The sequence below is a fragment of the Coregonus lavaretus genome (genome assembly GCF_964263955.1).
Source record: "Coregonus lavaretus genome assembly, chromosome: 1".
In the NCBI taxonomy this organism is placed as follows: Eukaryota; Metazoa; Chordata; class Actinopteri; order Salmoniformes; family Salmonidae; genus Coregonus; species Coregonus lavaretus.
In genome coordinates, this window is record NC_139988.1 from 37157294 (window position 1) to 37229382 (window position 72089).

At 42.4% G+C, this 72089-nt stretch overlaps 4 protein-coding genes and 1 pseudogene across 5 annotated transcripts; 1 reads left to right on the top strand and 4 right to left on the bottom strand.

Moving 5' to 3' along the window:
* Positions 1-7647: 7647 nt before the first annotated feature.
* On the bottom strand, positions 7648-14396 carry slc22a15 (solute carrier family 22 member 15). Its single transcript, XM_084171138.1, has 12 exons — positions 14221-14396; positions 12163-12306; positions 11866-11998; positions 11460-11624; positions 11115-11244; positions 10694-10930; positions 10355-10495; positions 10094-10179; positions 9901-10009; positions 9641-9713; positions 9270-9428; positions 7648-8757 (listed from the first exon to the last, which is right to left on the bottom strand). Exons 1-12 carry the CDS (start codon positions 14302-14304, stop codon positions 8704-8706), a joined length of 1515 nt encoding a protein of 504 aa, XP_084027264.1. The 5' UTR covers positions 14305-14396; the 3' UTR covers positions 7648-8703.
* Positions 14397-23743: 9347 nt separating this feature from the next.
* Positions 23744-35826, bottom strand: kif11 (kinesin family member 11). Its single transcript, XM_084147141.1, has 23 exons — positions 35627-35826; positions 35288-35398; positions 33471-33603; positions 33256-33353; positions 30989-31067; positions 30718-30903; positions 30439-30563; positions 30247-30337; positions 29860-30102; positions 29660-29755; positions 29446-29534; positions 29231-29318; positions 28927-29115; positions 28553-28760; positions 28288-28460; positions 28032-28157; positions 27780-27938; positions 27357-27496; positions 26932-27211; positions 24764-24986; positions 24497-24654; positions 24196-24306; positions 23744-24101 (listed from the first exon to the last, which is right to left on the bottom strand). The coding sequence occupies exons 2-23, from the start codon at positions 35362-35364 to the stop codon at positions 23988-23990; spliced, it is 3186 nt and encodes a 1061-aa protein (XP_084003267.1). The 5' UTR covers positions 35365-35398; positions 35627-35826; the 3' UTR covers positions 23744-23987.
* Positions 35827-40486: 4660 nt separating this feature from the next.
* LOC311133132 (early growth response protein 2b-like) lies at positions 40487-45086 on the top strand (annotated as a pseudogene). Its single transcript has 2 exons — positions 40487-40553; positions 44138-45086. The product of its transcript is annotated as an early growth response protein 2b-like (transcript).
* A 2060-nt stretch (positions 45087-47146) lies between these two features.
* LOC311128797 (2-aminoethanethiol dioxygenase-like) lies at positions 47147-48709 on the bottom strand. Its single transcript, XM_084161030.1, has one exon. It carries the CDS (start codon positions 48428-48430, stop codon positions 47672-47674), a length of 759 nt encoding a protein of 252 aa, XP_084017156.1. The 5' UTR covers positions 48431-48709; the 3' UTR covers positions 47147-47671.
* A 10174-nt stretch (positions 48710-58883) lies between these two features.
* LOC311131402 (protein ZNF365-like) lies at positions 58884-70874 on the bottom strand. The gene is made up of 6 exons (XM_084164364.1): positions 70769-70874; positions 69484-70272; positions 69080-69251; positions 68653-68696; positions 68051-68231; positions 58884-58943 (listed from the first exon to the last, which is right to left on the bottom strand). The coding sequence occupies exons 1-5, from the start codon at positions 70789-70791 to the stop codon at positions 68051-68053; spliced, it is 1209 nt and encodes a 402-aa protein (XP_084020490.1). The 5' UTR covers positions 70792-70874; the 3' UTR covers positions 58884-58943.
* Positions 70875-72089: the final 1215 nt, after the last annotated feature.

Here is a 72089-nt window from a genome sequence, read left to right on the forward strand (position 1 = left end):
CGTTTGTCGCTATCCAGCTCTATTTGTGTACGACGGAATAAACTCTGCATTCATTGATTCCCCTCCTGCGCCTGACTCCTTCTATCACACTTGTAGCACCCCCACTGTCCCACACAGCCCATTGCGGAAACCAGCACTGTTTATTATCAGTGTCCATTAGATAGTAAGGGCCATAACCTGGTTAAGACAAAGTGTGGATATGTGCAGTGTGCTCCATATTACCTATTATAAGATCTATTTAACAGCAAAAACATTCTCTCACTCACTCACTCACCCACAAACACACACAGTACATGATCCAAGCCACAAACAATGCTCTAATGATGTAACTCAGTAAAAGGGAGATAGAGTTAAACAGAGAGACAGTAAGAGAGAGAGAGAGAGAGAGAGAGAGAGAGAGAGAGAGAGAGAGAGAGAGAGAGAGAGAGAGAGAGAGAGAGAGACAGCATCCTACTGTGACCTTATACAGAAAAGGACACAAGCTGTTCACACAGGAGGAATAAGGCGCAAATTAAACAGGGATCTGCCAAGGTGAGAGATAATTATTGGCTATGTCAGACAACATCTGTTATTGCAGCATTCCAGAAGTCAACTTCTCTGAGGACAAGCTGAAACCTCCTCCAGAGTTCATGACTGACAAAGGCCTATGGCTGTTCCCTCTGGAGTTCACCCCCCTAATTTCCATCATAATATAGAGCATCTGGCATGATAGTGGAAGAGAGGAGAGATTAAGAGATGATACTCCACACATTTGTATTTGTGTGTGAGGGTGTATCAGACAGGTGTTTAGGGGTTTGTATAGGGCACATGTGTCAAACTCATTCCATGGAGGGCCGAGTGTCTTCAGGTTTTCGCTCCACCCTTGTACTTGATTGATGAATTAAGGTCACTCATTAGTAAGGAACTCCCCTCATCTGGTTGTCTAGGTCTTAATTGAAAGGAAAAAAACAAAAACCTGCAGACTCTCGACCCTCTGTGGAATGAGTTTGACACCCCTGGTATAGGGGTTCGTATAAGGAGGACGGGCTCATAGTAATGGCTGGAATGGCATCAATGGAATGGTATCAAGCACATCAAATGCATGGTTTCCATGTGTTTGATACCAGCCTCCTGTGCTGTGGTGTGTGTGCGCGTGCATGCATCGTGTGTGTTAGCATAAGTAGTCTTATGCTCTTGTACGTATTTGGAAGGAGTATACATTGTTTACTTGTGAAATGGCTAAAGTTATTGAGCTACGGTTTTCAAATGTTTCATGTTAGCGGTTTACCCATAAAGACTCACCCTGTAAACTTTTGGGTTTGTTGCATACAGTCAGAGTGAACTCCCAGCCCTGAAGCATGGTAAAATGAGATAGGAAGCATGCGTTTCATTGCCAAATAACTGCAAAAACTTGTTTCATGGCAGCCTGTGCTTCAAGGTCAGGCAGGGTTCGTAGAAAAGTAAAAACAATCCAAGCTAAATCAAGTATCTGAGGGTTACTGTTTTTGTTTCCTAAAGTTTTGCAAATGGCAGACAAAATAAGAGCTGTGAACCTTTGACAGAGCAGAAGCAAAGTGGGAGGATGAACTGCAAGCGCCCTCATGAACTCTCATATCCATCAGAGCAAATAAACACCTTGTGTCTTGGACGGGGTTGTTTATGCTATGAAATCCTGTGTGGGGTTGATATACACTGTACTACCGTGTGCCACATACCAGCAGAGGTTGAAAAGTTCATCTGAACCATGAACTCTGTCAGGGAACAGCAGGCAGTTCCACCCATGAGTCAAATAAAAGAGAGACAGAGAGGCTCGAAGCAGCATAAAACAACCCGGGAAGTGCTGCACACCACATTCAAGGGCAATGACAGGTGAGATGTGTCACAACTCCTGCCCCCTTACTTCCTCCCTCCTGTCCTGTCCTGTCCATCCTCCCTCCTTGGTTCACTTTATGACCCCCTGACGCACAAATCAGTCACTGTGAATGAAACTCAAGCGTGGCTGTTTGATCAGTCCATTCAGTTGTGTGGCGTGTGTGTGCTTTAGGAGAAGGGGGTCTGAGACTTTGCTATGGTGAGGGACACACATTCTTTCCTAGATTTTGTGTTCATATGTGCGTCTGTGTGGTGTGTGTCTGTCTGGGATGGGCCAGGGAATCAAAACAGAGGGGTTATGACCCATATGTATTTGTTTAAAGATGAGATTTGTGTCACCTCCGGGCCCAAAACGCAGCCTAGCAGTGCAAACCAGCGGCAGGCATAACTGGTTCTGGAATGAAAACAAACCCTTTGCTGTTGTTACAGCTAATTTGCTAATGTTTATACCGGCTTATCAAAGAATACAGAGTGTTTAACTCGATCAGTGTAGCCTACAGTTTTTCACATAACATGTTGTTCATTGCTGACCTCGTCCTATAACGTTTTAATAGATATTTTCATTTGCTTAAAATTGTTATTGTTTTTAAGAGGGTTTATGGTTTATTGCTTTTCACATAAGCTTTAGAGAGAGAGGAGGGGTCACATAGGTGAAGTTGACTATTCTTAGTTCAGGCAGGGGTTACATAAGCTTTGATCAACTTTTTACCAGTTGTTTTAGTGTATTTTGAAAGAAAACCCAGACTGCTTGCCTTTGAAAGCATTTAGCAGATACCACTGATGGTCTAAGTGCAATGACCTGAAACTGCCCCTGCATGTTCGTTGTTAGGATAAATATCCCTCTATTAGGAACAAGTGCCTTGAAAGCTGCATTGCTTTCTGGGGAGATCTCTCCTCAGAGCTTTTAAGAAAAGGTGGTGTACTTCACTGGCAGGTAGACTCTTTAAGAAGCCTGCCCCATCCATCAGGTACACAGTATGATGGACAGTTATTTTTAGCCATTGTGGTATGTGAATCTTTGTGTATGAAGAGTGCTTCCAAAAACTCCTCTCTGTGAAAAGGTTCATTTGCTTTTCCTGGCAGGCGCAGGCAGCCTGATATAACAGCAAGAGGGGTATTTTAAACAGTCTGCTTCCCTCAGACAGCTGCCATGGTGGGAATTGAACTGCAGCAGCACTGCACAGGGAGGGAGGAAGACCAGGTCACACAGCGGGCACGGGGATACGCCTGGGACACTGCAGCGACGCTTCATTCACATACTGTAAATACAGACAGACAGTCTCTAGCACACATACACGCGTTAATGCACAGGGGAAAACTATGGACAGCCATGCACACATAAGCTTTGTAGGGTTTGTTGTGGGCTGATATGATAGATATAAGATAACTTAAATATTTATGTGATTTACAGGTCACTACGTGCAAATTCTTTTTTTATTCATACATTGACATTCCAAAAGGCTGGAGACTAAAAGCATTCACTCCAGTGGTTTGGTACATCCACTGCACTGTGTTTTCCAGCTTCTTCTGTTTATGTCATTGCACCTAAATCCAGGTTAATACGCATCACCACAATCCATTAGAGGGAACCCCAGTCTCCTCCAGATTCTGGCCAGACATTCATCATCTGATTTCACTTGTTCCAAGGCCGAGCGGCAAGTCATCCATCATTGCCATGTGCTTGTTTCATTATCACCAATCTCTAATTTTCACCCTCAGAAAACATCTAGCGTCCTCTACAGCTGAGAGAGAAAGCGAAACCAGCAGCTCAGTGAATAGTGAATATTGAGCTCCCTTCCATCTTCATCTGTCAGAAAGGAGTAGTTCTACGTTCCAGACCATGTTGAGGCGCTTGCCAAAAATCAGGAGAATGCACACTGTTGAACAGGTCATGTTACAGCAGGTAAGGCACTTGGCTTTGGCCTTGTCAGTACAGATCTCATTTAGGTGTGAATCAACAGTCAGTGTCATACAGGTGTTTCTTATCTTTACTGAATCTGATAGATTAATTATACCTTTAAATGAGAAATGTTATCAGAAATTTCACGATGGCACAATATGTTTGCAAGCAGGGTGGTGTGAGCTGAAACTAGTGAAGTTGATTAATCACTAAAACAGAGCCAAGTCCAATACGTTTCTCAAGGTCAAAATGAGAGGCAGGGGATGCATAACAGAAAATAATCTCTGCAATACATTCCCCACACATAACAAAACTGAAAATACGGTATTTAAGAATATGAAAGAAGCATGTGTCCCATTTTCTCACAGGTCAGACTTGGCCTACTCTCATCATTGCTATCTCCATCTGTGGAAAGTTCCCCAACCCCTTTTTCAACCCCCACCTGCACATCTCCCTCCTTCCTTTCTTCCCCCTCTCTCTCAAGAGTGGAAAGGCCCTGGTCTCTGAGAGACTCACCGGCAGGATGCTCTATACACAGAGTAATCACAACCAGAAGCCGCGGCGAGTGTGAAAGCGGCAGATAACATCAGGTCACCCAGCGTGCAGGAGTTCACACAGAGCCCAGTGGAGGGAGCACAGTGCTGCTCCAGCCTGGTCCAGCTCTACGCTACATCCCCATTCACTGACCACACCCACTGTGCTGCAGCAGCAGGGAGCAGCAGGGTGTAGGGTTAGAAACGTTAGTTGCAGATTGAAATGCATCCATATACAAAGAAAATGTTCAGGGATTTGGGGATAGAGATTTAGGTTAATTCTAAGATAAGAACACACACCCGGACACGCACATACGCACGCGCACACACACAGTGTCCAGTATAGTAGGTCTGATTCTGTATGCAGAACTCTGACAAATTCAAATAACTTAAACTTGTCCCCTCTGGTAATGCTCAACCCCACTTGTCGTCTGTCCCCCTAGGTGGTTGTAGGTTGAAAAGGGTTGGGAGGAACGAAGGCTGTGGAGAGCAGTGACCCTGCACTGTTCCCTGTCAGACTGCTGGATTTATGGCCCATCTTCTCACTGTGGAGGGGAACTGTTTGTTTAGACAACACAAATCCTTAAAATGTCCACTTCTGACACTTGCTCACTGATGTCAGAACTGTTATACCCATGTTATACAAAGAAGGGGATTTACTGTAAATTATTTTACTCCTCTCTGAAGTTCATCAGAATTATGTATTTGCCCTTTAACCTGTTGCCTGAGAAAAGATCGCAAGGAACCAGCAGAAAGTACCATACTAGCTTATACTGGGTACTAGATAGTTCTTGAGTTGACCCTAAAGCAAAAAAAAAAAATCTGTGTGCTACTAATAGCGTTTTACTTGAATAATTGTGTGAATAAGACCACTAATCTATTAACATTAATCAAACTTTTAACACTGTGATAAAATCTAAAGTAAACACATAAATCTGGACTGAGAGCACATTTACTCCTAGCAATCCACCCAATAGGCTACCACAAGTACAAATACACACACGCTCCCTGGCACGCACGCACTCTCTCACTCACCCCCCCCCCCCCCCCCACCCACACACACACACACACTCTCTAGAGATGTGATAGAGTTGTTCCTCGAAAGTTCAGCATTGGGTCAGTGTGGACATTACTCTCCTGGCCTCCCCCACACACCCAAACATAACCACACTCTCATTCCACTCCTTATGCCTCATCAACTTGACTGGAGGTAACTATAAATATCAAGATATCAGTGCTGTTGGAAAATGTTTCTTTGGGAGTGTGAAGTGAGGAATTGTGGGGTGGGGTTAGCTGGCCAGTTCCTGAACTTTTGATTTGAGTACATGTGGGAGGGTGTGTGAACAATATTCTGTGTTTCCCCGGTCTCGCGTGCCAGTTTGAATAAGCAAATGAGGTCACCTTGAGGCTTCAGACTTTCCTGTTTGTTATTTAGTTTAATGTCTTTCAATTGGCTTCTAATTAGACAGATTGGAAGTAACCTCACCCAGCCTCGTGTTATGTGCGTTATCATCCTCAGTGCATTGCCTTCAATCACCCATCCACAAAATATTCTGCAGCAAGAGCATCTATTGCATGCTAAAATATCATCCGGCAAGCTTGCTGTTCAGAGTGAGGTGCAGCAATTCCAGGACCTCAAATCAATGGCGGGCGATAACCTAAAGCTCAAGCATACAATAATTATGGAAGCAGACCACAAGAGAATGATATCTAAGTAGCATAAGCACTTCAGCTTGCATTAGGATGTAGACTTATAAAATTGAAGTGCATCCAAGATATGTTGTGAGCGTGATATTAAGCTGACCTCATACTGTATAATCATATACACACACACACATTTTCATTGCAATTCAACACCTCATTTCAACAAACTTTTGTTGGAGATTGTTTATTTACTTCAACAGGGGATTTCTGTGCTGGCAAGCATACAGTGTCAGAGGAATATAAATCAAAACAATGATTACGGTTTCAACTCTTCAACCTGCTCCAACTACTTACTGAACCGGTGGTATGGGCCAACTGCCATAAGGCATAATTATAAGTGATGGGGGGGAAAACATTATGCGGTTACTTCCGTCTTTGATGAGAGCTTCTGGGCAATATGGTTGATCTGGGCCTCTCCTGTCTGCGTCAATGGTGACACAATCACCTCACCGGGGGAAAAGGCCAAACGCGACCTGAGTTCAGGCAGTGACCGTTATAATTACTTTTCTTAAACACTATTGAGATATGAAACATTAAAATGTCCATGAACATTACAATGCACCCTGTTCCGGTGGGGTGGGGGGGGGGCAGATTATTACATGTGCAGTAGTTCCATGTGCCACTGTCATTCTCATAATGATATTATACATCACAATATAATTATGCAAGCTACTATTCACAATTGGTGTTACTTGCTGTAATATTAACAATTATAAGTCCTGAATCAACACAATGTAAACCAATTACCTGAGGGGGTATTGGAATACTGTACAAATCGTCACTGTCTCCAATATAGATAGATATTTATACATAATCTGTATTCACATTGTAACTAGCGTATGATCTGACCAGCAGAACACATGGAAATTATATTTATATGGAACCTGAAACAAACCATTTAAACTATAGGCTTCAGGGGCCTGATTTATAAACGTTGCGTACACACAAAATATGTCCAAAAACATGCATGTGCCTATTTTCACGCAAAAGTTGGCATTTATAAAAACTGAACTTGACGTGAGAATGTGCTATCCTCCCCGCACACTTTAGACCATGCATTCGCAGTTTCTAGTGGTTGAAGTCCTACATTGCAAGAAGGCAAAAGTATTATAGTAGTAAGTAGCCTTCTACAAATTGGGAATATATGATGACACTTATTCATAACAACAAAAAACAGGTAGGCCTAGCTAAATAAGATGCTATCATTTTCCATTAGTGAGAAAAGCAATGTATCTTCGCATTCTAAAATTATTCGAAATAGGTATATATTTTCTATTATTTATTTCATTTCCATTATCATTTCAGAATAAATTCCTCACCTTTTCTGACTGATGTTTCATAGGCTACTTGCAAAATAGCCTATAGGATACAAGTTAAGATAAACTACAATTTGTCCCGTCGCTCACTTAATTGTACACACTTCACAGTAGTAAACAGATAAGCTATTTCAAGTAGCCTATTTTGCTCTATGCGATCTGAAGTTTGGTTTAACAGTAGAACAGACTGTTCACAGGCTGCATCCAAGTAATGTAATGTGAAATGTCTAGTGTAGAAAATATTTAATTTATAAACATAATACATATCATAACCATTGCGAAATTAATTCCTCACCTTTTCTGGCCATGAGTTTATATTCCCGTAGTAGCCATACAACAAATTACCATGCGCATCTCACATTTAATAGGGATTATTAGTTAGAGCACAAACTTGAAATTATAACAGCCTATGTATCCAATAGGGTGCGTGGTTTATAACATACAGTAGAATTTGACAGGTGAACAGACAGTTGATATTTTGCATTGAAGTGTGTAGGCTACCACTGTAAGTAGGCCCACTGTCTACATTTTTTCGAGTAGACAATGTTTCAGAATTCAGGGGCAGTGCAGCATATTTAGGTTCGGGAAAAAGTTAATGCAAAACATTATTGCATTTAGACGATCTGTTTACATGTCCACAAAAATGTGCAATTGTTTCTGTCTTTCAGAAAATGTCAGATACCACAAATGTCACTGCAAAATAAAACATTCTGCCAATCCCTCCAAAGACATTTGATCAAGGTCACCATTGCCATTTCCTTTAGATACTGTCTTGGCCTAATTCCAATACAGAAAATAAGGGCATTATTGTCACCATAAAAGGTGAATGATGGGCGTTTTTCAGGTGGAGTAAATGCTTGTTCACAGTTTCATGACAGGTCTGATTTATAATGGGAAACCTGCATATGAATTGCGTGTGCCAAGTTTATAAATCTCAATATTTTTGTGCTTGCAGTCTTTTCAGAAATGGCGCAGGCAGCTATTTAGTATGAAATGTACGCAATGATTATAAATTAGGCCCCCGATGACTAGTTGGCAAAGTAGAAACTGAAAACTTTGGCAGAAATTGTAGTTCTCTTCCATTTGATCACATGATTACTTGATATCACATTCGACTTGATAAATTCACTGTTGTATAAACTGCGAATTTAGAAGGCACTTCACATTTCACTATACAGTACAAAACATATAACACACACACAGAAACAAAATAACATTGTAAACATGTGTGCCGTTCCCTGTAAAATGGACCACCATCCATCACGGCATGTAGCTAGACCAGTCCTTGCTTCACCATGGAAACAGAGCATCGGGTCCCTCTCACTTGTGTGTGTGTGGACAGGCTTCGAGAGTCTCTCCTGTGGATTGCCGCTGACTGTTCTCTCGTTCAAAGAGTAAGTCACTGATTCAGTTTATGCTTTGTTTTCGATTGGTCCTCTTCAAACAAGTGTGTCTGTATAATGGAACACAATCCAACCCCCCAAGATACAGAATGTTAAGCAGGTTATTTTTTTTTAAAGATCATTGTAAACATGCATTTGGATAGGGAGTAACTAGTCTCGCCTGACCATCCTTCTTAATCCTGTCTCGACTATTGGAAGTCTGGAGAACATCAATATTGGATTTTCCTTTGAATGGGAGAGCTGGCATTCAGCGCTTGAATTTTCCCTCAGAAGAGGCATTTCCTACCGTGTCAGACAGTTTTTGTAGCCTATCCAACATTAGTTTTGCATTATAGGCTTGCTAGCTTGTTTTAAAATCAGAATCACAAACTCTGTTTGGAGCTCCACCGATGCAAAATATGCGATTGGTTTGATAAGTGGCAAACCGTCACTAGTTATACTCCACCCCTTTTTATTTTCTTCCTGAGGAGAACTTCACCTGGCTTTCGAACTACGTGAGAAGCCCGACGTCCAAAGCTAGGGGGTAACTAACCCAATATAAAGGACAGAGTTATGATCCTACCTCTGTCTCTACAATGCGGTGGTAAGCAGGACTGCGGAGCTCATCCAGTGTCTCTGCCACAGGTTTGTTGAGTGTCTCAGGGAGAAGGAGACCCAGGCAGCCAGCAGAGATCCCACTGAGACAGAATACCATGAAGGGCATAGAGGTGTGTAAGTCTCTCTGAAACACATAGAAAACAAAACACAGCATAAGCTTGAGGGGCTCAAATGAATACCATACATTCTGACAGAAGGCAAAACAACTTCTGTTTATCACAATTTGAACACTTATAGAAAGACCAAAGTGGTCCTTGTACTTGATTACAATTGTGAAAACATAAAAAGACAATGATTTTTGTCCATCATCATATTAATGATATTCTGCTGACGTACCAAAGAGGGCACGAAAGGGGCCAGGATCCCTCCGACTCTGCAAGACATTGAGCAGACCCCAAGACCAGCGTTCCTGACATCAAGACAAAGCACATAACATTATTTAAACACCTCTCCAACATACCGTACAAAAACATATTGCATTGTGAGAACTTAAATTGAAATTGACGCTCATATCACACAAGCAAAAATGGGAGAACGGCGCCCTCTACTGTACTTTATAGAAGTAATTTAGTGGGATCTGGTTGCACTGCACTCACCTTATAACAGTGGGGTACAGTTCAGTAGTGTAGACGTACACTATGTTGAAAGCCGCACTGACCAACAGCTTTCCTAACAAAGCTAAAGAGGTAGCATTGAACAATGCCCCTAAATAATAAATAACAAATAGATTAAAAAAAGTAACATAATTAATCAAATCTATCTAATATACTGTAGATGGAATGCCCTTACCAGCATTTCCAGGGATAAACATGGTGCATAGACATGACAAGCCAGCTAAACCCAGAAAGCTGGCCATGGTTTTCCTTCTCCCAGCCCTAAAAAACAGGCACAAATTCCAACTGTTTAGCACAGGTGTGATGAGAATATATAGTCTTGTGAAACTATTACGATTCAATATTTGTTCATTTTTTTTTAACCATAAGACATTTATTCAGTGCACCACTGACACTTTAATTCATAGAATATCATCACAGGTGGTGAGAATCTTACCACTGCTTGTTTATGAAATAGATACAGAGAGGGTAGGCCGGGAGCTCCACCAGTCCATACATGGCAACACTGAAGTAGCGGTTCCCACTGTCCTCACTGGCATTCATGGTCAGCCCATAGTACACCAGGCTGCAGGAATACCTAGAGCACACCCACAGACAGTGTCACTCTAAGGTTGGTTATGTTTAAAGTATTCAGTGTGAAAGGTCTTTAAAACAATGTATACTGAACCTACGCATAGTTGTGAGCTGTTGATACTGCCTGTGCACCATTAATGACATTGCAAAAAGCGAGTCCCTCTGGTTTCCCAGTGGTTCAGGTCATGGTGTGCTAACTCACCAGACATACATGAGCACCACGGTTCTCCTGCGGAGCACTGGGTGGGTGAACAGGTCGAGGAGGCCAGGGCCATTGTTGCCCTGGTTACCAGTCTTGACAGAGCCAGGACACATACGGAGCTTCACTTTGGCTGCAGCGTTGCCGTTCCCATTCCGCACGGCCATGTACCGCAAAACCTCCTCTGCCTTCTCCGTGTAACCACGGGAATACAGCCAGCGTGGAGACTCCGGGAGAGTCCTGCCTCAGCCAGAAAAACAGGAACAAGACAAAGACAAAACACAGGAGATGAAAAGGTCATCTTGCTTTTTGTTCCATCAGCAAACTGCAGTCTCACATATGCGGTAAAATGTCTTGGGAAAGGTGTCAGTCGAGGTTCTAATGCAATTGCTTTCTTGGAATAATCATCCTAAAATTAACTTACACACAAAGAAGAAAAAACAGGACGCCAGGAGAATTAGCTGCTGTTGCCAGGTTACGCCAAGGTCTGATATAGTAGCCAAGGGCACCAAACAGGGCAATTCCCACAGCAAAGGTCATATTAGTCAAGGTCCCTGAAAAACAAACACCAGAGACAACATTTAAATAGTTTGGTAAAAACTGTTTCCAATAGTCTCAGACCACTGTCTTATGTCACTGGGGGAGGGGGTTTCTCCGACTGACTCTTCTTGACTACAATTTACCCTTTGTCCAATCCTAGTCCCACCCTCCTTAGTTACTGTAGCTGTGTCTGGTAAACATTTGTCAGTGTCATGATGATTATTTGTACCTGTCATGGCCCAGTAGGACTTGCCCACATACTCCTGGGTGAGCACAAAACAGACGAGGGACATGCCCCCATTCATCAGACCCACCAGCAAGCGCGACAAAGCAAACACCTCATAGCTGGGAGCAAAGGCTGTGGCATAGCCAAACAACACCTCAAAGAACAGAGCTGAGAGAGAGAGAGAGAGAGAGAGAGAAACAGAGCAAAAAAAGTGAATGATGAGGCCTAACCATAGCTTTCTGAGATTTTTACCAGTGACTATTAGCTGGGCTGAAAAGTAGCCCGCAAGGTAGCAGGTCAGAACAACGACCTTTCCTAATGGCTGCTATATCATATCAGCCTGTCAAATATTTTATAGGATATGGATTAAGATCATTATATGAAAAGTAGTGAATCTCATTCTCGTCACCTGTTAGGAAGACTGGTTTCCTTCCAATCTTGTCAGAGAGGGGTCCAAAAAAAACATTTCCAACCAAGACCCCAGCGAAGAACAAAGAGCCTGCCAAGCTGACCTTGTAAGCCTGTTGCTTTAGAAGGAACCACTAAGAGAAAAGGAAGGAAAGAAACTGGAAGACAGCATTCATATATTTTCATTGTCTAGATTATTTTAAAATGTGTTAAATTCCATACACAGGTGTGAATGACGCTACATTGTCAAGCACGGCACATTTTTGCTCCTATTGAATCATGAACAGTGACCTCTCACCTCCGTCACGATGGAGTTGACGTCCTCTGTAAATGTAATGTGTTTGATGAGCTCCTCATGGTTGGCGTGGTCACCTTGTTCAATGTCGTATTCTGGTATAGCTCCAACGAGCACAATGAGCATGGACTGGCATGCCATATACACCTGGAAAACAAAACCAAGCTGAGTGCCAAGCAAGTGGTCCTCTGTAGCTCAGCTGGTAGAGCACGGCGCTTGTAACGCCAAGGTAGTGGGTTCGATCCCCGGGACCACCCATACACAAAAATGTATGCACGCATGACTGTAAGTCGCTTTGGATAAAAGCGTCTGCTAAATGGCATATTATTATTATTATTAAGTAATATAGGCCTATATACCCAAGGGATCTATCCATCACTGGTATTTAATTAGCTGACTCCTTTCACACAATCTGCAATTCAACAGCCTGACCTGCTCAAATCCTCTGAAATGCCTGAGATTGGCATGGTAGAGCTTGGGAGGTCAGAGGTACCAGAACGCATAAAAAAAAATAACTTTATAATAAAGCATTGAATGCCTATCAATTCATTTGCATAGTGGCATAGGGCAGTAAAGTAGCGGAACTTACAGAAGTTACACACATGGGAAACATTTTTTGTGGCCTAAGGTCGGGGATTTTTTTTGGCCATTTATAGACGCATTTCATGCAATTCTACATCATTTTACATGTCTGAAGACTTTGACATAATCTTTTTTTAATGCCGCGTTCAAAAAAAACTGGGAACACGGAGCTGGGAAATCTCCGACTTAAGTGCGTTTAAGTCAACTGGGTAATAGGGAAAATTTGTTTTGAACGGCCATCCAACTCGGAATTCCAAGTGTGGAACTCTGGCCTCTTCTAGACCTCCGACCTGAAGATAGATCACTGACGTCATGATTCGACCTCGTTTTCTTCTCCCGAGTTCCCAGTTGTCGTGAAAGCACCATAATACCGCACGAACGATCGAAATGACAAGCTACTTTGACACTGAAACTGAGATCAATGAAAACGACCTTGTCTTGAATCCATCAATAGCCTAGGCCTTGGTGTGTGGAGACATATTTATTGTACGCTACAATATGAGGAAATTATATTACTAAAAATGCTTTCCAGTTTCACTGACTCACCCAATGATGTGCAGCTCACTCGCTGGTGATGGCATATTAGTGATCGCGTTTATTATAATTTCTACATTGCAAAAAGTGACAATTATGTTTTATGCCACGAGAGGTACCGGATCCGGCCAGTCACTTAGCAGACGCTCTTATCCAGAGCGACTTACAGGAGCAATTAATGTTAAGTGCCTTGCTCAAGGGCACAGAGACAGATTTTTCACCTAGTCGGGTCGGGGATTCGAACCAGCAACCTTTCGGTTATTGGCCCAACGGTCTTAACCGCTAGGTTACCGGTTGTGAAGGAAGTTAATTTGTGTTTATACAAGTCATTCCGCCCTCACCTTCCGTCATCCAATCATGTCAATGCGGAGCTATATGAACCCCCACATTGATACAATATTTGAGAGACGCACGGCGATGCCGTATGGTGCTCAATTTGGCCTCTGCGTGCCTCCAGATGCTTCGCAATTGCGTCACACCACCCAGCGACCACATTTTCTGATCAAGCATAAATTGGCTCTTAGATCTTGGGTTATAGGATAAGACCGTTGTCATATGGCATTTATAAGTTATATTCTTCAAGAACTGAGTATAATTAATTGAAATGGCCATTGAACAGCAGGAAATATTGCAGACTGTGGCTTTAATGCGTATGCAAATGACGGGAGAGATAGCTAGCTAAGATTCAGCAAGCTACTTAAAAGCGTCTGTGATTTCATTATCCAGTTAACTAACTAGCTTAGCTATGGCTGGATAACAATAGCAGCGACAGACTACTAGCTGGCTTGCCCCACACTAAGTTTGACGACATACTGTAATGCATTCAGAAAATTGTTCTAGAAAATATAGCAATGTATTAGATTGCTAGCTAATACAGCTAGCTTAGCTAGCTAGATGTGGGTGGCATACGTTTCCACCAAAGCAAGGAACGTTAATAAAACAAACCTGTAGCAACACAAGAACCAACACCATCTGCTTCTGATATGATCCGAATTCTCCGACTAATTGAAATGCCTCTTCTAAATCCATTCCAAGAGGAAACAATATTCAAGCACATCACACCAATTTGACGGACTGCGCAAACATCATTTCGCAAACGTGGATTACTATCACATGTTATCATATAGGAAAGTGGATTGGTCAAGGAGACTACTCAGGAAACGGCGCATGCGCAGCAGTAACTAATTGGGCGAATTCGTTTTGAACGAATCGGGCAGATGGAATGGTATGACTTTGTGGCTGTGTTAAGCACTTGAGGTATGGTTATGATTATTTTTGTATAAGCATTTTCGTTTTTAATTTCATTTAATTAATAACGTTTTTGTTTGACAAAATCATTGTCACGTGGTTAATCATAAAAATCTAAAAGGTAAAATTCATCTAAGGCAAGAGCACCAGCCTCTGCCATACGGACACATTGAAACACTGTGATCTATTGGAGGCCCACCTGTTTTGAGCCCCACCTGTTTAGCTGTTTGTTTTTTGCATGTTATTTTGACATTAATACGTGTCACATATCACTTTGTAAACAATGTACAAAAACAATATAAAAACAACTAATTGAGTTAATAAAGCCGCATACAAACTTGGTTTCTTTTTTTGCTTCCTTGAGTAAGGCAGCTCCAAAATGCTGGTGTTTCAGCCTAGCTCAGTGCTTTCTGTGGTGGTGGGGCAACCAGCGGAAAATACTGAGCGAAGGGGTTGGTAATGTTCTCTAGTTGCGCCGTGATTGGCTCAGTGTTCTGTCACTCATGGGGACACTACATCACCGCAAAATCTAAAGGTAGAACTAGAAAATTCAAGCCCCTTGGGTGCTGCCATAGAGTTACATTAGAAGTGCCCATCCAAGAAGGCTCAAGGTCATTGGCCACAGATAAAATTATGTCAAATCACGTTATATCTACAGTAGCTTTGATTGGACTGATCATGTCAACATCATACTTTCAAAATCTTAGCTAGCAAGCTAGCAGGCATCATCATGAATCAAGTTGACAATCTACTGGAAAATCCTTTTCAATCCTTGTCATATGAAGAGAAATAATGAAGAGACATTATAGATCAAACGTATCGGTGATCATCGGCCATTTGACATAAACATTACACAACAAGTTGGAAATCGCAAATTCAACAATGAGTGGTTTGGAAGGAATCAGTGGCTACCTGCAAGCATTGCAAAGCAATCACTAGCCTGCTATTCAGTGGAGTGGGTGTGTGGTCCCAAGTCTGGGTTTAAGGGTCTATTTTCCAAGCTTAAAAGGATAAATATTCAACATTGGCCATGCTGTCAATCCAGCATGACTTCTGCCGCGCTCAAAACACCTGGAAAGTCAGAACTGGGAAATCTGACTTCAGTGAGTTCAAGACAACTGGGAACTCTGAAAAGAAATTAGCTCAGACTGGGAAAATACGTTTTGAACGGTCATCCAACTCAGAATTGCAAGTCGGGAACTCGGCCCTCTTTCTAGAGCTCCGACCTGAAGATCACTGACGTCATCATGATTCGACCTCGTTTTTCTCTGAGTTCACAGTTGTCTTGAAAGCACCATAAATCCAGAGAATGCCAGACTTTGATGACTAAGTTTGATGACAAAATTTGCCCACGAAGGACCGCCGCGCCACCCTCCTGTTCAAGTGAGCACAGCACAACAAGGTGAGTCCAAAAATGCTGCTGCATAAATGATGTAATATGCCAGGGAGATATGTATACTGTCTGTAGCTAAGAAAGTAATACTAAGTGTATGTTGTGTAGTAAGCTGTTAGTAGCCCATGTGCCACACCCTAATAATTTGGTCACTTTTCCCCTGATAATTTCACCTACTGTTCTAACTTGGTGGTGCACATGTAGCCTATAGCCTGTTTTAGAGAAATGTAATCATCGAATATTGTAAGAGCTTTCATTGTCTGCTTATAGGCCCCCTTTATTTATCCTACGGTACTGACTTGGTGTTCAAGTACAGGGAGAATACTGTAAGAACGGCCCATGTTCTGAATTATGTCGCAGTACATTTCAAAAGTGCTGAACAAATAGTTAAATTGACTACGTCCGTCCTAGCTCGCTCATTAATGTCTTAATCGAAATTATGGATTGCCTCTTATCCGCTCGTTGTCCCCTAATGCCATAGTTTGTATATCTCAATTGTCAGTAGAATCTACATTTGTTTACATTTACATTTACATTTAAGTCATTTAGCAGACGCTCTTATCCAGAGCGACTTACAGGAGCAATTAGGGTTAAGTGCCTTGCTCAAGGGCACATTTACGTCATTTAGCAGACGCTCTAGTCCAGAGCGACTCACAAATTGATGCATTCACCTTATAGCCAGTGGGATAACCACTTTACAATTTTTTTTTTGGGGGGGGGGGGGGGGGGGGGGGGGTAGAAGGATTACTTTATCCTATCCCAGGTATTCCTTAAAGAGGTGGGGTTTCAAATGTCTCCGGAAGGTGGTGAGCGACTCCGCTGTGTGTGTGGGGGGGGGAGTCAGCCATATCAGCTATGTTTTTTTAAGCAAGTCAGCCATATCAGCTATGTTTTTTTAAAAGGCTGAATTAACTGTTTCGCTGCCAGACGAGGCTCCGCTGATAGCCATTTGTAGCAGTGGTAAGGTGTTGGGACTGCTGTTGGGACTGTGCTGTAGGAACAGTTTTACGTAGGCCCTAACAGTTTGTGGGCACCGTTTGTCACCATTATAGCACAATTCATGTCTTGTTTAGTGTTGTTAGTGGCTTTGCTGGCATGCATCACTTTTTTTTTTTTTTTTAGTTTGCCCCACCAAGATTTACACGCTATAATCGGCACTGGAAACCAGGCACATAATCATTTCTCACATGGAGCACTCTAAACTATTACTATTGTTATATATATGTTTTACTCGTAATGGTTATGTAATAAACCAAAACCAAAAGTGTAGCAGGTTGTGAATTCCACAAACAACGTTTACAGTCTGAGAATGAGAATGGTAAATTACTGTAATTAATACATGCATTAACATAAATGAATGTAACCAAATAACGGGGGATTAACAGTACATTTACTAGGCCTACTAATGACATACAGTACCAGTCAAAAGTTTGGACACACCTACTCATTCAAGTTGTTTTTTTTTTTTTACTATTTTCTACATTGTAGAATAATAATGAAGACATCAAAACTATGAAATAACACATATGGAATCATATGGTTTGGGATGAGTAACCAAAGATGAGTAACCAAAGAAGTGTTAAACAAGTCAAAATACACTTTAGATTTTAGATTCTTCAAAGTAGCCACCCTTTGCCTTGATGACAGATTTGCACACTCTTGGCATTCTCTCAACCAGCTTCATGAGGTAGTCACCTGGAATGCATTTCAATTAACAGGTGTGCCTTGTTAAAAGTTAATTTGTGGAATTTCTTTCCTTCTTAATGCGTTTGAGCCAATCAGGTGTGTTGTGACAAGGTAGGGGTGGTATACAGAAGATAGCCCTATTTGGTAAAACACCAAGTCCATATTATGGCAAGAACAGCTCAAATAAGCAAAGAGAAACGACATTCCATCATTGCTTGAAGACATGAAGGTCAGTCAATGCGGAACATTTCAAGAACTTTGAAAGTTTCTTCAAGTGCAGTAGCAAAAACCATCAAGCGCTATGATGAAACTGGCTCTCATGAGGACCGCCACAGGAAAGGAAGACCCAGAGTTTCCTCTGCTGCAGAGGATAAGTTCATTAGTTACCAGCCTCAGAAATTGCAGCCCAAATAAATGCTTCACAGAGTTCAAGTAACAGACACATCTCAACATCAACTGTTCAGAGGAGACCGCGTGAATCAGGCCTTCATGGTCGAATTGCTGCAAAGAAACCACTACTAAAGGACACCAATAAGAAGAAGACTTGCTTGGGCCAAGAAATACGAGCACTGGACATTAGACCGGTGGAAATCTGTCCTTTGGTCTGACATTTTTGGTTCCAACCGCTGTGTGAGACGCAGAGTAGGTGAACAGATTATCTCTACATGTGTGGTTCCCACCGTGAAGCATGGATGAGGAAGTGTTATGGTGTGGGGGTGCTTTGCTGGTGACACTGTCGGTGATTTATTTAGAATTCAAGGCACACTTAACCAGCATGACTACCACAGCATTCTGCAGAGATACGGCATCCCATCTGGTTTGCGCTTAGTGGGACTATCATTTGTTTTTCAACAGGACAATAACCCAACACACCTCCAGGCTGTGTAAGGGCTATTTGACCAAGAAGGAGAGTGATGGAGTGCGGCATCAGATGACCTGGCCTCCACAATGACCCGACCTCAACCCAACTGAGATGGTTTGGGATGAGTTGGACCACAGAGTGAAGTAAAAGCAGCCAACAAGTGCTCAGCATATGTGGGAACTCCTTGAAGACTGTTGGAAAAACATTCCAGGTAAAGCTGGTTGAGAGAATGCCAAGAGTGTACAAAGCTGTCATCAAGGCAAAGGGTGGGTACTTTGAAGAATCTCAAATATAAAATATATTTTGATTTGTTTAACACTTTTTTGGTAACTACATGATTCCATATGTGTTATTTCATAGTTTTGATGTCTTCACTATTATTCTACAATGTAGAAAATAGTAAAAAATAACGAAAAGCCCTTGAATGAGTAGGTGTGTCCAAACTTTTGACTGGTACTGTATGTAACAGTGATTTTATTTTAAAAAAATAACTATCAAAGGGCAAACAATTCAGACCCTTTGCTATGAGACTCGAAATCGAGCTCAGGTGCATCCTGTTTCCATTGATCATCCTTGAGATGTTTCTACAACTTGACTGGAGTCCACCTGTGGTAAATTCAATTGATTGGACATGATTTGGAAAGGCACACACCTGTCTATATAAGGTCCCACAGTTGACAGTGCATGTCAGAGCAAAAACCAAGCCATAAAGTCGAAGGAATTGTCCGTAAAGCTCAGAGACAGGATTGTGTCGAGGCACAGATCTGGGGAAGGGTACCAAAAAATTTCTTCAGCATTGAAGGTCCCTAAGAACACAGTGGTCTCCATCACTCTTAAATAGAAAAAGTTTGGAACCACCAAGATTCTTGCTAGAGCTGGCCGCCTGGCCAAACTGAGCAATCAGAGGGGAAGGGCCTTGGTCAGGGAGGTGACCAAGAACCCAATGGTCAATCTGACAGAGCTCCAGAGTTCCTCTGTGGAGATAGGAGAAACTTCCAGAAGGACAACCATCTCTGCAGCACTCCACCAATCAGGCCTTTATGGTAGAGTGGCCAGACGGAAGCCACTCTTCAGTAAAAGGCACATGACAGCCCGCTTGGAGTTTGCCAAAAGGCACCTAAAGGACTCTTAGACCATGAGAAACAAGATTCTCTGGTCTGATGAAACCAAGATTGAACTCTTTGGCCTGAATACCAAGCGTCACGTCTGGAGGAAACCTGGCACCATCCCTACGGTGAAGCATGGTGGTGGCAGCATCATACTATGGGGATGATTTTCAGCAGCAGGGACTGGGAGACTAGTCAGGATCGAGGGAAAGATGAACGGAGCGAGAGATCCTTGATGAAAACCTGCTCCAAAGCGCTCAGCACCTCAGACTGGGGCAAAGGTTCATCTTCCAACAGGACAACGACCCTAAGCACACAGTCAAGACAATGCAGAATTTGGCAGTACGTCCAACCGTTCTCACAACCGCAGACTATGTGTATGGCGTCGTGCCCCATGGTGGGGTTATGGTATGGGCAGGCATAAGCTACGGACAACGAACTCAGCAATTTGAATGCAGAGATGCCATGACAAGATCCTGAGGCCCATTGTCATGCCATTCACCCGCTGCCATCACCTCATGTTTCAGTATGATAATGCACAACCCAATGTCACAAGGATCTGTACACAATTCATGGAAGCTGGAAATATGTCCCAGTTCTTCCATGGCCTGCATACTCACCAGACGTCACCCATTGAGCATGTTTGGGATACTCTGGATCGACGTGTACGTCAGCGTGTTCCAGTTCCCACCAATATCCAGCAACATCGCATCGCCATTCAAGAGGAGTGTGACAACATTCCACAGGTCACAATCAAAAGCCTTATCAACTCTATGCAAAGGACATGTCGCGCTGCATGAGGCAAATGGTGGTCACACCAGATACTAACTGGTTTTCTGATCCACGACCCTACCTTTTATAAAAAGGTTTGTGACCAACAGATGCATATCTGTATTCCCAGTCATGTGAAATTCATAGTTTAGGGCCTAATAAATGTATTTCAATTGACTGATTTCCTTATATGAACTGTAACTCAGTAAAATCTTTGAAATTGTTGCATGTTGCGTTTATATTTTTGTTCAGTATATATACAGTGAGGGAAACAAGTATTTGATCCCCTGCTGATTTTGTACGTTTGCACTCTGACAAAGACATGATCAGTCTATAGTTTTAATGGTAGGTTTATTTGAACAGTGAGAGACAGAATAACAACAAAGAAATCCAGAAAAACGCATGTCAAAAATGTTATGAATTAATTTTCATTTTAATGAGGGAAATAAGTATTTGACCCCTCTGCAAAACATGACTTAGTACTTGGTGGCAAAACCCTTGTTGGCAATCACAGAGGTCAGACGTTTCTTTTAGTTGGCCACCAGGTTTGCACACATCTCAGGAGGGATTTTGTCCCACTTTGCAGATCTTCTCCAAGTCATTAAGGTTTCGAGGCTGACGTTTGGCAACTCGAACCTTCAGCTCCCTCCACAGATTTTCTATGGGATTAAGGTCTGGAGACTGGCTAGGCCACTCCAGGACCTTAATGTGCTTCTTCTTGAGCCACTCCTTTGTTGCCTTGGCTGTGTGTTTTGGGTTATTGTCATGCTGGAATACCCATCCACGACCCATTTTCAATGCCCTGGCTGAGGGAAGGAGGTTCTCACCCAAGATTTGACGGTACATGGCCCCGTCCATCGTCCCTTTGATGCGGTGAAGTTGTCCTGTCCCCTTAGCAGAAAAACACCCCCAAAGCATAATGTTTCCACCTCCATGTTTGACGGTGGGGATGGTGTTCTTGGGGTCATAGGCAGCATTCCTCCTCCTCCAAACACGGCGAGTTGAGTTGATGCCAAAGAGCTCGATTTTGGTCTCATCTGACCACATCACTTTCACCCAGTTCTCCTCTGAATCATTCAGATGTTCATTGGCAAACTTCAGACGGGCCTGTATATGTGCTTTCTTGAGCAGGGGGACCTTGCGGGCGCTGCAGGATTTCAGTCCTTCACGGCGTAGTGTGTTACCAATTGTTTTCTTGGTGACTATGGTCCCAGCTGCCTTGAGATCATTGACAAGATCCTCCCATGTAGTTCTGGGCTGATTCCTCACCGTTCTCATGATCATTGCAACTCCACGAGGTGAGATCTTGCATGGAGCCCCAGGCCGAGGGAGATTGACAGTTCTTTTGTGTTTCTTCCATTTGCGAATAATCGCACCAACTGTTGTCACCTTCTCACCAAGCTGCTTGGCGATGGTCTTGTAGCCCATTCCAGCCTTGTGTAGGTCTACAAACTTGTCCCTGACATCCTTGGAGAGCTCTTTGGTCTTGGCCATGGTGGAGAGTTTGGAATCTGATTGATTGATTGCTTCTGTGGACAGGTGTATTTTATACAGGTAACAAACTGAGATTAGGAGCACTCCCTTTAAGAGTGTGCTCCTAATCTCAGCTCGTTACTTGTATGAAAGACACCTGGGAGCCAGAAATCTTTCTGATTGAGAGGGGGTCAAATACTTATTTCCTTCATTAAAATGCAAATCAATTTATAACATTTTTGACATGCGTTTTTCTGAATTTTTTTGTTGTTATTGTCTCTTACTGTTCAAATAAACCTACCATTAAAATTGTAGACTGATCATTTCTTTGTCAGTGGGCAAATGTACAAAATCAGCAGGGGATCAAATACTTTTTTCCCTCACTGTAAGTAAAAAAATTAAATAAAGGTATACAGTATATATTATATATACAGTATGTAATATATATGCATTTGTTTTACTGCAACCGCCAACCACAGGATTCAGGATCACGCTCTCAATGAGTGTAGACAGGCTGCTGCTGCCGCTCTGCTAATCTTTATATTGGGGAGGAGAGGAGGTAGAGGGCACATGTGGGTAACTGGGGGTGCCCTGCCTTGTTTGAGTAAGTGATTAATAAAACAAACTGTATGATAATTAAACGTGACTGGTCACTTGTGTGAGTCAGGGGCTCAAGCCCATAGGGGACCCATGAGGCAAGAAAATATCCAACCACAGGAGCCCGCTCTCAATGTTCAAAATACACCAGAGAGCATAGTTTGGCCACAGAGGATCAATCGTTTTTTTATTTTAATTTTTATACCTGTGGATAAAATCTTATCACAAGCACATAAAGGTAACTGCCAAAATAAAGGAAACATCAATATAGTGTCTTAAAAGGGTGTTTTGCCACCACAGTTGCAATGCACCTTGGCATACATTCTACAAGTGGACCAAAACCATGTCAGGAAAATGCACCCCAAACCATATTATTTGTATCTGTCATTTACTCAAGTGTTTCCTTTATTTTGGCAGTTACCGGTTGCCTACAGTCGGGAAGGCCGCAATTTGGCTGGCATGCACACAAAATATACAGCTTGTTGCGTCAAGTGGCCATAGACATATAATCCATAGAAGGGTTTGGAACCTCTTACCATGGCAATTTGACTCAAACGCATGGGTACACTAGCAATGTCTGCCAGTCCTGAATTGAATGGGAACTGCCATCTATGGATTACATTTCTATGGTCGGTTGCGGTTGTCTGTTTGCATTTTGCAAATTTCAAAATACAATAGCGAGAAAAACTTAGTTTGGAAAGCAATGCCTACTGCTGAAAAAGAGAAGACTAATCGGTCTGTAGAACCAATATATAAAAATTCTCACAACTCCCAATTTTTGGCGAACAGCAACACTGTTTTTCAAAGTAGCTCATCTTGAGATAGGCTATTACCAAGAAGAGCGCATCGGCCATCACCGTGAGTAGTAGCATATAGCTTCATTAGGAGAGAGTCAGTGTGCCACTAAATTGTATTTAGTAACCTACTGTAGCCTATAATATCCTGTAGATATTGCCTCCTAATATTGTACAATCAGTGTGTCGCTTCATTGCCCTGGGCTATTGTTTGAATTGAAGACCAGATCGATCTCAGTGTGTCAGTGTCAAAGTAGCCACTCATTTCGGTCATTTGTGTGGTATTAAAAAAAGATTATAATGTCTTCTATCATGTAAATTATGTAGAAACAAAATAGGCTTACAAGAAGCACTAGTTTGTTAACACCACCTGCTTTAAGTTGCGAACCAAACAGTTATTTACAAAGATCTAAATACATATTCCCATGAAACTGATTGAGATCAAATAATTGGCATGCAGTTTGACATTTCACATTTCATATTCTTCCAATAATGGGCTTGTAGTGCAGTCCAATAACTGAAACGAAGAAAGTGTTGTAAATTTCAGTCAGAGGACGCCGACATCTTTAAAAATATGTTTAATATTAGTTTTACACATACAAAAGAACATTACAATTAAAAATGTTTTCTAGCTCATTCACGTCAGTCAATCCTTTTTAAACAGCATAATGCAAAACATTAAAAATACATTACCAACATAGAACAGATTAAGAGAATAGTAAACTCAAAAGACAGGAAAAATATTAAATAGTTAAGAAATGTAAAAGGAAAGTCACATTCTACTAGTTCTGACACCTGAGTGGTAATTTGGACCTGGGTGGCGTATCGTGAGTTTCATTTTCTGCCATCTTGGAACGATTGAGGAGTTTGTTTTCCTTCTTGCCGGCCTTCTTTTGCTGAAAGGAGAGAAAACGTTACAATCAAACAAAGCCATAGCTGGGACTAGGAGCGAGATAGTACTTAAACAAAGAAACACTGGGGTAATCTTACCTTGAAGAACGGCACTCTTCCATTCTCATAGCACATTAGGTTTTCGCCGATGTAAGATGGCTCAGTGACATAGCTGTCGTTGTAGCTGCTCAACTCGTCCTCCAGAGAGTCCTATGGCAACATAGATGTCATTAGGTCATAACATCTATTCCATACACTGAACTTCACCCTTTCCAATGTTATTAATGCCTGTTACATGCTAAACAGTCAAGATCAGTCAGCATTCAGTCAGTGTATACAGTTCCCTTAATGTAATCATGACACTAATCTGCGATACTGCCAAGAATTGGGCTCTGTGTACCTGATCGACCTGCTTCTCCTCCTCTACTGTGTCACACTGGAACAGGGCTGCCTGCAGCTCCTCCTGCTGGTGGCGGAGGCTGTCCAGCAGTTCTGATCTGCTCTTCGACTTGGCCAAGAGACGTGGGTACACAAACTCTCTCCTCTGAGGAGTTGCACCTACCAGAACAAATAGAAGGAAACATGAGGTCAGTGACTCAGTCTATACATGTAGAAGAAAAAAGCCAATTTAACATTTTAGTTGGCATTACATCCACGTCAGTCTCACCAGTTGGGACATCCTGTTTGAGCTCCTCGCTCAGGAAGCTGTGGACAAGGCCCAGGCCATCCTCCATGTGGGCCTTGAGTTCTATGTGGTGGTGTTCCAGAGTGTTCTGATCCAGTGATGTCTGCTCCTTCAAGGCCCCCAGACCCTCCTCCACCATCCCCTGCTGCTGCTTCAGCTGCCCACTCACCTCCTGGACCCTCTCCTCACAGCTCTGCTCCACTCTCTGATTCACACCACAGAAACACCGGTCAGTTATGATGAATAACGACATGTAATGAGCTGCTCAGGGATTGCGAAGCTAACCATTTTTGTAAAACTGAACAGTGTAGTACCAGTCTACTAATATTTTTTGGCACTGAGCAAATCTCAGGTCTGCGGAGCGCAAATTTGAACCTTGTGAAATTTCTGTGCAACTTCCGGCGCGTGTTTACTGTGAACACAGAGGCTGTACCCAGCTTTAATTTACTGTTTCAGTGGACAAGGAGCCTACTGTGACTATTTGATCATAATGTAGGCCTACCATAAACAAAACAATGGAGAAAATGCATCACGTAACATTTTAACATGGAAATAGCAGTTCTATCATTCAGCCTACACTAGCAGTCAATGTGTGGTGTTCAATGTAGGCCTACATTCCATTACTTTTGAAAAATAAAAAAAACATGAAGGGCTTGACATTAACCCATTCATCCACTTGTCCTTCAGACAAGGAGGGGACTGAACATTGTTGTGTTTGATGCAAGAAACCACTTTACAAGATCAAATGCATCATTATTCCCAATTTATGCTACCCTCTGCCTATTGGCTACTCAAAGTAAATACAACACTTCCCCTTTAAGACAAAGAAAAGCTCTTTACCTGACTCACTTTTCAAAGATGGCTAGAAATGTACACGTTTTGTGCTCTTGTAGGAAGCAATCACTCCCACATTGCGGACTACAAATTTGCTATAACTGGGCTAATAACGCACTAACTAGCAAAGAATGAACAAATGTGCACACGTGGCTACATGCAGTGCTCGCTTTGATCTCAAAATAAGCGCATAATAATCGCGACCACTCATGCTGTTAAACAGTCCAGTTCAAAGTGAATGGCACAAATCCATATATGGCAATTGTCTTTTTGCACATAGGCCTACTGCAGTTCTGATTGGTCATGGCGCACCGGTCTGTGTAGAGCATGGGCTGGAGTCATGCCTGTCAATGCAATAGAACACCTACTCCGAAGCGCTCTGCCTACAACAACATCTCTTGCATTGGGTTTTTTGCATACTAAGTCTCCATAGTTTGTTTTGTTTCAGTATGTTGCATTGAAAGTGGCTAATATTGCATTGATTTTATCACAATTCCCACAGTAAAAGGGAAACATTGATAGTGTTAACTAACGGGGAAAAGTCTAGAAAGTTGAGTGAAGTTCAATCTCGTGCTTCTCTACACAGGCTGATTTTTCTGCTGTGCGGCAGTCCCTGGGGAGGGAACATTGCCAGACAGTATCCGGAGCGTGAGGTCTAGGGCTGTCCCAGACAATAAATAAATAAATAAAATCTTGGTCGACCGAAAGTCGTCCGTTCGTTCTACCAATCGGGAAAAAAAGCCCTAATGAGGTCTGATAGAAACTGTATCTGAGCCTGTTGGTATCCAACAAGCCATCAGACTGCTGAACACTTGAACTGGACTGACCTGCACAGACTCTCCAAACCTTAGCGCACTCATACAGTACATTCATGCTACACACAACTGCGCTACCAGACTTAATGATTGCTAAATACTGCACAATTTAAAAACACTTCCCCCCAATCCCTGCCTTCCCCAAAACACATGTAAATATTGGACTATAAATTGTGCCTTCCTGTATTATACTTATGCTAAAACGTTTATTCTATTCTACGAGGTTAGTTACTTTGTTCATATTCTTATATTTTATCATTTACCATTGTCGAGAAAGAACCTGCAAGTTTTCGTTAGATGGTGTATACCGCTTGTATCCCATACATACAACTAATGAAACTACCAGTATCCCGTACATACAACTAATGGAACTTGAAACTACCAGCCCAAGAAAAATTGTCAAACAAAAAAAAGAAATGTTAGTACTCCATTTCATAAAGTACCACCAAGTACCTGTTTAAGGTAAAACTGCACAATATTCCATCGGAGTGTATAGTTCACCTGTAGCAGGGTCTGAGCAGAGGCTGTGTTCTCTCTCATCACGGTGAGCTGAGCCTGGGCCTGGGAGTCAGTGCTGTCCTTGGTGGAGGCACACCATTGCAGACTCCTCTCACCCAGCTGGGTAAGAGAGCTGTGCAGGTGGCTGCAGTAGGCAGAGCACTCCTCCACTGTGCGCTGGGCCTCCTGGGCAGTCTGCTGGACCTCAGAGATCAGGCTGGCGGTGGTAGACTCTAGACACTCCTTTTGGGTTGCGGTTTGGTTCTCAGCTGCACTGCATCTCCTGAAAGAGGGAATCAAAGGAGTTAGAGGCTATGCACTGGCAAACATCTCAGGTGAAAAGAGTAATATGCAGATTCAATGGACAAAGCCAACACCATGGACAGATAAATCATGTCACATTAGGTCAATGGCCCAGTTGCACTTACGTTTGCAGCGTCTGCTGAAGGGACTGGACAGGGACCTGCAGGGCGTCGGAGGCACTCATCAGGCCGGCGTAGTTATTCTGGGTCTCCATGGCTAGGAGGTTGAGCTGGTTCTGCAGACACTGGATCACTTGAGTCATGCCCTGTAGGACCAGAAACAGAGGTGATGTCACAAGGTCAGATAGAAAAGCACACTTGTTGACCAAACAGCCTCGATAGTGAGAATAACAGGGTTTTTTCATCAACATCCAGATGTCTAACAGGGACTGGACTAATTGAATAAAAGCAGAGTAGACATTGCAAGAGGAACACTATCGTGCATCACAAGGTGTAGTATTACATTGACATCTTGTTATTTCAGATCATTGCAGAGGGTGATAACAGAAGACACTTTATAGACTACTCCAAGTCGATCCCAGGCCGTACCGTCTGGTGCTCCTTGTCTGCTCTGCTGATCTGTTCCTTCAGGTTGTCATGCTCAGTCTTTAGGGAGCCGAGACCTTCTGTGGCAGTCTCCCTCAGGGCAGCCAGGTCCTGAGCATGGCCACTGAAGAACGATGTCATCTCCACTTTCATGGACTCCATCTGGGAAAAAGGAAGGCATTAATTAAATTGTCCAACACATACGCAAAATATTTGGAGTATATTAAATGCATTATTTCAGCCAGCTTCCCTTACCTTAGCTGCCAGGGCATGGTGGCTCACCAGTGTCTTATTCAGGCTGTCATTCATGGCCATGATGGCACTGAGACCAGGCAACATCTGGGCCACCAGGACCTCCTCAAGCTCCAGTTTATGCTCCTCCTGTTAAAACAGGATTGTATTTATCAAGACATATCTCACATATCTCTTTATACAGATGTGTGCACAAAGAGGCGGGAGAGACAGAAAAAACACAGGAAGAGAACAGACATGGCTTAATTTCTATCCTTACCAAAACCTGGTGCAGAGTGTTTTTGGCCTCCACACACAGAGTCTCCTGCTCCATCATCTTAGCCTGGCACTTGGTCATGCCGTCAGCAAACAGGTGGTCGATGCCGCAGAAGGACGTGGCTACAGTTGCCATGGCACCTTTGAAAGCTTTGTCGTTGACTGTAAGAAGACCCTCTGAGGGAGCAAAAGACATTCAATTAGATATTAATTCCTATGATGCGCTCATATCACTCTTATAAACTTCCAGTCCATTTTAAGCTCCTCACCAACTGAGGTTTTGTATGAGTCCAGCATGCTCTGGTGCTTGGTGCGCTGGTCTTCCACAGAGTTCTGCATCTGGCTGAACATAGCATCCATGTGGTCAGCAAAACTAATCTGGATCTCAGAGTTGTGCTCCTCAACTTTCTTCTTCCTCTCCAGCTTGGCATGCAGGCCAGATACGTCTTTGGTGCTCACATCAACAGTTGTCAGCAACTGGAGAAAAAAAAACGTTAAATCATAAAACAGACAAAATCAGTCATTTTAATATACAGTACATTCTCAAAGATGCCATTTTAGTCATTTGGAAGACACTATTATCCAGAGTGAATTACAGCAGTGAGTGCATACATTTTCGTACTGGCTGTAATGTCACCCTAACCTTGTCTGCAGTGGTGTACAGTTTCTCCTCGGTGGAGGCCAGCTCAGACACTATAAACTCCTCCTCAGTGAGCTTCTGCTTGGTCTCCTGCAGGTCCTTGTGAGTCTCCTCCAGCTTATGGTTCTTCTCCTCCAGATCATTGGTGCACTGGTCCAGCTTCTCCTTGCTATCCTCAAACAGCTCTGTGACCTGGGAAGGAGGGACGGTTACAACATTTTTGGATTAGTCATGTGGAGCCAGTAGCCACTGTGCAGCTCATCCAAAAACAGGGAGTAAAATATGACTAATTTTGAAATATGCTTACCCTCTTCAGTTCCTCCTCTACTGCTGCAATCTTCTCGGTGTATTCTGTTATATGCTCCTCTTGGGAAGATATCGCACCTGCCATGCTCCTGAGGGTTGATCAATTATAATCTCCTATACTTTGTCCTTTTGAAGTGAATACCTTCCAATACAGATTTGAGTAAAAACGTTTGATTCATAAACAAAATATTTGTGTGTTGTACAATGGGCACTTACTCATAGTTCTCAGACGACAGATACACTCCATTCTTGTCACGAGTGGCAGCCAAATCCCGTTTTAGACGCTCAATTTCCTCTGTGTATTCCTGATGATGAAATGCAATATTTTAGTCAGGACATTTTACCACAAATAAAATATTATTCAAAACATACATGAAGTAAACAGAGCATAGTCCAAATTTCAATTTAGAGTTTTAGTTCTTATATTTACCTTGATAAGAGTTCTCTTTGTCAACTTCTGGTTCACCTCAGGCTTGTTCATGATGTTCTTGGCCCTGTTGGCATATTCCAGTGTGCTCAGAGTTTCCTGGGGATTTCACGAAATGAAAAGTTAGAGTATCGAGGCATTGATAAAAACTAGGCATCAATCTAGACACTGGTGCCAAGAGACAATACGACAGCCAGACACACCTCCAGGTTAATAGAGGCTGGGGAAACGGTGGCGATCATGGAGGTCTTGGTGCGGCCTCCCAGTGAGTCCTGGAGGATACGGGTGAGTTTGGACTCCCTGTAGGGCACGTGGGGCCTCTTCTCCACCAGTGCAGTGATCACCCTGCCCAGTGTCAGCAGAGACTGGTTGATGTTTCCAGCCTCCCGCGCCCGCTTGTCCACAGCCCCCGATCGGCCGATGTTTTCACTGCCAGCAAGGTCCACCTACAAGGTGAGGTCACGTTAGCGAAAATTCCTGATGGGCATCACAAGCAGGTGCACAAACAGGACAAATGTGTTATCCTTCTTTGTAAGTCACTGGTAGAGGATGTGACAATGGTATTTGTAGGTAATACCGGTTAACCATACCAAATTCAGTTTTCCAATCTTCACCAGTTCCTCTCCTTCAACAGTAATCTCCTTCATATGAATCGTGACGGAGAACACCGAGTGAGAGCGGCTGAAAAACAAAAAGGGGCAGATCAATACTCAACTATTCAAACACTATAACGCCTTGGGCTTTGATATGAGACGTGTAGCTGGTCAGACATGCAGGTTTACCTGGAGTAGGCATTCATGAGAGTGGAGGCAGTTTTTCTCTTGGCGGATCCACGCTCCAGAATCTGGTAAACCTCATTTTTGTTGTGTACCGTGATTTCCTCCAGGCCCTTGATGATAACACCCCTCTGATGGACAGAAAGTACATTTAAACCTCATAACAAGGTTAAGAACATCACCCCATTGGTGGAATAACAGGTTGTCTGGGGAAACAGCAGTGACGTGTTGACACTTGTGGAATTCAACTAATTAGGAACGTACATAAATGTGAGTGAGTAGTACCTTATTACGTGGATCATCAAACAACTGAAGGCGTTCAGTGACATCAGGACACGGACTCAGCAGGTCAAACAACTCTTCATTGTAGATCTCCAGCAAGGAAACCTTGACAGAAAACTCTGTCCCATTGTCAGACAGTTTCTCAAATATCTGATGGAGTGTCCGGGGAATGATACCAGCAAGAGGGTCCTGAAAGAGTCCATTTAAAATCACACATTAGTACACATACTGGAGGAAATTAATAAGTCAATTGACAGATCTGATTATTATATACCTCTTCCCATGTAAATTCTTCATTTGGAGATCTTTCTCCTTCCATTGTGAAGGTCTTTCCTGTTCCCGTTTGGCCATATCTACATGACAAAGAAGAAACCGTTTAAGCAAAGATATTTTATAAAAACAGACAGACAAGTCTTCAGTGGCCAATGTCAGCTTTGGGGGGGGCGTGTGGCACTCAGTGAGGCAGCCACAGTGTTTGGTCATTGCGCGTGTATTCACCGTTTTTGTTTGTCAACTTGTGGATTGCGCAGTAGTCTGTCTCTAAATGTTGTCTATTGCTTGCTAGTGATGGGGGGAAACGATAGCTGCATATTGGGATATTATTTGACGATATCGCATCGTTTTGACAAGAACGCATTATTACTTTTGCACCAGTCGGTTGTACCTGCACCAAAACTCCAGTATTTCTCCTTCATAGTTTGCCATCTTTTTAAATAGGGAGTCACAATTATCTGTACTTTTATTTCCATGACTGATTAAAACTTGTTTTCTCATGGCTCTTGTCCCTCTGCAGCAGACATATGGTGAGCAATAGGTTTGTATTTATTAAGGATCTTCGCGGGGTCCAGCAACATTAAGGCAGTTATATACACAATTACAAATATTACATGACATCACATTTCATAACACTTTCCACAACCCATTAAGTGTCCTCAGGCCACTGCTCTACTACCACATACCTACAATACAAAATCCATGTGTAAGTGTTAGCACGTGTATGTCTGTGTCTCTTCACAGTCCCATAAGGTGTATTTTTATTTGATTTTTTTTTTTTTAACTGATTCTACTGCTTGCATCAGTTACCTGATGTGGAATAGAGTTCCATGTAGCCATGGCTCTGTGCGCCTCCTATAGTCTGTTCTGTGTACATTTAAGGGCCAGCCGTGCTGCCTTGTTATGAGCCAATTGTAATTTTCCTAAGTCCCTCTTTGTGGCACCTGACCACACGACTGGACAGTAGTCCAGGTGCGACAAAACTAGGGCCTGTAGGACCTGCCTTGTTGATAGTGTTGTTAAAAAGGCAGAGCAGCGCTTTATTATGGACAGACTTCTCCCCATCTTAGCTACTGTTGCATCAACATGTTTTGACCATGACAGTTTACAATCCAGGGTTACTCCAAGCAGTTTAGTCACCACAACTTGCTCAATTTCCACATTATTCATTACAAGATTTGGTTGAGGTTTAGGGTTTCGTGAATGACTTGTCCCAAACACAATGCTTTTAGTTTGAAATATTTAGGACTAACTTATTTATTGCCAAACATTCTGAAACTGACTGCAGCTCTTTGTTGTGTTGCAGTAATTTCACTTGCTGTAGTAGCTGACGTGTATAGTGTTGAGTCATCCGCATACATAGACACTGGCTTTACTGAAAGCCAGTGGCATGTCTTTAGTAAAGATTGAAAAAAAATAAAAGGGGCCTAGACAGCTGCCCTGGGGAATTCCTGATTCTACCTGGATTATGTTGGAGGCTTCCATTAAAGAACACCCTCTGTGTGCTGTTAGACAGGTAACTCTTTATCCACAATATAGCATGGGGTGTAAATTCAAACACAAGTTTTTCCAGCAGCAGACTATGATCAAATAGTCAAAAGCCACACTGAAGTCTAACAAAACATCTCCCACAATCTTTATCATCAATTTCTTTCAGCCAATCAGTCATTTGTGTAAGTGCCGTGCATGTTGAATGTACTTCCCTATAAGGGGGCTGAAAGTCCCCCCCCCCAAAAAAAAAGTCCAAAAGTTTACTAAGAGTTGGTAACAGGCCAATTGGTTGTCTATTTGAGCCATTAAAGGGGGCTTTACTATTCTTGGGTAGCGAAATGACTTGCTTCCCTCTAGGCCTCAGGGCACACACTTTCTTGTAGGCTTAGATTGAAGACATGGCAAATAGGAGTGGCAATATCATCCGCTATTATCCTGAGTCATTTTCCATCCAAGTTGTCAGACTCAGGTGGCTTGTCATTGTTGATAGACAATACTTTTTTCACCTCCTCCACACTGACGTTATGGAATTCAAAATGACAATGCTTGTTTGGAACATCGAAATGTAATAAAATCACATTATCGAATACATATAGAATCGCAATACATATCGTATCGGCACACAAGTATCGTGATAAGACCGTATCATGAGGTCCCTGGCAAACCCCAGCCCTATTGCTTGCAGCACCATATCACCAAGTAAAATTCAGAGTATGTGTAAATGTACTTGGCAAATAAAGGGGATTTTGATTATGTCACTTATTCACCAGTACTTACGCAAAAACTGTACAGTTGTATCCACTTATCACTTCATCCAGAATGGGACAGACAACACTCTTATACACGTCGATTTGCTTTGCAGCTGGACCAAACACCTGAGGGTTTGATAACATGTAACGTTAGGGTGCACATTTTGGAAGAGATGGCCTTCCAACCAAGTAGCTATTGGTGTTAGTCCATTTTAGACAAATAACATTAGCTACATTAGTTACCATATCAAAGGTGTACATCTTCCTAGCTGCCTTGTCGCCAATCCCTCCCGTTCGCACATTGATCTCTTTTCTGTTTTCGACCGTATCGATGACTCCATGGGAGGCAGACTTGCGTTCCGCGTTGTTGAACGGTCTGAAGAAGAAAGGGCAGAGAAGTTAGCGAGACATTAGCGAAGCCAAGTTACAGTGCACATTTTGTTACGTTACAGCCTTATTCTAAAATGGACTCAAATTGTTGTTTTCCCATCAATCTACACACAATGCCCGATAATGACAAAGCAAAAACATGTTTTTAGAAATGTTTGCAAATGTATAAAAAATAAAAAACTGAAATATCACATTTACATAAATATTCAGACCCTTTACTCAGTACTTTGTTGAAGCACCTTTGGCAGTGATTACAGCCTCGAGTCTTCACGGGTATGTCGCTACAAGCTTGGCACACTTGTATTTGGGGAGTTCCTCCCATTCTTCTCTGCAGATCCTCTCAAGCTCTGTCAGGTTGGATGGGGAGCATCGCTGCACAGCTATTTTCAGGTCTCTCCAGAGATGTTCGATCAAGTTCAAGTCCAGGCTCTAGCTGGGCCACTCAATGACATTGAGACTTGTCCCGAAGCCACTCCTGCGTTGTCTTGGCTGTGTGCTTAGGGTCGTTGTCCTGTTGGAAGGTGAACCTTTGCCCCAGTCTGAGGTCCTGAGCAGGTTTTCATCAAGGATCTCTGTACTTTGCTCCTGACTAGTCTCCCAGTCCCTGCCGCTGAAAAACATCCCCACAGCATGGTGCTGCCACCACCATGCTTCACTGTAGGGATGGTGCCAGGTTTCCTCCAGACGTGACGCTCGGCATTTAGGCCAAAGAGTTCCATCTTGGTTTCATCAGAGCAGAGAATCTTGTTTATCACGGTCTGAGAGTCCTTTGGGTGCCTTTTGGCAAACTCCAAGAGGGATGTCATGTGCCTTTTACTGAGGAGTAGCTTCCGTCTGGCCACTACCATAAAGGCCTGATTGGTGGAGTGCTGCAGAGATGGTTGTCCTTCTGGAAGGCTCACCCATCTCCACAGAGGAACTCTAGAGCTCTGTCAGAGTGACCATCGGGTTCTTGGTCACCTCCCTGACCAAGGCCCTTCTCCCCCAATTGCTCAGTTTGGCTGGGCGGCCAGCTCTAGGAAGAGTCTTGGTGGTTCCAAACTTCTTCCATTTAAGAATGATGGATGCCACGGTGTTCTTGGGGACCTTCAATGCTGCAGAATTTTTTTGGCACCCTTACCCAGATCTGTGCCTCAACACAATCCTGTCTCGGAGCTCTACGGACAATTGTTTCGCACTCATGACTTGGTTTTTGCTCTGACATGGACTGTCAACTGTGGGACTTTATATAGACAGGTTTTTCCAAATCATGTCCAATCAATTGAATTTACCACAGGTGGACTCCAATCAAATTGTAATAACAGCTCAAGGATGATCAATGGAAACAGGATGCACCTCAGCTCAATTTAGAGTCTCATAACAAAGGGTCTGAATACATAAATACTGTAAATAAGGTATCTGTTTTTTATTTTTAATACATTTGCAAAAATTTATAAAAACCAGTTTTTGCTTTGTCATTATGTGGTAGTGTGTAGATTGATGAGGAAAATGTTTAGTTTAATCAATTTTAGAATAAGGCTGTAACGTAACAAATTGTGGAAAAACTCAAGGGGTCTGAATACTTTCCGAATGCACTATATCTAGCTAGTGTGCTGTGACACCATCACCCATGTCCCAATTTTTGTGTATTTTAGTCCCAACTGGTTTCATACAAGTCTGGTTTACCTTACCTGCATCTCACAACGACTTGAATATTTCTCCCCTTCTCATCCTTTTTGGCAACATTGAACAAGTTGTTCGAAGCCATGTTTGCAGAACACTCCAAATCCTGCAAACGTCAACTGTAACAAATAACGTTACCGTTTTTCAATTGAAAAATGCAAATGTTGTATTAGTTAGCGAACATAACGTTGCTGTTACTCTGACTAGTCAGCTACCTACCGTTAATTAACTAGCTATCTACTGTAGCTAACTAACGTAAGCGATAAGCACTTCTATATTTGCTAACATCAGCTTGCTTCGTTAGCTAGCTATGTTACATTAGGCAAGCAATCCAAAATTGTTCTTACCAAATCTTTCCTCTCGGATTACTCTTCAACAATTATCTTGTAGATAGCTTGCTATTTTTGACAAAAACTATTTGATTGCTGGCGCTCTATCATGCGGACTGTGTAGTATTTCAAACAAAACTTTAAATCTTTTCATCCGAGTTCAGCCAATAGCTAAATCGGAACATCTCAAACGCGATTTTATTGGCAGTCTGTGGTCACATGAAAAATGGAGGCGTGATGCATCACGGGAATTTAGCTATAAACTGGGACACACACTTCACAGCGCTAATTTTTTGGGGTCATGGCTAGAAGGGATACCGAGTTTGTGACGTCATAGTACCGTCTGCTCCACTCGCGCCTAAGTCGCTAGTTTCCTCAGGAATTCTCAATGACTAAAACGATGGTGTGTACCACTGCTGGTCTTCAGTATTTTACTAGCCTATAAGCTTTTGAAGAACAGGAAAGGGCCTTCCCCAAACTGTTGCCACAAAGTTGGAAGCACAGAATCGTCTAGAATGTCATTGTATGCTGTAGCGTTAATATTTCCCTTCACTGGAACTAAGGGGCCTAACCCGAACCATGAAAAACAGCCCCAGAACATTATTCCTCCTCCACCAGTTGTCACTATGCATTCGGGCAGGTAGCATTCTGCTGGCATCTGCCAAACCCAGATTCATCCGTCGGACTGCCATGTGGTGAAGTGGGCTTCATCACTCCAGAGAACGCGTTTCCACTGCTCCAGAGTCCAATGACGGCGAGCTTTAGACCACTCCAGCTTATGCTTGGAATTGCTCAGGTGATTTTAGGCTCCCAACGAACAGTTCCTGTGCTGACGTTGCTTCCAGAGGCAGTTTGGTACTGAGTGTTGCAACCGAGGACATACGTCTACGCGCCTCAGCACTCGGCGGTCCTGTTCTGTTTTTAAAGGAACAAATAATAATTAAAGTGAAATCTAAGCAGCCAATGGTTTGGTTCTTTTTGGCATATCTCATGCCATTATCCTATCTTGGTTGGCATTGTGTGATTCAAGCACAGAGTTTCTAAACCCAGAGATGCAATATCGCCAAATTTACGGGAACGCTTGCGAAGCATAATAAACCGACAATGCCTGGGTTTTGGATTTACAAAATCAATGAGAGAAGTAAAAAAGTATTCCTTAGTTGTTAATTTTCTCGAAATCTGAAGGCACAACGTACATTCGAGCCAATGTCTTAAGTAGTTGAACATGTTATTACTCCAACCTCGTGAAAGTGACAAACTGTCACGTTTGAATTTTCGTAAAAAACTACTTTATATCGAAGGAGTGTCTTTGATTTGACGGCCTGCACACGCGCAGTTTGGCGCGAGACTATCATTAGACCCATGACATCGCCTACAAGTGTGATCAGGGATTTCTTTTGGAGAAGCAGTTTCTGCCTATCTTCATACTGTACTGTCTTTGATTCAAGGAAACAACATTTACATGACAAACACTGCATGGAAAGTCTTTTTTTTTTCTCCCCACATTTTGTTACTTTTCCATTCACACAATAAGTCACCTATTTGTTTCAAAAACAGTTGTTTGAAACAAACTGTGGTCAGTACAAATCCATCACTTGTCAATTCAACCATAGTAACAGTGTCTCAATTATTGATTTAAAAAAAAATGTATTGGTGGAAGTTGCAATGTGTTGTAAATTGCCCAAAGATATGGACTTTTTCATACAAATATGTGCTCACAAACAAAATGAGAGAAACACTCTAAAATAACTCATAGATGTTACCCGTCCAACGAAAGTATTTGTTAATACACTATCTATACAAAAGTATGTGGACACCCCTTCAAATTTGTGGATTCGGCTATTTCAGCCACACCTATTGCTGACAGGTGTATACAATCAAGCACCCAGCCATGCAATCTCCATAGACAAATATTACATCCATAAAATGATTAGAAAAATAATAATCCAATTCAGGGAAATTTAAATAATTACTTTGCCACATACTATGCGCTATAAGAATAAGAAGGTAATGATATCAATTAAAACTCTTAAGCTTTTCAAATGTCTTTGAATGTAGAAACCCTGTATGCGGTTCTGTTTTTGTGTTTATCTGTTTGTTTGTGATGTTTACATTATCTATTCATCAGTTCTGTCAACCTACAGACTTGAAGCTGAACAAATAGCTCAGAAATAGCTCAGAACAGAATTTCTGTTATCTCCGTGGGCTACTTGACTGACTGGTGGAGGGAATCTGTGTAAAACTATCATGCCATTTTGACACTCAGCTCATTATCACATTATTTTTTGCATTTATAAACCAGGTGTCATTACAGGCCTGATGGAAACAGAACATTTTTCGGTCAACTTTCCAAGGTGGGATCTTTTTGTGTCGGTTAAATGAATTATGCGAGCAATGGAGGTGGAACGCCTTTATGCACAAATATTGATTTAGTAACCATCATATTGAAGTCAACTTGGAGTCACGCTATGATATGGTGTGTGGTCCTCCCACTACGATTATGGAAACCATGCAGTTTATTTGGCTACAGATGAAATAGCTGGCTGCTGGGCTGCAACCTGGTCTCAGAGCATTTCGTATTATTCTGTACATAAATCTGAGACACTCCATTTAGTATGATATGTTACATATGGTATTACGTATGGTATGTATTAATGTGTGGATGTCATTCACCCATTTCATACAATATGTTCCGAATTACAATTAGTATTAAATATGTTACAAATTTGCAAAAGGTACAATATGTTGCGAATTTTCAAAATGTATGATATGTTACAAATTCTAGATAGGTCCCTAATGTTAGATAGCTGGCTAACGTTAGCTACTCTCAGGGTTAGGGGTTAAGGTTAGGGGTAAGTTTAGGAGTTAAGTTAAAGGGTTAAGGTTAGGGCTAGCTAAAAGGGTTAGGGGACGGGTTAGCTAACATGCTAAGTAGTTGCAAAGTAGCTAAAAAGTAGTAAGTAGTTGAAAAGTTGCTAATTAGCTAAAATACTAAAGTTGTTCGTGATGAGATTCAAACTCACATCCACCCCGACCAGCCACCCTAATTTCGTTTTTGCCTTAAGTAACCATCTGTCTAATGTAACCATTCCAAATGTAACATATCATACTAACTTTTCTGTGACTAATCTATGTTATGTCTAGTGTATGAGACCAGGCTGCAACAATTTATGATATACTTCACAGTGTGGTGAAAGCATACGGTGATCTTGATGCTCCTTTCCTCTTGATGCTCCTTTCCAATAAATATCTAGGGTCTGATTGTGGTGACATAATGATCAATGCTTGACAAATACAAATATTCTGTCTCTTATCCATAGTAACCTCATCATGTAGACAAACCTACACATTTTAATAATTTAGCAGACGCTCTTATCCAGAGGGATTTATAGTTAGTGAGTGCATACATTTTTTTCTTCTTCATACTGCCCCCCGTGGGAATCGAACCCACGACCCTGGCGTTGCAAGCGCCATGCTCTACCAACTGAGCTACACGCACTGTATCTGCGAGCTGTTGGGTAGAGCGCATGTGCCAAGACCAGAGTAGGCACATTTGGAATGTACTATTTAACCCAACCGTTTTTGTGACAAAACTATCGGTAGAGTTGAAAATGCGATGGAAACACATTGTGCTTAAGTTTCCATGTATCAAATAAAACTCTAAAGTGAAAAAGGTCATTTTATGTTCACGACGTCATCACGCACTGTTTCTTTTAATCTGCAACAAGTAGGGGTGGCAACACCGCTGGTGGAAAAATTCGCATATTTTATTTATTCGGATTTTAGAATATTCACATGAAAATTTGTCGCCAATTTGATGGAAACCTAGCTATAGAAACACAATATGAGCCATTTAAGGAGCACACTTCCATACAGTGCCAATATCCTTAGATGGAAATTTAGAAGGTCGTCATACAGCTATCCTATTGAGGTAGTGCACTGGACTGGTGAAGTGTACTGGTGAATACAAAAGCCTAGTCTCTGTGCTTAATTAATGCAATAAACATCAGCAGGAAAATAACACATCCTTCTGTGCTTGCTCATGAATTTACTTTCAACTGAGTTTTTCTTGAGTTTGTCATGTCTGACTGTTGAAATACAACATGATTATGAATAATAGAGAAAATAGATTGGAAAATCCAAATTAGACAACAAGGGACAAGATGTATAAGACTGTATGCTTGATATAATTGTTTCCAATAATCAATTGTTCTAGTATTTGATCATGTTTTCCTACGATAAGGTAAAATAACTAGCTGTGAGTCAATGAAGTTCTGCCATGCACCTCTATCAACAGATGTTTTTCTTTACTTGCCAAGTGAAACCTCCTCTCCCTGTAGTGTTTGTCTCATATTTTATGACATGACGCCACCCATCAACCTTGCAGAGCAGTCATCCATCTCCTGGGGGGCATCTACCCACTCATCCTAGTAGGGAGGGGGTTACTCCCTCGTGTGCCTCTTTCTCTCTCACACACACGTACACACAATTTTCCTACCCCAGTGTGATTATTCAGCAATTAAGCACTTTCTAAAACAATCTGAACCTGTGTTTTTTAAACGGTGGCAAAAAAGGGCAACTCGTTTCAGTCTTCATTGGTCACACACAGTCCACTGATTTCCTCACTTTTAGTACAAGAATAAACAAAATATCTAGGTAATCAAAAGGGGCAAAACTAATAAAAGCACATTGCATGCATCTTCTGTGTTTTTCCTATCCAAAATCACATAGGCACCTGATAGAGGATTTGAAGAGAATGAGGGTATATCAGTACATGAACACATAGCCCAATTATAATGGAGCTCATCTGAAATGGAGGAATCTAAAACTGTATTCTTTGGATATGAATCCTTCATAGATGGTTGCTGGGTCTCTGAGATGAGCCTCTCCTGGAGTTTCATCGTCATGAGCGCAGCTGTCCCCCAGGCCACGCCCCAGGCATTGGGTTTGAGTGACCCAAACACCTCTGGTTCCTCCGATCAAAGAGACCTTTTCAATTACAATCTGCTCGGTCTAACAAATCCACTTCATTATCATAACAGTTTTAACTGCGAGGGTGGAAGCAAAGTGAAGTGGGAACAATCCTATTGTTTCTTTTTCCATCAGTGAAAGGAGTAAGACTCTAGTTGGTAACTTTGGTTGATCAGACGTTAGGGGACTGCCACAGCAGAAGCATCTCTCTCTCTCCATCTATCTGAGGCCCTGCTACCACTGTCTCAGGGGCTATTACAGGTAAGCAATCGAGGGGCTATTTCATGTGTGTGTGTTTTTTTTCTTCCTGTTTTCTTGAACATGCAGAAATCTTAGGGCCAGTTTCCCCAGACACAGATTAAATGTAGTCCTGGACTAAAATGCTATGAAGATTCTCAATCTGTGTCCAGGAAACTGGCCCATAGTAACAGTATCGTTGTTTTTAAGCTTGTAAAAAAATATGTAGACTAGATAACTTTCAAAATACACATGTAATCAACAACTTTACAATAAATACCCTATATGTAAACTGTTTGTTATGAAATGAAGGTAGTATCATCAGGATCTATTACAAATACAACTCACTCTTGACGAAGCACAGTATGTTACTGTACACATACTACTTATCACGAGTGCCACTATGTATTGGTAGGCTGCATGGTAATAGTCTATAATTTGGATGTTGTAGTTTATTGATGCTCAAAATACTAGACAAGCAATCAGGCCTCAATTTCACAATAGAGGGTTCTGAAAGTAAGTGTAAAAGTAAGTGATGTACAATAACAATACAGTACTATAAATTATTGATGCTGTAGTGTAAAGTAATTCTTAAAACTGCTGTTTGTGATTTGAAAGATTCTAGTCAGAGGTGATTCAAACACATCTAGACATAACTTCATCCCATTTGCAATAAGTGCATTTATGAATGGATATTCTCTGGTCTGTTTTTAATATATAAGAAAGCTTACTGCAAACCTCAAACATGATATCTTTGGCATGTATTACCTATTTGACAAAAAAACAACACAATAACAAAGAAAAGCCTATATCAGCCTAGTGTTATAAAACAAAGATCCATATAAACAAAAACCACACATGACATTTGATTAATCGTCATGCAGGGGTCTCCAGACCCCTAGGTGACACAGGCATAAGCGACACAAAACGCCCTCCTCTAAATCCCACTCAATGTGGCGGGGCGTGGGCGTGGGGTGCAGGGAGGGCACCATTCCCCACGGAGGCACACTGTGCAGCCTAACGGCCGGACACTGGCCCTGGAAAAAAACCCATCTGCCTGAGGGAGGCGGCATTCACACAATACACTAACATTTTTGTAACTGTGGGTGTTAAAAAGGGAACTTAAAAAGGGATTCATTTCCCCCGCTGCAAGGGGAAAGGGGAGTTAGGGAGGGAAGACCGTTCCTAAACCAATCACTAGTCATTGTGATGTCATATTTAAGTAGGTCTATCATTTTTAGGTGGACAAGTTGTTGCCTGTGTTATAGGCAATATGGAAAAGCCTATGGACAATTGTTTTTGTGTTTCCTACATAGACATATATGCTATAACAAATTACATACGCTAGCCTATTGTGGCATATGTTGAAGGTTTCACAAATATGAATACACCTAGGAAGTATGATGTCAATAGGAACGTGTCAGACACATTTTGCATAAGAAAGACCAAAGATCATCCCCATTATAAGGAGACGGTGTCCCCTGTGACAGAATAGCAATTAGCTCTACTTGTGTAAGGAGCAGTCTCATTACCTGTGTGTCATAGTGGACGTGCAGGCCTTGAGACAGTGTTTAAAGGGCTTCCCCTTGCTTTATTATTAACTGCCACAGCCCTTGGATCAAAAACCCTGTCACATGTATGCCTACAGACATCAGCCATATGTCATTTACACTGAATGAGGGCAGCCTGATGAGAAGAGAGGAAGGGGTTACTGTGACACAGCGTCCCAAGATGATCCCTTCAATACAGTGGGAGGTTGAGTAGTTGCAGAGATATGTCATACATACCATCAGTCCATACACCTTGGCAACCCCTAACTCAAGAATGATTAATAGCCTAATGACCCTCCTGTTCACTGGGTACACATGGTCCAACTTTATGTGGTGATGTGAAGCATATGCCTTATAAAGCATTCTAAAGCATATGCCTTCATAAATGTTTTGTTTACCCTACACTGATTTCCCCCCAAAAAATGTTTTAGGTAGCTATAGCACTTCGACCAATTCAAGTTTCAATTGTTGCACAATGTTAGCACAGACTATTGAATGACAAATGGCTATATAGAATTATGATTAATATACTTCATATTTTTGTTACTTAATCAACTGAACCAACTTTCTTCAGGAAAGCTTTATTCTAAAGAACTGTGTGCCAAACCTCCTCCAGGAAGTCGCTCGTCTCATATACCTATGTGTGGGCTTCTTCCTTCCCATGACTCGATATTTCATGTACGCAATTTACCGGATGTATTCGATAGAACGGGATGTCATCATTACACCAGTTGAATCCGTTTTTGGTGAAGTGTTGCCGGGTTCCTGTAAGTTTTTGGCAGCATGACGATTATTATATAGACAATAAAATGGGAAATAAACTACATGGTAATATTTACTAAACTGAACCAGGGTAACAAAAAACATGCAAAAAGAAAATAAATGTTGGTAATGTATTTTTTAAATTAATTGACAAGTGTTCTTTGATGTCGTAATCAAGCTTGAGGCCTAATCCTAGCTCAACCTTTTCCCTTGTTTAACTACCAAGTCCTTGTATGGTCAGTGACGTTAAGGGACATTAAGAGACTCCCTTCAAATTCATACTACAATCTTCAATCCCCAGAATACAACGATATTAGATTATATTTCTCATCCGTAGGGGACACTATAGGCTATCGCAGAGAATACATCATTAGATAGTTTTTACCAAGACAATTTGACGGTTATATATTGAGTGCGTAAAGGCACGTAAAGGTTTGAAGCGCACACTCTTGGTAAAACAATTACAGCTAAAACTATGGATAAAGTTTGGGTACCAATCGGTGGTTTTATACACGACATTTACGAGGGAATCTACTCAATGGAAGAGGAAATATCCGCATCATTGCCAGAGACGGTAACTAGGCCAATTAGGTGAAGCTGAAGTGGGTAAGAATTAATTTAATATAAAGAATAATTATTTTGAAAATATTCGTTTCTAGTTCGCTGCTATGGTCAATAGAAGGGAAGCCATGTTTTCTCATCAACCTTACTGGAATTTCAGGATTAAAATGCATTATTAGTCATATTTGAGATTATCGTAAATTGAGGCGAATAATACAAATTATTGGTCAATATTAATCAAATAGATTCATTGTCTGCTATAGTAAGCCAATTTATTTTTTCTAAAGCGCTATGTGACATTAAATCTCATTCGTACTCATTACAAAATCACAAATTGGTGCGCAACCGTGCGCAAAACCCATGCGTAAAATTAAAAACCTGTGGGTAAAAGTCATAATCAACGTTTTTTTGGCCACATAACTAACAGTACTTTTTCTTTGCTTCGCAGGTGATCGTTTGAGTGAAGAAAGTGACAATATCGAGTTGTCTTGCCAGGGCAACTTTACGCAGCCCCCGCGCACTCAGGCTGTTGCATACAAGGACACTGCAATCCCGGGGGCTTCATTAACGTAGTTAGCGATATAACGGCGGCAGCTTCGTCCCCGGTGTTTGCCTCGCCCTCGCCTGAACCACAGAACCTTTACGCAGGAACTGTGAGCTGCACCATGGCGCAGAGTCAACACGATATAAACCACATGTATGCTCCAACGTCTTACTCTTGTAGCAGGGAAATGTACCAGGACCAATCAACCTACCTGGCAACGTCGACCTGCCCCATGTCCTACCCACAGCCGTCCCACTCCTACACGTCACCAAAGTCGACAGTGGACAGCACGCTCTTAACCATCATGCCTGAGTACAGCGGGTTCTACCAGCCAAACTGCCAAAGGGACATCCAGGCTTTTCCTGACAGGAAAGGGTTACCATATTCACTGGACTCTCTGAGGGTTCCACTACCTCTGACACCTCTGAACACAATAAGGAATTTTACACTTGTGGTACCTGCGACAGAGGGCCCTTGTCTACCCAATCCCTACAACACTCCGAATGTACCCCTGAGGCCAATACCGAGACCGAGAAAGTATCCAAACCGCCCAAGCAAAACGCCTGTCCATGAGCGACCATACCCTTGCCCGGCAGAGAGTTGCGATAGGAGGTTCTCTCGGTCGGACGAGCTGAGCAGACACGTCAGAATCCACACAGGGCACAAACCCTTCCCATGTCGGATCTGCATGCGCAGTTTCAGTCGCAGCGACCACCTCACTACGCACATTCGCACACACACTGGAGAAAAACCATTTTCCTGCGACCACTGTGGAAGAAAGTTTGCCAGGAGTGATGAAAGAAGGAGACACACGAAAATCCACTTAAGACAGAAAGAGAAAAAGTCATCATAATGACCCTGGTAGAGATTGGTTGAACATTCATCCACATTATGTTTCCATGCAGTCCAAAAATAATTTAATAATATCCAAATCACATTCACACTGAATTTAGCAGACATGGTTAACTAGGGCGACTAATGAATGTGGATATAAGGTGCTGAATGAATAACGACATAAATGGACAGGGCTATCACGTGTATATTATTGAAGTTAGGCATAGAGCCAATTAGTCATAACTTAACTGTAAATGTGCACAAACACTAGTGCTCAGGATAGAAAGTGTTTCAATAGAGTAAGTGAGGAAACAGTCACAGAGATGCTGAATAGCAGGCAAGGAGTAAGATTCAGCTCCAATACTAACGGGTACCAGCCGACAAGTAGCTTCTCTTTCGCAGTGTTGAAAGAGCAGCTGAAAAAAAAGACTATACCACAATAGATTAGTCCATGATGGGCATCCCTGCATTTTATCTGGGAAAGGAGTGCAATGACCAATATCACAGAGCCTAGAGGCCTGTTCTGTTCTGCTGAGTATCATCACCGTTCTGAGTGGAGGCTTGATTCCCACGTGTGCATAAACTGGAAGCCTTGTACAGTGTCTGTCAAGAGAGACAATTAAATGAGTTGATTAACCTTCTGTTTGTTAAAGACTGCTAAAGTTAACTTTTTAAAATCTCCTCTTACTTGTTGGATGAAGATGACAGAGTAACAAAAAATTGATGCCACTCAGCCTCTCGGCTGTAAGATCATTACAGAACTTAACAAAGGGGAAAGACTTTGATACCTTTATTTTACATGCATCATTTTACATGTTTTTTTTTACACACTGAGCATTGATATTTAACTGACTTGATGCTTCTTATGATAAATGTAGAATATGTTGACATTGGTGGCATAAAGAAAACTGCTTGTTTGTTAGTGTGCTTGTTCATTGTTTTACAAATGTATTCTTAATTAGCCTAGTCCAAATTAAATGACTGGGCAAAGGACATGGTTGATTATTTTAAACAACAATGAAATCCACTTTGTGTTATAGAATATGTATTGTTGTCTTATTTTGGTCCTTTGAAAGTAGGCTATAGGCCAGGGTTCTTCAATTCCGGTCCTGGAGGGCCGAAACACCTGTTTTTCATCCTCTCCTTCTAATCAGGGGCTAATTCAGACCTGGGACACCAGGTGAGTGCAATTAACTACCAGGTAGAAATAAAAAACAGAAGTGTTTCGGCCCTCCAGGACCGGAATTGAAGAACCCTGCTATAGGCTATTGCAGGACTGCCCAACCCTGTTCCTGGAGATCTACCGTCCTGTAGGTTTTTGCTCCAACCCTAGTCTAGCACACCTGATTCTAATAATTAGCAGGTTGATAAGATTAATCAGGTTAGTAAGACCTGGGGTTGGAGCAAAAACCTACAGGAACAGGGTTGGGCAACCCTGGGCTATTGTATATGTTGTATGTATGCAGTTTTCTACTAGTCACATTGTCATTCTGAGGTAATACTCAGTATGTCCACAAGAGGCCCCTAAACCACAAGCAAAGAATTCAATGGTGCTCTGCTCCCAAATTGATGAATCAAGCAAAGTTATTATGGGGTTTAATTGGTGAAGTTCAATTAACTAAGCAATGTTTAAGATGGTCATTCAGTAACAAAATGTCCACAGGAAAGTATTGTTTACCAAACTATTTAGAGAGCTGGTAGGTATATGGTTCGGTTTGGCACAGAGGTCAAGTTAGACAATGAAAATGGTATATTCTGAATCAGAGGAAGATGGAGAACAATGTACAACATTTTTATTTTTTGAAGGCTTCAAATCTGAATAAATAAATAAAAAATCTCCCAAAAAGGTGTGGATCGTTCTCCATCCTCTCGATTCAGAATATAATTTTAATTGTCATGGCATGCTTGGTTCAACATCTATTGACTAAATAAAATTGAATATCCAATATAAAACTAATTTTATCTCAGTGCAGAACTGAACACTATACCTTCCAGCTCTTTAACAAGTTGGGAAAACAATATTTTCCTGTGGATATTTTGTCTAAAATCTCGAGCAGCTAAAGATCAAACCGCACAGACAACCGGTAGAGTAATTTTATTCAACATTCTGGCTTGTAAGGAACATTTACACGATTCTTCAGGCATTAGTTTCAGGCTGAATATACCAATTAATTGTGTATTACAGCCTACCCCATTTAGTGCATTCTTGAATCCCTCTTTATGCTTTTCTTCTGAGAAATGTTATGTTTTGTTATGTATGGTTTCAGTTAATTTCAGGACATGATAAGCTTGGTGTCATTTCGAATACATTAGAGATGATGTGCAAAGATCACAATTTATCAACTGAGTAAGTACTTTCATTACAGGCAAAATGCATAGTGACAGGCCACACCAACTGACGAGACGATTGTGAGCATTTGCCCAAATTTAGAATAAGTGCTTTTAGTTCACACTACATGTTCTCCCATTACACACCAGTGACAGTGATATCCATTCCATAATAATCCATCATTGTAGGAATTATGACTATCATACATTTACACAATGTTGTGACATGGCCCTGAGAATCAATGGTTCACATCAATTCAGCGTTCATAGTGCGCTTCAGATGTTGACTTCTGGGCCGGGGTAAGGTTCACCACCACACCAAAAATCAGAAGGTTGCGGTCCTTCCACGAGCCAAACTTCTTTTTGCCCCTGAGCCTCAGCCTTTTTGTCCTCCGAGTCCGAGGCAGACTCCAGAACTTTGTAATAATGACAGTCTCTCCCGTCATCTGGATCATATGGTGGTGCCAGAATATCGAGGAAAGCAGTGGGTCCATCGACTGCGTCGATTTGGTGAAGGTTGTCTAAGTCAGGGGTCAAAATACACGGGCCACTCTCTTCTGTAAACTCCCCGACCGACCGGAGTATTGACCTCAGCGCACCTCTCTGGTAAGGTAGTAGGGGAGGGTTGAATTGCGTGTCACTGGCCACGCTAGTTGATTTGTCCAACCTGTCAAAACAGGTGATCCTGACCTTGCCATACATAACTTTTAACATGCCGTACATTCCCGGGTGGTCGTGCAAGGGGATGGAAGCACCGCTCTTTAGCAGAAACACCCCCATGCTGAATTGGTCTGTCTCGCATATGTGCATGTATGTGACCGGGGGATTGTGTGACAGAGGCGTAGAAGCGCTGTCAACTTTCCTTGGAGCAATCTTCAGATCCGCAGCTCTGATTTCGGTCATGAGGCTTTGGAGTTTACCTTGATTATCCAAAAACGCTTTATCACCTACCAAAGATGGGTTTCTAAAAGTTACAAGCGCCTGTCTACCAATTTTCTGAACGAGGGAGGTGGTCATGTTGTCGCGAGGCATCATAAAGCCCGTGAAGTGCTGTCCTGTAATTCCACACTAGTCTCGCGTTTGCTAACTAGCGTTTAGCAGGCTGGGCTCCAAGCACAGCTGCCGTTGATTCTGCCTGCCCCTCTCTCGGTGAGAATGATTGATTACACCCGGTGAAATATATTTTCCAACTTCACATAAAAATAACAAAAACTGAAAGTCGAATACAGTTTTAAGTTAGGGGTACTCTGTCTGACACAACCACACATTTCTCTCCAACTCCCCATTTACGGATATCTTTCACACACGTCCGCAAAGAAAACGCTTCAGTTCGTAAAGCGGAGCATTGTGGGAAATGTGGTTTAATAATGTACTGTTGGTATTTATCTTCACTCAAACACATCGCTATTAGATAAAAATATAATGCATATGAAATATGTATGATATTTGTTATGATACTGTGTTCAATTACAAGTCTAACATTTAATATCATTGTGAGCGATAATAATAGTACTTACTTATGTACTACAATAACCAAGATACCATTCCTCACCTCCTTAATTAAAGGGGAACAGCAGTGAGTTTGTTGACCTTTTTAGACTTGAGTACTGATTCTGGACCATACAGAGTGCAGCAGTGTAGTATGAGTAGGCCTACCATATAAGACTAAACTCGTTTATTATTCTATCAATTGAAAGAATGGTAGGACTTTCTCTGAAACATAAGAGGGTCTATCAATCTCACCCAGCAGCAAGCCCAATGTACATTTTAATTTGAGTCATTTAGCAGACACTCTTATCCAGAGCAACAAGAGTTAAGTGCCTTGCTCAAGGGCACAACAACAGATTTTTCACTTAGTCGGCTCAATGATTCAAAGCAGCAACCTTTCGGTTACGCTCGTAACACTCTTAACCACTAGGCTACCTGCCATCTCAATGTATGTTAAGGCAGCCTAATTTCCTTTAACAATTTGGGCACCAAAAAAATTCTTCATGAATCATGTGTGACCTGTCACGGAAGCTATTTTGCATGTTATCTAAAAAGAGTGACAGATGGTTCCACATTTGGTAATCGCTCCTCATCAGGTTGTTTTTCTGTTATCTTTTTCCACAATTCTTCATCATCACACACACACACACACACACACAAAGGATACACTCGTGCAGGAAATGACACAAACGCCCCTGTCCATTCCCTTGTTCCTCTTCTTCTTGGCTCCCAGTTCAGTGTATTTCTGCTACAGATAATTTGAGGCATAGCCTAACCACATTATAAATGTGTTTTGCACCCTTGATTAATTAGGTGGGCTCCTGTGAGATACAACTGGATGGAAGCAGGTGGAAACTCTGGAGCTAAATTGAAAGAAAAGCTTAGCAAGAAGCATAGCTAAAGCAAGAGGACTCTGTCCTGCCTCCTTAATTCTATTGTGGTGTTTCTGTCCAAACAAAACAAATAAGATTTCTAACTGCAAGAAGCTGTTTATTTGTGGCCTTGGTTCGCCAGCAAACCCCACATACCACTTGTATATTTATCACTGTGTCTTAGAAATTCCTCGAGAGCAGCAGTAGTATCTTTGAAAACATCATTGAGGTTGTATGCTGCGGGGCCTGCAATGAGCTGTGGAGCACTCCTCCATCACTCAGGGAGTCAGCTTGATTTCTTGTGAAACAGCAATATGGTAATAGGGCATTGTTGCAGTTAAATTACATAGAGATATTTTGGTTTTGATCTTAAACGGATATCCACTGTGCGTTGGAGCAAGTCAAGACAAGCCTATTTCTCCCCCAAAATGTTTCACATCGAATGCTACGCTTGGCCAATAAACAGGATTGATGTTTTCCAGAATCACTCTCAAGGTCATGATGGATATAATGTGCTTAGAGTTGTTGGGTCTCTCAACCCAGAGTCATTGTGTGCTCTCCCGACACTCCGCTGGGTATTTGCAGGAAGCAGGGCTGTTGTACAGTCCCCAAACATGCTATCTTATCCCTAGGGATCCATAAGGAGTGGCTAACAGCTAGCTAACACAGTCTTTTTTTTTAAACAACTTCTGCTTATAGCCACAATCTTTGTTACTAAACAGTTGGTCCTCCCAACTAGAGTAACATCGGTTGACAACATTGGATTTCTGTCTCCTTCTGTCACCACACTTTATATATCAATTGTAGATATACCAAATAAAAAACAACTAATTTACATATACGTGTTTGTTTTGGGCTTCATCCCCGTCTTTTTCCTTGACGTACCTTGTGTTGGGTGGAGTAAATAAAACCCCTAATACGTATTCCTACGCGTCTTCTAATCATTATACAACGTGACAGAATAATCGACCCATAAAAATGGAGACAGCGGGAAAGGCCGAGCTGACGACCATCGTAGAGACAGTCCAGCATCACAAGGACTGTCTCTCCAGACTTGGCAGCGCCATGGACAGCGTGCTGGGAACCATCCTGCAGTTGGAGGGGAAAGTGCAGTCCCTCCAGTCTCCAGTACCGGTTCTGGCACCAGCCCCAACACGACCACTACCTGCCTCCGTCCCATCTGAGCCAGTCCGCGGAATAGCCCTGTCCCTCCCGGAGCGCTTTGACGACGCGCCAGCGAGATGCAAGGGCTTCCTTCTGCAATGCGACCTGTACCTCGCTCGCTATGCCGAGGCTGTTTCCAGGAGAGACAGGGTTTCCACAGTCATCTCGGCACTGACCAGAAGGGCACTATACTGGGGTGCCGCGGTCTGGGAAACTGACGGACCCGAGGTCGAGTCCTACGAGTGCTTCACCCTCCTCTTCCGCTCGGTGTTTGATCATCCTGTGGAGGGCTGAGAGGAGGGTGTGTCTACTCCGACTACGCCAGGGATCTAGGACCGCCTCGGAGTTCGCCCTGGAGTTCCGGTCCATCGCGGCCTCCACCGGATGGAACGAGTCAGCTCTAGTCACCGTTTTCCACAGCGGACTGCAGGAGGAGGTACAGATGGAGTTAGCCTGCCGTGATGACAACCTGTCACTCGATCAGCTCATCAGCATGGCGATCCGGTTGGACAACCTCCTGCGGTCCTGACGAAGACCTGCACGGAATCCGGAGCCCATGGCTACACCTGCTCCGTGGCCAGAGCAAATGGAGGTGGGCTCTGCACGTTTGCCCGAGGCAGAGCGTAGGAGGAATCTGGGTTGGTCGCATGAGTGTCAGGGGAGGTGTCTCGCGGTGTCTGTCAACACCACTACGGTGGAAAGTCCAGACAACGCCACTCAAGTGGATCTACCGGAGGAATACCAGGATCTGGAATGGGTTTTCTCTAAGACCAAGGCTACACACCTGCCTTCTCATCGCTCCTGGGACTGTGCCATTGACCTGCTGTCTGATGCAGTCCTCCCGAGAGGACACGTCTATCCCCTCTCCTACGCGGAGACCGAGGCCATGGAGACCTATGTACAGGAGAGCCTCCAGCAGGGTTTTATCCGCCCCTCTGTCACCAGCCTCCTCAAGCTTCTTTTTTGTTAAGAAGAAAGATGGGGGACTGCGCCCCTGCATTGATTATCGAAAACTGAACAAAGCAACCGTTAAGTTCAGCTATCCTTTACTCATTCCAACCATCATCGAACAAATGCACGGGGCGCAGTACTTCACAAAGCTGTATTGTGTAGAGGTTACACCTCGCTCTTTTGTTTGGGTTACATCCCTTTGTTATATATATATATATATATATATATATATACACATGTTTGTTTTGGGCTTCGTCCCCATCGTTTTCCATGACGTACCTTGTGTTGGGTGGAGTAAATAAAACCCCTAATACGTATTCCTGAGCCTGTCTTCTAATCAATATACAACGTGACAGTATTCCAGGGTGAAGGGGGCCAACATTTTGCATGCAGAGAACAACATTCTGTCAACAGAGAAACATAAAAAAAAGTCATATTTGGCATCACTGATTGTCTCTCTGACGTCGTTTCAAGTGTAAGAATCTAGCCCACTGGTTTCATAAAGCCACTTAATGTGTTTACACAGCTTCCAAGGAAAACAAAGGTTCTGGCTGGAGCCTTTGATTCAAGCTGGCCTTTCAGGGATAAAAAGAGGAAGAGGGATAGAGAGAGGGAGGCGGGGAGAAGAGTGAGCTTAGGCATTGGCTTGCAAGTGAAGGGCTTCATGGCCCCCATCCACTAACAGCCCATCCTCTCTGCTTGTTTCCTCTCGACATAGGGTCCCTGCACTGTGACCAGGGGACTCCGTGGACTTGGTGTCAGTTGCTAATGGGGCCTGTTTCTCCTTTGAGAGGTTTATTATCTTTGGCAGAGGAATCTTCAAACATTCTCTCTGGCCAGGCCCGGGCCCAGTGACTTCATATGCTAGATTTCATATCGTCAGTTTGCGTTTGTGTTGCTGGGTGAAAAGTTAAGATTGAACAGATATTTAATCTTTACCAAGGTGGCTTCATGAATGCTATATTCAAGGAGCCATATAGATAAAATGATCAATACAGAGCCAAAGAGATACTGATATAAATAGTTATGTGGATGGGCACCCAAATTCAGGTCAACCAGGTCAACCTCAAGGAAAGATAAAAACATGCTACGTGCAGCATTATTACATTGTAATGCAGCTTTGTGAATCATAATGTATGATGAGGTGTTGTCTATATCAAAGATGAGGATTCCAAAGCAGAGTGGAGGATGTTTAGATTATCACTTCCAAATGGACTACATGAGTCTCAGGGGAGATGGGACATGTACACAATTCAAGTCCCTATTGAATGTATAAAACAGAGTAGAGTTGATGTCAACAGCAGGCATATGGTATACAAGACTGTAAAGGTCCAGTGATAAATGGACATCTATTATGCCACCACACAATGAACTTACTGTTGTCAAGCAATGTGCAGGAACATAACCTATTTACATCTTATTTCTAAAAAAAATAAGCATTGTGGCATCACTGGTGTTTGGTGAGTAATCAGCAAAATGTCCCTCATCTTAGCGACACATGACTCTTGGATAGAATGATAAACATGGTCAGTTCCCTTTTCACATTGGAAAGCAGCAGTGTTATCACTAATACTCCTTGTGATAACAAGTTATGTAATTTGTCTGAAAGGGACCCCCATTTTCATGTACCACCTTGTTCCATTTTCTTATTGTCAGAGTGGACATGTTGTTTGCAGGGCTCACAACCGAGGCTACACTTGTGAGAAACAAGTTTTGGTTTATTTCATTCCATTTACGAGTTCTCATTTTATTGTGTTTTGTTTGGAGCGCTCCTGTCAATGTTGAGTGAGGACCACACCTGATTATGCATAGAAGTAGGCCTAGGCTACCTGGCCTGCGCACAAATGTAGGGTTAGAAATGTGCCCATTTGGGGTTCTGATAATATTTCTGATTGTCTTATCACCACCACCAATGAGCTGTGGAGCTTCTCAAAGTTTTTTTTTTCCTTCACCTCAAACAGCAAGTAAACAAAGTCTGTTTTTACATCCATTGAGAATGACAATAGTTTCTCAATGTAGCCTATTTTAAAAATCTTAAAGAGGTAGGGTTTCAAGTGTCTCCGGAAGGTGGTCAGTGACTCCGCTGTCCTGGCGTCGTGGGGGAGCTTATTCCACCATTGGGGTGCTAGAGCAGGGAATAGCTTTGACTGGGCTGAGTGGGAACTGTGTTTCTGTAGAGGTAGGGGAGCTAGCAGGCCAGAGGTGGATGAACGTAGTACCCTCGTTTGGGTGTAGGGTCTGATCAGAGCCTGAAGGTAAGGAGGTGCCGTTCCCCTCACAGCTCCGTAGGCAAGCACCATGGTCTTGTAGTAGATGCGAGCCTCAACTGGAAGCCAGTGGAGTGTGTGGAGGAGCGAGGTGACATGAGAGAACTTGGGAAGGTTGAACACCAGACGGGCTGCAGCGTTCTGGATAAGTTGTAGGGGTTTAATGGCACAGGCAGGGAGCCCAGCCAACAGCGAGTTGCAGTAATCCAGACGGGAGATGACAAGTGCCTGGATTAGGACCTGTGCCGCTTTCTGTGTAAGGTAGGGTCGTACTCTGCGAAGGTTGTAGAGCATGAACCTGCAGGATTGGGTCACCGCTTTGATGTTAGCGGAGAACGACAGGGTGTTGTCCAGGGTCATGCCAAGGTTCTTTGCACTCTGGGAGGACACAATGGAGTTGTCAACCGTGATGGCGAGATCATGGAGCGGGCAGTCCTTCCCCGGGAGGAAGAGCAACTCCGTCTTGCTGAGGTTCAGCTTGAGGTGGTGATCCGACATCCACACTGATAAGTCTGCCAGACATGCAGAGATGCGATTCGCCACCTGGTCATCAGAAGGGGGAAAGGAGAAAATTAATTGTGTGTCGTCTGCGTAGCAATGATAGGAGAGACCATGTGAGGATATGACAGAGCCAAGTGACTTGGTGTATAGAGAGAATAGGAGAGGGCCTAGAACTGAGCCCTGGGGGACACCAGTGGTGAGAGCACGTGGTGCGGAGACAGATTCTCGCCATGCCACCTGGTAGGAGCGACCTGTCAGGTAGGACGCAATCCAAGAGTGAGCAGCGCCGGAGATGCCCAACTCTGAAAGGGTGGAGAGGAGGATCTGATGGTTCACAGTATCAAAGGCAGCGGATAGGTCTAGAAGGATAAGAGCAGAGGAGAGAGTTAGCTTTAGCAGTGCGGAGAGCCTCCGTGACACAGAGAAGAGCAGTCTCAGTTGAATGACCAGTCTTGAAACCTGACTGGTTCGGATCAAGAAGGTCATTCTGAGAGAGATAGCAGGAGAGTTAGCTAGAGACGGCACACTCAATAGTTTTGGAGAGAAAAGAAAGAAGGGATACTGGTCTGTAGTTGTTGATATCGGAGGGATCGTGTGTAGGTTTTTTGAGGAGGGGTGCAACTCTCGCTCTCTTGAAGACGGAAGGGACATGGCCAACGGTCAAGGATGAGTTGATGAGCGAGGTGAGGTAAGGGAGAAGGTCTCCGGAAATGGTCTGGAGAAGAGAGGATAGGGTCAAGCGGGCAGGTTGTTGGGCGGCCGGCCGTCACAAGTCGCAAGACTTTATCTGGAGAGAGAGGGGAGAAAGAAGTCAAAGCATAGGGTAGGGCAGTGTGAGCAGGACCAGCGGTGTCATTTGACTTAATAAATGAGGATCGGATGTTGTCAACCTTCTTTTCAAAATGGTTGATGAAGTCATCCACAGAGAGGGAGTAGGGAGGGGGAGGAGGAGGAGGATTCAGAAGGGAGGAGAAGGTGGCAAAGAGCTTCCTAGGGTTAGAGGCAGAGGCTTGAAATTCAGAGTGGTAGAAAGTGGCTTTGGCAGTGGAAACAGAGGAAGAGAATGTAGAGAGGAGGGAGTGAAAAGATGACAGATCCGCAGGGAGTCTAGTTTTCCTCCATTTCCGCTCGGCTGCCCGGAGCCCTCTTCTGTGAGCTCGCAATGAGTCGTCAAGCCACGGAGCAGGAGGGGAGGACCGAGCCGGCTGGGAGGATAGGGGACATAGAGAGTCAAAAGATGCAGAAAGGGAGGAGAGGAGGGTTGAGGAGGCAGAATCAGGAGATCGGAGGGAGAAGGATTAAGCAGAGGGAAGAGATGATAGGATGGAAGAGGAGAGAGTAGCGGGAGAGAGCAAAGGTTGCGACGGCACATTACCATCTGAGTAAGGGCAGAGTGAGTAGTGTTGGAGGAGAGCGAGAGAGAAAAGGATACAAAGTAGTGGTCGGAGACTTGGAGGGGAGTTGCAGTGAGATTAGTAGAAGAACAGCATCTAGTAAAGATGAGGTCAAGCGTATTGCCTGCCTTGTGAGTAGGGGGGGACGGTGAGAGGGTGAGGTCAAAAGAGGAAAGGAGTGGAAAGAAGGAGACAGAGAGAAATGAGTCAAAGGCAGACGTAGGGAGGTTAAAGTCACCCAGAACTGTGAGGGGTGAGCCATCCTCAGGAAAGGAACTTATCAAGGCGTCAAGCTCATTGATGAACTCTCCAAGGGAACCTGGAGGGTGATAAATGACAAGGATGTTAAGCTTGAATGGGCTAGTGACTGTGACAGCATGGAATTCAAATGAGGAGATAGACAGATGGGTCAGGGGAAAAAGAGAGAATGTACACTTGGGAGAGATGAGGATTCCTGTGCCACCGCCGCGCTGACCAGATGCTCTCGGGGTTTGCGTGAACACATGGTAAGACGAGGAAAGAGCAGTAGGAGTAGCAGTGTTTTCTGTGGTAATCCATGTTTCCGTCAGCGCCAAGAAGTCGAGGGACTGGAGGGTAGCATAGGCTGAGATGAACTCTGCCTTGTTGGCCGCAGAACGGCAGTTCCAGAGGCTCCCAGAGACCTGGAACTCCACGTGGGTCGTGCGCGCAGGGACCACCAGATTAGAGTGGCAACAGTCACGTGGTGTGAAGCGTTTGTATGGCCTGTGCAGAGAGGAGAGAACAGGGATAGACAGACACATAGTTGACAGGCTACAGAAAATGACTACAATAATGCAAAGGAGATCAGAATGAAATGAACTAAACATCTGGGAAAGCGAGAGAGCGGGGCCTCCCTCACTTACGTTTCACTGAAACACTCAAATATAACTCTCCCAACTTCCACTTTAGAAATTATAATTGTTGTAAACTACAGCGGTTCAATGTTTCTAGGAATAGACACTAACTTAGTTTATTCAGCTAGCTAACTTGGTACAGTATTCTTCCGTGAAAACCGTCCAGGGCACCGAATCCTGTGACACCATACGTAGCCAATGTGATTCATTTTTATCAGGATATTTTCTACCTGCAGGTTGCAATGTTTTTATTTGTTGGCTATCTTTACTAGTTGGCAATGGCAATAGAAGTTACTTTTAGATTTGTATCATTTTCATTTAGATATAGATATTATTTTTATTAATCACATGACAATGATTTTGAGATACGAAGACTTTATTATAAAATAAATGAAACTGTTCCACGACAATGTGCATATGAAAATCATAACTGGCACGCAGATCGGTAGAAATGGTAAGATAAATTGGCACTCCAAATGGAAAAGGTTGCCGACCCCTGGTGTAGTGGCAATTTCAGGCAACTTCTGGAGCATAATGGCAGAATCTGCGAAGGCCAGCAGCAGCGGGAGGTGGTGGTTCGGGAACAAGTTTGTCTTCTGGTTAGGCTATCTTGATCTCTGGCTTCCTCAAGTCATTTGTGTGTTTTAATTATTGAATCACAATGTGCTTAAAGCATCAGACAAGCTCATTAGCCTAGATATAGTTTATTTTATTGAAACACATAGGGTGTGTCTATATATGGAAAAATACACGTTTTAAAATCGATTGGTCGGACTCTTGGTCGACCAAGATTTTGTTTTTGTTGGGAACAGCCCTAATCCATCCACAACACTTTAATTCATTATGAGATGTTTGAACTTGCCAAAGGAACTGAGAGAAAGGAGAGGGGACTGTCTCAACCATTGCTACCCAGAGGGACAAGGCAGCCACTCATAAGAGTATAATTCAAAATGCAGTTTTGTGAATGGATCAACAATTATAGGGCATTCAAGGGTACATTTGGAGACAGTGTCGACAGATATGAATCAAATAGCAAAAGTCTACAAAGGACTTGTCTACCATGCATCCTGTCTGATTATGTTCTGGCAATGTTGGCAGTATTACAATTACAATGTAACAACTACAGTGGATGTTATATGATTTTATGGGGGAAATACTCTTAAATTCTGTCACTAAAAGAAGGGGGATGGATATATAGTTCATATATTATAGTTTATTTTTGTACAGTTGGTAACACTTTATTTGGATAGTCTGTAGAGCATCTACAGATGGACTATTGGTAACATTTCAACTACACTGAACAAAAATATAAATGCAACATGTAAAGTGTTGGTCCCATGTTTCATGAGCTGAAATAAAACATCCCAGAAATGTTCCTATACACACAAAAACCTTATTTCTCTCAGATTATGTGCACACATTTGTTTACATCCCTGCAAGTGAGCATTTCTCCTTTGCCAAGATAATCAATCCACCTGACAGGTGTGGCATATCAAGAAGCTGATTAAACAGCATTATCATTACACATTGTGATGGGGACAATAAAAGGCCACTCTAAAATGTGCACAATGCCACAGATGTCTCAAGTTTTGAGGGAGTGTGCAATTGGTATGCTGACTGCAGGAATGTCCACCAGAGCTGTTGCCAGATCATTTAATGTTAATTTCTCTATCATAAGCCGTCTCCAACGTCATTTTAGAGAATATGGCAGTACGTCCAACCAGCCTCACAACCGCAGACCACGTGTAACCACGCCAGCCCAGGACCTCCACCTCCGGCTTCTTCACCTGCGGGATCGTTTGAGACCAGACACCAGGACAGCTGATGAAACTGTGGGTTTGCACAACCTAATGATTTCTGCACAAACTGTCAGAAACTGTCTCAGGGAAGCTCATCTGCGTGCTCGTCATCCTCATCAGGGTCTTGACTCGACTGCAGTTAGGAATCGTAACCGACTTCAGTGGGCAAATGCTCACCTTCAATGGCCACTGGCACGTTGGAGAAGTGTGCTCTTCACGGATGAATCCCGGTTTCACCTGTACCGGGCAGATGGCAGACGGTATGATTTGATTTATTAGGATCCCCATTAGCCGACGCCAATTAGCGACAGCTAGTCTTACTGGGATCCGACACATAACGAAAAATACATTACAAAATACTTTACAATTTACATACAGAACTAGTCAAAAGTTTGGACACACCTACTCATTCAAGGGTTTTTCATTATTTTTACTATTTTCTACATTGTAGAATAATAGTGAAGACAAACTATGAAATAACACACATGGAATCATGTAGCCTATTTATTGCCTTACCTCCATAACTTTTGCACACATATATATTTTCTGTGGTATTTTTGACTTTATGTTTTGTTTTACCCCATATGTAACTCTGTGTTGTTGTTTTTATCGCACTGCTTTGCTTTATCTTGGCCAGGTCGCAGTTGTAAATGAGAACTTGTTCTCAACTGGCTTACCTGGTTAAATAAAGGTAAAAAAAAAATCTAAAAGTAGTAACCAAAAAGAGTTAAAACAAATCAAAATATATGTTATATTTGAGATTCTTCAAAGTAGCCACCGTTTGCCTTGATGACAGCTTTGCACACTCTTGGCATTCTCTCAACCAGCTTCACCTGGAATGCTTTTCTAACAGTCTTGAAGGAGTTCCCACATATGCTGAGCACTTGTTGGCTGCTTTTCCTTCACTCTGCGGTCCAACTCATCCCAAACCATCTCAATTGGGTTGAGGTCGGATGATTGTGGAGGCCAGGTCATCTGAAGCAGCACTCCATCACTCTCCTTCTCGGTCAAATAGCCCTTACACAGCCTGGAGGTGTGATGGGTCATTGTCCTGTTGAAAAACAAATGATAGTCCCACTAAGCCCAAACCAGATGGGACGGTGTATCGTTGCAGAATGCTGTGGTAGCCATGCTGGTTAAGTGTCCCCTTGAATTCTAAATAAATCACTGACAGCGTCACCAGCAAAGCACCCCCACACCATCACACCTCCTCCTCCATGCTTCACGGTGGGAACCACACATGTGGAGATCATAAGTTTACCTACTCTGCGTCTCAGAAAGACGCGGCGGTTGGAACCAAAAATCTCAAATTTGGACTCATCAGACTAAAGGGCAGATTTCCACCGGTCTAAAGTCCATTGCTTGTGTTTCTTTGCCCAAGCAAGTCTCTTCTTCTTATTGGTGTCCTTTAGTAGTGGTTTCTTTGCAGCAATTTGTCCTTTAAGGCCTGACTCACGTAGTCTCCTCTGAACAGTTGATGTTGAGATGTGTCTGTTACTTGAACTCTGTGAAGCATTTATTTGGGCTGCAATTTATGAGGCTGGTAACTCTAATGAACTTATCCTCTGCAGCAGAGGTGACTCTGGGTCTTCCTTTCCTGTGGCGGTCCTCATGAGAGCCAGTTTCATCATAGAGCTTGATGGTTTTTGCGACGGCACTTGAAGAAACTTTCAAAGTTCTTGACATTTTCCGGATTTACTGACCTTCATGTCTTAAAGTAATGATGGACTGTCGTTTCTCTTTGCTTATTTGAGCTGTTCTTGCCATAATATGGACTTGGTCTTTTGCCAAATAGGGCTATCTTCTGTATACCAACCCTACCTTGTCACAACACAACTGATTGGCTCAAACGCATTAAGAAGGGAAGAAATTCCACAAATTAACTTTTAACAAGGCACACCTGTTAATTGAAATGCATTCCAGGTGACTACCTCATGAAGATGGTTGAGAGAATGCCAAGTATGCAAAGCTGTCATCAAGTTCTGTACACAATTCCTGGAAGCTGAAAATGTCCCAGTTCTTCCAAGGCATGCATACTCACCAGACATTGAGCATGTTTGGGATGCTCTGGATCAACGTGTACGACAGCGTGTTGTAGTTCGCGCCAATATCCAGCAACTTCGCACAGCCATTGAAAAGGAGTGGGACAACATTCCATAGGCCACAATCAACAGCCTGGTTAACTCTATAGTGAAAGAGATGTGTTGCGCTGCATGAGGCAAATGGTGGTCACACCAGATACTGAGTGGTTTTCTGATCCACGCCCATACCTTTTTATTAAGGTATCTGTGACCAACAGTTGTATATCTGTACTCCCAGTCATGTGAAATCCATTGATTAGGGCCTAATGAATTCATTTCAATTGACTGATTTACTTATATTAACTGTAACTCAGTAAAATATTTTTGTTCAATGTAACTATCTCTAACCTTTATCCTAACCCTAAACTTATCCATACCATTATTCTAAACCTAATCCTGGCAAGCAGTTGCTTATCAACAGATGGTCATACTATCAACAAACTATGTAGAGCATCTACAGATGGAAAATCTGATCTATCCAAATAGTGTGACACATTATTATAACTGTAGCAGGGGAGACACTCAGTGGCCATCAGTGAGTATTGCACGTTTGTGGCACATTATAGGCTACAGTATTATAATAATAATAAATTATAATTCTGATAAATTGACATCAAGGTCTAATAATCATGACTTGCCAGTGCCTCTTAAACACACAAATGTAGAATTGTTGGCAAGTGCACTTGAGGCACACTATTGTGGTCATTTAATTATTTAAAAACAGCTCATACATTCATTTCATGTTTTTCATTCATTATTAAATAAGTTAGTGACCGCTCATTACTTTTGGTCAAGTAGTGGTTGACCAAAGCGCCAAGCACTACTCACAGGATATGAAAGGGCACTAGACAAACGGCTGTTGTCAAATGAACAGAACTGTGTGACGCACTGTTGAAGTGAGATGAGAGCAACCCATTCATTCTCAACAAGACAAGCCTGTCATCTCCATCTTCAACCCTACTCACAGATATACATGACAGATTAAGGATTTCAATTTCCACTCTATACACATCTGTGAATAATCAAGCTTTAAGTTAAGTTCTTCATTGATGTAGAGTAATATGGTGTTTGAAGTACAGTAGTAGTAGCTTAATATATGACCATCAATACCGCACTTGAATCTCAAAATGTCACAAAAGATGACTGAAAAGACAGCAATAAACCCAAACTACAAAATAATGTTGTTCTCCCGATGTATATATGCATACAGATTCTTATTTTCACATCTGAAATATCAATAGTAAAACAAAAAATGAGATTTTGTTTTGTATTTTGTTCTTTACTCTTTATGTCACACAGACCAGCAAGTTTAAACAAAAGTAGTATAATTGTTCACAGTATTGTATTTTGCACAGTGTTATACAGACTACAGTGTTTCAAGTGAAGGCACAAAACAAGAGGTTATTCTTGCAAATAAACCCCACCTACAAACATAAACCAGGGAGACTAAACTTGGTAGATATAAGAGTAACACATCATTAAACTAACTTTATCTCTGGTCACATCAACACCTTAATCCTCCTCTCTCTTTCTGATTGTCAAGTGTTAACTGATGAAAACCATAAGCCCCAAAGTGCTCTTTTGCTCAATTGTGCAACTCTCTGTTAGCATTAAAATATACCTTGCTCCACTACAAAACTACAAGTTACATCATTTTAACATATTGTATTTGCTATATAAAAGGAGCATGCTCTCACAAAAGACAAAAGCTATGCACCTCATGCATCTAAGTCCAATTACTTTCACAATGCAAAAAACAGACAGGTAGTGAACTGGATACCTGCGACAAAAACGTACATGAAGCACACACACAAAATCATTAATCACAAAATCTGATTCAATGTACTGTATAAGCATTCCGTTAACCACTTTTGGTGACAGGGCCCTCTATGCATTGTAGACAATCAACATGAGGCTCTGACATCCCCATGATCAATGAAAACTTCCAGTGAGAAAGGCTGTCGTGTCACGGTTTCATTATGAAATGTCAGAAAAATAACGAAATAAAAAGTGACCCTTAGCCACAAAGCACAGTATTGCTCAACATTCAATATCAAAGCCAAAAGGGGACTTGGTCTACATAAGGGTTGGTGCCAATTCTATTTAAATTCCAGTCAATTCAGGAGTTCTGCTTTAGAAATCCAAGAATGTTCCTGAATTTTTACTTGTAATTGACTTCAACCCTTGTCTATACAGCAGCACCATGTAAATAAATAAATAAATAACTAACTATAAAAAGATTGGGTATATTCATGTGTTTGCTACATTGCCTTGATTCCATAAAACTACATTTCACTTTGAGACATACAGTAGTTCTATACAAAATATCAATCAACACAAATAACAAAACATAGCTACAACAAATACCAAAAGAGACATTTGTTTTATATTGATTTCCATTCGAATACATTCTCATGCATGTTTCAGTAAAACAGGATTTCATTCAAATTTACCACCACGTTTCACTACATTCACCTAGTTGCCATTTATTTTTTACCAGAGAAAGGATGACCCTTCACAAATATTATCTGTGATCTGTGCTTGTTAGGCCTGGGAAAAAATAAATAAAGAAAACTGCCTCTTTGACAGGCCAGTGTTTTGTTTAATGGAAAAATCACAGGCCTTTGATTCAAAGTATGCATCTCTGTATATTAAAAAAGAGGAACGTGACATGGAACCTTAAAGCCTGTTATGAAATATGACATGGCAAGCATGATCAGCCTGTTCTTGACAACCACAGCTTTAGGCTCTGTGCTTGACAAATACAGCTGCATGCTCAGGATACCAGAGTGTTTTTATTACATAGATTTATATTGCAACTCACTATTGTTCCTCAGTTTTTACAAAGCTAGGCCTACTGTATATGATTTGTGAATAATTAAATTACACTAGTATTATGATTAGGTGCAATATATACCTGTATACCTGGGCTGGAATATCATGGGTAAGCTTTTCTGCCTGGGCTGGAATAGCATGGGTAAGCTTTTTTGCGCTCTTGGAGGCAGTGCAGTCAAAAACGTGATTTTCCTGCATATTTTATATATACACTACCAGTCAAAAGTTTGGACACCCCTACTCATTCAAGGGTTTTTCTTTATTTTTACATTGTAGAATAATAGTGAAGACATCAAAACTATGAAATAACACATATGGAATCATGTAGTAACCAAAGAAGTGTTAAACAAATCAAAACATATTTTATATTTGAGATTCTTCAAATAGCCACCATTTGCCTTGATGACAGCTTTGCACATATTGACCAGTCTTTGCCATAAAGGCTTGAAGCTCCTTCAAAGTCGCCATTGGCTTCTTGGTAGCCTCTGATCAGTCTCCTCCTTGCCTGGTCATCCAGTTTGGAGGGACGGCCTGATCTATGCAGGGTCTGGGTGGTGCCATACACCTTCCACTTCTTAATAATGGTCTTAACTGTACTCCGAGGGATAGACAAAGCCTTTGAATTCGTTTTATATCCATCCCCTGACTTGTGCCTTTCCACAACTTTATCTCATAGGTCTTTTGTAAGTACCGTTCCGCCCATAGTGGATTATTTGCTTTGAATTGAACTATTAAGCAGTGGAGTCCTCTATGAACAACTGCTTTTATTCTGAACTAATCAAAGTCAATACAATTGATCACAGATGGAAGCCAATTAGCTTGATTTTTGATCTGGAAAGTGGTTGGTTATACCTCAGCAAGTTTGCAATTGCAATTCTAAGGGGGGGGGTGTTCACTTATCCAAATAGGGTATTTGACTGTTTTAATTGTAATTAATTTTCAGAGGTCATTAGATTTTTTTTTCTCACTTGGATATTGTGGGTAAATAAAGCCGGAAAAAGTCTGATTTTATTTGTTTTCATTTCAGGCTGTAAGGCAACAAAAGGTGAACATTTTGAAAGGGGTGGTGACTTTCTATACCCACTGTATACACACACACACACACACACACACACACACACACACATACTACGAGGTTGGAATAATACTGTGGAAATTGTGAAAATGATGATTATATGTAAGAGCTGTTTGAAAAGGCTGCCTGAACTTTCAGCTCGTTTTGCATGTGTGGAGTTTGGCCTACCAGGCGGTACAAGTTAATAGACCGATAACAAAGAGAGTTTCAAACCTCTCTGCCAATAACATCTAGCTTTCAGGTTACATATCCCTCCCATTAGGCTTCTCCAATTAGGTCCTTCACTCAGACCAGACAGTCCTAGCAACATTTTTGCTTATGAAATTGCTTTTTGCTAAGTAGCAATTTTTTTTTTTTTACCATTTTAATTGAAAACAATCATAGTAACGTACTTAAATTGTTACAGATAGATGATTTGATATTGAGATAAAAACAGCTGATATGCATTTTTCTACATTGTAATGGACACGGTGCAACCTTTGGTAGGTACTACAGGCTGCTGGCAGGCTTCGGCTGCGGTACAGCAAAGCCATGTCAGCCCGTGCTCATAAAGTGAAATGATAGGCTACAATGACTGCTCATGATCATGCACGCCGCAAATGACAAGCAACTATAAATTCCTTGAATTTTCTTTTGCGGGTGCCTTTTCATTATCTGGATAGACAATTGGGGTTTTCTAGCTAACATTACACTAATTAAAGCAGTGGAGCGTGTAGTGAAGCAAAACTTTAGTGGTCAAAACCATTAATCTTGGCGCGATGGAGGGAGTGGGTTTGCAAAATTCGATTATATCACGCAATTATACCATTTATTTAAAAAATACGCTTGCACCCCCCATTTTAATTTGCTTCATGGCTCAGACAGCCAATTGGACACAATACTGTTTGGCTCATCTCAGTCACGAAGAGGAATAACTTTGCAGCCGTTTCTGATTAATAAAATAAAAACATATGTTTTTATTGTCACATACACCAGATAGGTGCAGTGAAATGTGTTGTTTTACAGAGTCAGTCATAGTAGTACAGCACCCCTGGAGCAAATTAGGGTTAAGTGCCTTGTTCAAGGGCACATTGACAGGTTTTTCACCTTGCCGGCTCGGATATTCAAACCAGCGACATTTTGGTTACTGGCCAACGCTCTAACCAATGCTCTAAACAAGCCATGCTGGTGGGTGGTAACATTCAAACTAAACATTGGCTGAAAATAATTTGTATGTCATATCATAGGAAAAGACACTACATTCACACGGATTTGCAAGAAGTGGGCAGTTTGGATTTGTCACTTCAAGCCCAAATATATCGTACTTTGACTAAAATGATGACTTGACTTAAATTGTTGTGCAACATCATGGGTAAGCTCTGGCCATCTTTCACCTCGAACAAGTGGATTTCTACTGGTGTGGGCGTTTAACAATTCCACCATCTAGTATGTATATGTATATATATACAGTGAGGGAAAAAAGTATTTGATCCCCTGCTAATTTTGTATGTTTGCCCACTGACAAAGACATGATCAGTCTATAATATTAATGGTATGTTTATTTGAACAGTGAGAGAGAATAACAACAGAAAAATCCAGAAAAACACATGTCAAAAATGTTATAAATTGATTTGCATTTTAATGAGGGAAATAAGTATTTGACCCCTCTGCAAAACATGACTTAGTACTTGGTGGCAAAACCCTTGTTGGCAATCATAGAGGTCAGACGTTTCTTGTAGTTGGCCACCAGGTTTGCACACATCTCAGGAGGGATTTTGTTCCACTCTTCTTTGCAGATCTTCTCCAAGTCATTAAGGTTTCGAGGCTGACGTTTGGCAACTCGAACATTCAGCTCCCTCCACAGATTTTCTATGGGATTAAGGACTGGAGACTGGCTAGGCCACTCCAGGACCTTAATGTGCTTCTTCTTGAGCGACTCCTTTGTTGCCTTGGCCGTGTGTTTTGGGTCATTGTCGTGCTGGAATAACCATCCACGACCCATTTTCAATGCCCTGGCTGAGGGAAGGAGGTTCTCACCCAAGATTTGACGGTACATGGCCCCGTCCATCGTCCCTTTGATGCGGTGAAGTTGTCCTGTCCCCTTAGCAGAAAAACATCCCCAAAGCATAATGTTTCCACCTCCATGTTTGACGGTGGGGATGGTGTTCTTGGGGTCATAGGCAGCCTTCCTCCTCCTCCAAACATGGAGAGTTGAGTTGATGGCAAAGAGCTCGATTTTGGTCTCATCTGACCACAACACTTTCACCCAGTTCTCCTCTGAATCATTCAGATGTTCATTGGCAAACTTCAGACGGCCCTGTATATGTGCTTTCTTGAGCAGGGGGGCCTTGCGGGTGCTGCAGGATTTCAGTCCTTCACGTGTAGTGTGTTACCAATTGTTTTCTTGGTGACTATGGTCCCAGCTGCCTTGAGATCATTGACAAGATCCTCCCGTGTAGTTCTGGGCTGATTCCTCACCGTTCTCATGATCATTGCAACTCCACGAGGTGAGATCTTGCATGGAGCCCCAGGCCGAGGGAGATTGACAGTTATTTTGTGTTTCTTCCATTTGCGAATAATCGCACCAACTGTTGTCACCTTCTCACCAAGCTGCTTGGCGATGGTCTTGTAGCCCATTCCAGCCTTGTGTAGGTCTACAATCTTGTCCCTGACATCCTTGGAGAGCTCTTTGGTCTTGGCCATGGTGGAGAGTTTGGAATCTGATTGATTGATTGCTTCTGTGGACAGGTGTCTTATATACAGGTAACAAACTGAGATTAGGAGCACTCCCTTTAAGAGTGTGCTCCTGATCTCAGCTCGTTACCTGTATAAAAGACACCTGGGAGCCAGAAATCTTTCTGATTGAGAGGGGGTCAAATACTTATTTCCCTCATTAAAATGCTAATCAATTTATAGCATTTTTGACATGCGTTTTTCTGGATTTTGTTGTTGTTATTCTGTCTCTCACTGTTCAAATAAACCTACCATTAAAATTATAGACGGATCATTTCTTTGTCAGTGGGCAAACGTACAAAATCAGCAGGGGATCAAATACTTTTTTCCCTCACTGTGTATATATATATATATATATATATATATTTTTTTTATATACAATTCTGTATTTTCTTAGATCTACACTCAGTAATAGTATGACTTAATACTAATTAAAACATCAATGAGGACCAGAAATACCTATCCATCAAGTTACTACAGTACTTCCAAAGTTGAAACTAGGACAGTAGCAACCTCTAGGACAGAATGGAGCAAAAACTAGCATACACATGGCCATAAAGCATCCCCTGCTCAGTATTATCTACACATTCAGTAAATACATAGCATATATACATTCATTTGTCGGGCCCTGGTCAGGTTACCTAGTCCTCAAATCCAGCTGATCTGCGGCGCTGGTTCCAGACTTCATCCCTGCGATCAGGTCTGAAGTAGCCAGAGTGACCCACTCTCTCACTAGGGGCTTTGGGGAATGCCCGTCCTAACTGGGAGGGGTGCGTTCTACCCTCCTGGGGACAGGACTGTGACAGCTGGTAACCTGCTGACCTAGAATCAGGGGACAGTGCAACAAACCTCAGACATAAAACCAATGCTTCAACAGGCAGCAGGTAACGATGACAGACTCAGGATTAGTGTAGAAGATAAAACTCAGAATCATTACTAATGAATGAGGAGGACACAAAATCTCATTTACGACAAGGGATCCCTATGTATAATTTATATGTAACCATGTCCTAACCTTTGAAACTGGAAACTCAGCATTGTAATCAAAGTGAGACACTAAGGCACGGCCCAAAGCTCATGGGCCCAACTATGGAAAACGTAGATCATGTACAGTACCAGTCAAAAGTTTGGACACATCTACTCATTCCAGGGTTTCTTTATTTTTACTATTTTCTACATTGTAGAATAATAGTGAAGAATGGTACTGTATATCAACAGTAAAAAATTCAGTTCACAAACTCGCCTGCTTTTGGTGATTCTATGAGGTCCGTTTCCAGCTGTCTGGTGCTGCAGGGGAGATGAAAATATGTCAGGTATTTCTACTGTTTACACCAAAGCTGATATTATCCAGTTCTGGGATGTTTGAAAGGCTATCATTTTTCCCTTTTTTAGATCGATACGGAGGAAGAAAACATATTTGAAAAGGCTTCCTCTCAACTCCCCAACTGAATCTGGGATGCCAATTACGATCAACAGTTCTCACGAGGGTTCAAATGTGTAAAAATTATGATATTCTCTACTCTCTCCCTAACCGTCTTTCCGTTGCCATCTATGAGAAGCATAAAACCAAAAAAGTAAGAGCAGCTGCCACAAAAACCTTTGAAAAGGAATCCGTCATTGTCAACACATTGCTGTCAGTAGTAGGAAACAGGCTTGATATTGTACAGTACCATGTAATCGGTGTAGGTTGGTGGACTGGGGGAGCTCTGATAGTACTCCAGTAGCCTCTCAGCCAGGGCGATGCGTTTCAGCAGGTTCTCAATGAAACGTTGGATCCGAACTTTACCACATATCTCATGCTGGGTTGCAGCCTCCAGAAAATTCTGAATGGTAATGACTTCTCTAAAAAAAATACAGAAACAAAATCTAAGACCTGAGGGGAACAATGAGGGGAGTATCTAGTAACATGCTAAATAATGTTGCTACTGCAATAACTACAGTACCTCCACTAGCAACAATCTAAGGAGTTACCAGATTAGTGTACTGTCGGCCATTTGACCTCATGACTATGATTTTGACTAACAATAGGGTAAGGAAAGGTTAAGATTGAGTTACTGGCTCAGACACTACTCACTGTTCTCTCCTCTCCAGCTCGTACTCTGACTCGTTCAGCTGCTCCTTTAGCGTGGCAATCACCATCACGGCCACGTCCACCTGGCGGCTCAGCGCCCTCTCCCGCTCCTGTACCTCCTGCCTCTCCTGGGCCAGGTGCTGGGAGTGGGCACGCTCACACAGCAGCTCTGTGTCCGTCTGGGCCAGCTCCGTGCTGACCCTGTGCAGCCTCCTCTGCATGGTGCTGTCCGCTGCCAGCAGGACCTTGGCAAGCCTGCGCCGGACCGACACCTCCCCAGCACAGACACTCCACTCTGGGGACACTACCTCTGGCTCGCTGCCTGGGTCTGGAGGGTCGTCAAATGGAAAGGGGAAGGGGATATGATCTGTCCCAGGGCTGGACTTGTGGAATTTTAAATAATCTTTACTGGCCTCTTCTTCCTCTTCCTCCTCCTCAGTCTGTATCTCCTCTGCTGCCTGCGTCCCCACACTATGCGTACGACACCTCTCTATGCAACTAGTGACCTCTCGTGTGTCACTCAGGGAGCGCACATGCAGGGCTCTCTCTGGGTGAGAGTGCCCCCTGCGGGTCGGGAGGCTCAGCTCGTGCATGGTGTGGTAGTAGCTGTGGCTGTATTCCAGGTGGTCTCTCAAGGAGGCCAGGCTATGGAACCTCTCATGCTCCCCACACCGAGGGCACCTAAATGGGAGCTGGGAGTCAGCAGATGCCCCACAAGCCTGCCCATTCTCAGTGAGGAGAGAGGTACTCCTGGCACATACCTTCTGCTGCATTTCACCTACGACCTGGAAGCTAAACACACAATGGTTACAGTCAGCTGATACATGACTTTGATATAAGTAATCCAACTACAGTAGACTTATGACAAGACTGATATCTCATGTATATAGCACTCAGCTATATTACTGCAATTGACTCATATTCAACAATATAATAGGCTATCAAATCAAGCCTACATTTGTTTAAATCAACAACCAGCCAACAACAGATGACAGTGACAGCATAATCATGTAAATACAATTAAAGTATTTAGCTAAGCAATGGCACATATGGGCTCTCGATATTAACTGTGTATAACAGCTTTTCATAAATGTAACAGGTCATTTTTAATTGGCTAGCTATTAGCTAACGCTGCTAGCATCTCTTCCTACCCGATGCATGGCTCACTACTACTAGCTAGCTAGTTAGCCAGGCTGCTGCTGCCAATACATAGCCCCATGGTGTTTTATATTACGTTATCTATTTCGAGCTATTGATGCATGTAATCTCGCATAAATATATAGTTTACCTGTATTTGCATGATGATGTCATGCAAAAGAGCAAGAATTCCCCGCACACAAATTTCCTGCGTAGGGTTGTGAAAATTGTAGTCTGCTGAGCGCAATGAACACAGCCACCCCTCCTGTAGGCCTACCTGGGAATGGTCATGTATAAACTAGTGACGATCAGCAACCAAATATCAATAGAACGTTGCTAAGTCAGTAAAATAGCCACAATGTCGCGTTTACTGGCTACCGATTCGAACCAGAAAAGTGCCTTCATTGGCCCTTGTAATCAACGTTGCACACATAATGGCATATATATTCTGCGCCGTCAAATAAATTGTTGAATTGAATTTAAATAGTCATATAATTTCCAACTAAGTTAATAAATAAGAAATTATATGTTATTAACTGTCAGGCCGTTAAAATCGTATTTTTGCATTGAATTCCATAATGTGCATCTCAGACAGTGGTGAGGAGGAGGAGTCTACCGTGTAATTTGTTGGATTCAGGCAGAGAGGAAGAGGCCCAACTCGACGGAAAATCTGTTTCCCTCCAGCAGGTGGCATTTTTTTGCACCCCAAGGAAGGACAGAAGTGTCGTAATGCTTAGGTTGTTACAAGTGTACTGCTATAAGTAGGACACGTGACATACCGGCAACTTTGAGAAAAAACACTTTATATTGGAGTTGTCCGGAGATGGCTATGCATATTCTTGGCTTGAGGCTGGTAGCATAGTATCTCTCACCATGGAATACAAGCGCTTGACGGCAACAACCCTCATCGAAAGGGTAATTTGTTGATATATTTCACTCATGGTAATCAGTTGCCTTTTTAAAGTACTCATCAGTACATATACTGATATGTGTAACAGGGATGGTTATGTTTCCACTTGCCTCTAAAGAAATGTGTATTTAATGTTCAAGCACTCTTATTGGTTGGTTCAATTCCGATGACAATAAGGCGTGTTGTTATTGGCCCCGCTTGCAGATAGGGGGGGAGATCGCGAACGTCAGGTCTCCCCAGTATGAAAATGTGATGCAAGGGGAAGGTCACGTTCTGAATACTGTATTCTATTTTTATATTTTAGAATGTGTACAAGTTTGCTGTACATTCCTGATTTATACATGTGTGGGTATATGGTACCTGTTAAGGATTGAGGGGCTTTCTCAGATGTGCTTTGGTATATGATTGCTGTATATAAATGTGTTTGCTAGCATGCACCGATTGTAATGGTCACTTAAGCTCACTGCTAACACAGTTGTTTTCATGCTACAGATTTTACCATCAACAGCCATCAACATCATTAAACGCTGCGCAACTAACTTGCTGTTTCCTATTTAATCGC

Bases quoted from the DNA above. Each gene is read 5' to 3' on its own strand.
- slc22a15 (XM_084171138.1), bottom strand. From the start codon at position 14,304: ATGGATTTAGAAGAGGCATTTCAATTAGTCGGAGAATTCGGATCATAT. The intron at 12,307-14,220 runs GTTTGTTTTATT...TTTGTTTTCCAG, and splicing joins TGGTTCTTGTGTTGCTACAG to GTGTATATGGCATGCCAGTC. The intron at 8,758-9,269 runs GTAGGATCATAA...TCCATTATACAG, and splicing joins ACCGCATTGTAGAGACAGAG to ACACACTTGTTTGAAGAGGA.
- kif11 (XM_084147141.1), bottom strand. From the start codon at position 35,364: ATGGCTTCGAACAACTTGTTCAATGTTGCCAAAAAGGATGAGAAGGGG. The intron at 30,564-30,717 runs GTACTACTCACT...TCTGTCCATCAG, and splicing joins TTGATGATCCACGTAATAAG to AGGGGTGTTATCATCAAGGG. The intron at 30,103-30,246 runs GTATGGTTAACC...CTCACCTTGTAG, and splicing joins AGATTGGAAAACTGAATTTG to GTGGACCTTGCTGGCAGTGA.
- LOC311128797 (XM_084161030.1), bottom strand. From the start codon at position 48,430: ATGATGCCTCGCGACAACATGACCACCTCCCTCGTTCAGAAAATTGGT.
- LOC311131402 (XM_084164364.1), bottom strand. From the start codon at position 70,791: ATGACATCATCATGCAAATACAG. The intron at 69,252-69,483 runs GTGAGTAGTGTC...TATTTTTTTTAG, and splicing joins GAGCTGGAGAGGAGAGAACA to AGAAGTCATTACCATTCAGA. The intron at 68,232-68,652 runs GCGAGTTTGTGA...CCCTGATTCTAG, and splicing joins CATAGAATCACCAAAAGCAG to GTCAGCAGGTTACCAGCTGT.